This window comes from Silene latifolia, chromosome 10, assembly GCF_048544455.1.
Source record: "Silene latifolia isolate original U9 population chromosome 10, ASM4854445v1, whole genome shotgun sequence".
NCBI lineage: Eukaryota > Viridiplantae > Streptophyta > Magnoliopsida > Caryophyllales > Caryophyllaceae > Silene > Silene latifolia.
Genome location: NC_133535.1, coordinates 85773526 through 85845614, shown reverse-complemented (window position 1 = coordinate 85845614; position 72089 = coordinate 85773526). Strand labels below are relative to the sequence as shown.

At 40.9% G+C, this 72089-nt stretch overlaps 2 protein-coding genes across 2 annotated transcripts; both read right to left on the bottom strand.

Annotated features, from left to right (window-relative positions):
- Positions 1–38854: 38854 nt before the first annotated feature.
- LOC141607849 (uncharacterized) lies at positions 38855–39774 on the bottom strand. Its single transcript, XM_074427197.1, has 2 exons — positions 39667–39774; positions 38855–39466 (listed from the first exon to the last, which is right to left on the bottom strand). Exons 1-2 carry the CDS (start codon positions 39772–39774, stop codon positions 38855–38857), a joined length of 720 nt encoding a protein of 239 aa, XP_074283298.1.
- A 29158-nt stretch (positions 39775–68932) lies between these two features.
- On the bottom strand, positions 68933–69856 carry LOC141607848 (uncharacterized). The gene is made up of 2 exons (XM_074427196.1): positions 69599–69856; positions 68933–69451 (listed from the first exon to the last, which is right to left on the bottom strand). Exons 1-2 carry the CDS (start codon positions 69854–69856, stop codon positions 68933–68935), a joined length of 777 nt encoding a protein of 258 aa, XP_074283297.1.
- Between the last annotated feature and the right edge of the window lie 2233 nt (positions 69857–72089).

The window sequence follows — 72089 nt, the reverse complement described above, 5'->3', positions numbered from 1 at the left end:
TCCGAGCGAAAACCCAAGTTCCTTAATATGCAAATCCCCTTCTGTGGCGGGTTACACAGAGGGCGAATCAAGGGCGTGAAGCCACTCTCGCAAGTGACTCCACTCAGCCGAGGACACACCTCGCGAACTATAGAAAAACACAACATAACCAATTATACAACAACAACGCCAATACAATCCAATATGTTAAAGATCAACAATAAACACAACCATCACGAAGAACTATGTAATCAATAACCGAGTAGGGAAACCCTACCTGGAAAAGCAATCACCAATACCGTCGAAATAGCGAATCATCAAAGTTCCTCTACGAAATCACCTCCTATCAAATATACAATCATACAAACACTATCTAGTATCAAAATACGCCCAAAACCCCCAAATTACCCAATTAGGGTTTCAACTAATATCAATGAAATGACATAAAAACTGTACAAGAATCTTACCACCAATACGACGGTCTCAACGATATAAAGAACTCTGAATTCCAACGACTCTAGGCCCTTGGATTTGATAGCAATGCGAAAAGAGAATGCAACGATGTTTGTTTTCTTGTAAAAATGTTTAAAACTTGGTAAAAAGTAAAAAGTAAAAAGAAACTGACGGAGAAGCTTATATAACCTTTTCACGCGTTGCTATCAAACCCGACAAATAACCCGTAAAACTGACTTACTCGATCGAGTGCCGCCTACTCGATCGAGTAACCCACCTACTCGATCGAGTACCCATCAGCAGTACACTGTTTCGCATGCAACACTTACTTACTCGACAGAGTAAGCCCTAATCGATAGAGTACTCAACAGCACATAAAACCGTAGTATTACAGTCTTCCCTCCTTAAAACGAACTTCATCCCCGAAGTTCAAACCCCAACCTATAAAACATGAACTCTTAACGCCAAATCCACCAACTATGCCTACCCCCAAAACATGGCTCACGATATCGTGTCCACCACATTATAGCCTCTCGACATTAACTCCATACACTACCAAATACCATCCACAAACGCCGCTAACTCCGTCTCACTAACATATTATCCACTAGAAAATCTAATATCAAGACAATCCACCAAGCAAGATCAACCACCGAACGGAATGTTACCGCAGGACTTGTTACTGGGATGATGAGACTACCTCAACTTTGGTTGGGATGATGAGACTACCCCGGCCATGGATTTGCAGGATGAACAAGTGCGTCAGAGGATTGATCATGAGCATGCATTGCATTTGCATTTAATATCGTTCTTGTATCCAATTATTGTTGTTGTTTGGCTATTCCACTCAACCTCGTGGTTGCCAGTGTATTCGTGAACACATGTGATGAACCATAATTGGGAGCAGATTTGACAGGTACTAAAGATTAGCTGTGTTGGGAGCTATTGGGAATGTGTGAGGACTTGGCCAGTCTACCTAGAAGTCTAGACCACATAGATTATTCAATCAATTTATTTACTTCCGCTGTGAGTTGCACTTTAATTTATATTAAGTTTTAGTTGGTTAATTTGTAATAAACATGTAATCGCTAAAGTATTATTTAAATTACTTTGGTGAGTTGGACTTTGTTATTCACTACCTCAAAAAACCGAGATGGTAGCACACCTATTTAATTGGGAATGTCTAGTAAAGACTCCTAGTTAAATGGGGGTGTTACAAGCTGGGTCATGGGGTAATCGTGGAGGACATAACAACAACAATGAAGGCTACAACCACAATAATGGAGGATCATATCAGCGTTCGAATAACAGTGTGACGCAGAAATCGGTAGCCAAGCCGATTACTTCGACTACCACGGTTCAAGGTGGAGGCCATAAGAGTAGTGGTCAACTTTTTATGATTGGCAAGCAGGAAGCGGAGGATGATGCTCACGTTGTTACCGGTACTTTTCTTGTTCATAACACACCATATTTTTTTCTGCTTGATTCGGGGGCAACCCACTCTTTTGTGTCTAAGAATCATGCCTTAGCTATGGGTTTGGGAGAATATGAATTGGTAAAAGATCATGTGTTTATACCTTCGGGAGAGTCAGTGTCATGTTATAAGTTTTATAAAGGGGTGTCCATGATGATGGGGGAAGTAGACTTACCTGTCAACCTGTTAGAGTTTCCTATGTATGGATTTGAGGTTATCGTCGGGATGGACTGGTTGGACAAGTATGAGGCTAAGATAGATTGTCGGCAAAAGAGGGTGTCCTTAAAGAGGCCTAAGGGAGTCAATGTATCATATAGGGGGTTCATAGTAAAACCTAAGATGAAGTTGATCACGGTATTAACTTTAAAGTCATGTTTGAGGAAGAAGTGCCCTTTAATCCTTTGTCATGTGAGGGATATGCGTGTGGAGGGGTCGTCGGCATTCTGACATACTAGTAGTTGGGGAGTTTGGTGACGTTTTTCCAGATGAGATACTGGGGTTACCTCCTAAGAGGGACATCGAATTCAGTGTTGAATTCAAACTGGGGATGTGACCTATATCTAAAGAACCGTACCGAATAGGGCCTAAAGAGTTAGAAGAGCTGAAGAAGCAGCTGGATGAGTTGCAAGACAAGGGATACATTCGACCTATGGTATCGCCTTGGGGTGCACCAATTTTGTTTGTGAAAAAGAAAGACGAGAGTATGAGGCTATGCATCGACTATAGAGAGTTGAACCATGTCACCGTGAAGAACATGTATCCTTTACAAAGGATTGATGATCTTTTTGATCAGCTGAGTGGTGCAGGAGTGTTTTCTAAGATCAATTTGAGGTCGGGTTATCACCAGCTTAGGATATTAGATGAGGATATTCCAAAGACAACTTTTCGGTCACGGTATGGTCACTATAAGTATTTGGTGATGCCTTTTGGGTTGACTAATGCACCGACAGTTTTCATGGATCTTATGAACCATATTTTCAGCCTGTTCTTGGATAGGTTTGTGGTCGTCTTTATTGATGACATATTGGTCTACTATAAGACTAAGGAGGAGCATGAGGAACACTTGAGGTAGGTACTACAGACCTTGCGAGATAATCAGTTGTATGCTAAGTTATCTAAGTGCGAGTTTTGGCAAGAGAAAATGGCTTTTCTAGGCCACGTGATATCAAAAGAGGGTGTGTCGGTGGATCCTAGCAAGATTGAGGTAGTGACAAACTAGGAAACACCAAAGAATGTAGATGAGATTCAGAGTTTTTTGGGTTTAGCTGGCTACTATAGGAGGTTCGCGAAAGACTTTTCTAAGATCGCCAGACCTATGACAGCTTTGATGAGAAAAAAAGGCCAAGTTTCGTTGGGATGAGAGTTGTGAAACGACGTTCCAGACATTAAAGGAGCGTTTGACCACAACACCCATTCTAGCTCTACCTGAGGGAAGTGAAAACTTCAAGGTTTATACTGATGGTTTAAAGAACTGTTTGGGTTGTGTGTTGATGTAGAATGGGAAGGTTATCGCTAATGCATCGAGGCAGCTGAAATCGTATGAAGAGAACTATCCTACTCACGATTTAGAACTGGGCGCCGTAGTTTTTGCTCTAAAGATTTGGAGGCACTATCTTTATGGGGCGACCTCTAAGGTGTTTTCGATCATAAGAGCTTGAAGTACATCTACACACAGAAAGAGCTGAACATGCGACCGAGGAGATGGATGAAGTTGATTGGGGACTATGACATGGAAATCATCTATCATGAGGGTAAAGCTAATGTGGTGGCAGATGCCTTGAGTAGGAATAGTGTACATTCGTTGTACATGGCTATGTCTTTGATGAACCTGAGGGATGAGATGTCTAAGATGGGGATCCATATGATTCGAAAGGGCGATGCCATCGGTGACTTGACTATCGAACGGGATTTATATGATGACATAAAGAAGAAACATGAACTTTATCCCAAGATTCAAGAGTGGAATTTAAGGGTAGAGAGTGGCATAGTTTCGAGGTTTTCTATCCATAAAGATGGGAGTGTTCGTTTTGATGGGAGATGGTGTGTACCTAGTGACGTCGACTTGTAGAGGTTGATCATGACGGAGGCTCATTGCACTCCTTTTTCAGTACATCCGGGTGGTGACAAGCTCTACACGGACTTAAAGAAGACGTTTTGGTGGCCTTATATGAAGAAAGATGCGGCGGAGTTTGTGGCTAAGTGTTTAACCTGTCAGAGAGTAAAGGGTGAATAATGGAGACCACAAGGTAAGATTCAGTCACTTGAGGTACCGGATTGAAAATGGGAGTCGATCTCTATGGACGTCATCGTGGGGTTACCAAGGACTTAGCATGGTAACAATATGATTTGGACTAAGATGTAGCTAGCTTTGGGATACAGGAAGTATGTGGTTCGGTTACATGGGGTACCAAAGGATATAGTGTCGGATCGAGATGCGAGGTTCATATCACGGTTTTGGAAAGAGTTGCAAGACTTGATGGGAACTACCTTAAAGATGAGTACAGCATTTTGATCCTACGATAGGTGGTCAAACCGAAAGGATTATCAAGACTTTAGAGGACATGTTGTGAGCTTGTGCCATGGAGTTTAGTGGAAGTTGGATAGATAGAATAGATTTGATCAAGTTTTCATACAACAACAGCTATCACACTAATATTGGGATGACACCTTTTGAGGCTTTGTATAGCAGGAAGTGCAGGAGTTCAGTATGTTGGGATGATAGTGCCGAGGCTGTGGTTTTGGGACCACAGATGGTGCAATATATGAATGAGCAAGTTCACTTGATTCGCCAAAAGATGAAAGCAGCTCAGGATCGACAAAAAAGTTACGCAGATTTGCAACGTAAGGACATCGAGTTCACGGTAGGTGATAAGGTCCTTTTGAAAGTGTCACCTATGCGAGGAGTGATGAGGTTTGGCAACAAAGAAAAGTTGATTCAGAATTTTATCGGTTCTTATGAGATTATAGACCGGGTAGGTGTAGTAGCTTATCGGCTAGCTTTACCACCATCGCTTAATTGGGTCCACAACGTGTTTCATGTATCACATCTCCCGAAGTATGTGAGTGATCCATCACATGTACTTGAGGTTGAGAACATAGAGTTGGACGAGTCTTTAACTTATGTAGAGTTTCCTAAGGAGATCTTGGATCAAAAGGTACGCAAGACAAGGAATGGTGAGACCGTCTTACTTAAGGTACTTTGGTTTAATCACAATGTGGAAGAGGCCACATGGGAACCGGAGGAGTCTATGTAACACCCCATCTACCAAGGAGCCTTAACAAGACCTTCCCTAGCAGATAAGGGCGTTACCATCTCGGTTGCCCGAGGACAGTAATAATAAAATGTCGATAAAAGAATAGTTATATTAAATTACAAGTGATTTAAACAAAACAAAAGTACAACTCGTGACTACTATCAACTATGTAAAACTATCTCTGCCATAACTCGTGGTAGACTCGTCCCTCCAAGCACCTAACTACGATCCAAACATCAATCTGCTAAGACTGACTGATCACCATAGTGGATCACGACAGACACAACACAAGAAGACAACACAACAACACCACACAAGGTCTGTAACTGAAGGATTAAATATAAAAGCAGACACGACAAATACAGTAACACACATACACCACCTCCTCCACTAAACCTCACAACTCTGACTGCCCGAAGGTCCAGTTCTGCAAGATTACCAGCCGCCACCAGTAATCCACATCGCCAGTGGGGGACCACAGCCGTTCCCACCTAAGCCTCACTCATATAATCCGAGCGATAACCTGACACGGCTGTCGCGTACCTGTCAAAAATAACCAACTGGCCAACTAACTAATATAGCTAGGGAAGTCGGGTCGAATCCACAGAGAGGTAGGAAATTGACTGCTAAAACTAGGCTCGTCTAAGTAACCAATTTGGGGGTTATAAAATTGTGATTTCTAAACTAACAGAGTAAGGAAAAGAGAAATAAAAGGAGGAGTTAACAGATAAAAGAGGATAGCTAAGACAGGCGGTTCACCATAATTATCTGGTCGAGTAATCTAGGTCCCAGGTCAATACAACACGGTCCAAGGGGTAGCGAACGTCACCTTTCGGTCCTTAATTCACCCTAAAACGTAAACAGCTTAACTCTCGCCCTCGCTGCAATATTCTATTGTTCGCTACTAGTCTCCCTCTTCCAACCTTTCGGTCCAGGTCAAGGTCCACCAAGGATAAAGGTCTAATTGCGTCGACTCAATTAGGCAATTACAGTTATTTGTAGCATTTAAACAACAAAGACGATGCCGGTATCAACCTAGTGGATCGTTTACTCTCCCTTCAAATCATGGGTCCCCTATAGTCTTAGCATAGGAAATTAGCTACTCATAATTGTCAGATTAACAATAACAATAACCAAGCAATTAAAACTAAACATGATGAATAATCTAATTGATTGAGCGATTATAAGGTAGAGAGAAAAGGAATTAGAAACAATAAATGCGATAAAGAAATAATTAAATTGATAATACCGATTCCGAGTAGCAAGGTAGAGAGTAGAATTCCAAAAGAACAGTGACCAAAGTGACAGATGAAAAATGTACGTAGTAAAGGAGATGGGAGTCACGTAGTGTACTCCTCAATCTTATACTGTAAAAACATCTTAAACCTAATCTATGGACTGATTACAAAAGCCCATAGAAGATTAGGCGGAAATAAACCAAAAACACACGAAATCCCCTCGATCGAGTAAGATGATTACTCGATCGACGTCCAAGTCACTCGATCGAGCTAGGACATCCTCTCGATCGAGCTCTGCCTGCTGAACCTCCTCGATCGACTCCATGAACTGGTCGATCGACCAGTAGTGAGTGTAATAAGCATTCGATCGAGCACTAAAGGACTCAATCGAGCTACATAAGCGCGTCAGGACTTGAGCTTCTCCCTTTGCTCAGCTCATGCGTACTCCAGGTGTGAAATTCCTAAGCTCCGGCTCCATATTTCCCATGAATGCATACAATTGGGACAATTAAGGCTCGATTTAGCTCCTCCTTGGTCAATTCCTGCAAATTACAATAAACGGGCCAAAGTAGAATATTCGGGGGTATTTGTAGCCAGATGCTACATAAAAAGCACAGAAATGCGTGTAAAAATGAGGTGAAAACCTTATATAAAAGACACGCATCAAATCTCCCCAAACCGAACCTTTGCTTGTCCCCAAGCAAATATGAATGCAACTAAGGGTGAACAATAGAACGGGACCAACGCATCAGCTACAATAATCCACCAGAACCAATTTAATGCAACAAAATGACAAAGCGGCAACTGAAAAGTGCAAACGAGTTAAATTAATGTTTCAAGTTTACTGGACCGTCGACCTTGCGAGATTCAAAGATGTCGGACTCTCACGGGTCGCTCGTCACTCAAAACCAGGTACAAGGCGAGGATGTATGTGAAAGATAGGAAAAAGCAAGACACTCACCTAACTCGACCTATAAGAACATGCATGCAGTTAACATGAATAAAGTCTCTACAACCGTACATACGCATTCCAACCATACTAGTGACCAAGACACGTGCCGAGGACTTACATTTGGGTTAGTGAGGTAATGGGTAAGAAGGGGCTAAAATGAATTTGGATATGTGGGGTTAAAAGCTAGGCTAGTAACAACGGATCCAAATATAGACTGCATCCCAACTTCGTACTCATAACAGCTAGATGAAACGGTGCAAAATTATGCACTGAACTCACAAGACCAAAAGTCGTCAACTCCCCATAGGATATAAATAAGGCATGGGAGTGTGAAACAATGTGTAATTCTCATTTTTTTCTTCTTTCATTCTCTTTTTCATTTGAATTTTTTCTGTCTCTTTTTTTTTCGCTTTCTTTCTTTTTTTTTTGTTTGTTTTTTTTTCTTTTTTTTTTTTTCAATTCAACACATTTTCTTTTCTTTCCCTTCAATTCTTCCACCATCTTCTGAAATCAGATGAAATAACCATATTGCAATAACACATTCCAAAAACTACTCGTTACTAGCTCAGCTAGGGTAGGAAATATTATAGAAAGTAGTTGTTAGGACAAAAAGGCAATTTGGCTATGTGAGGTTCATGGGTAGAATGAAACAAGGGGAACTGCCTCTCCTAACACGTGTCACCATCCACAGACCGAATGCATACAGGTATTAAGAAGACTAGACTCATGCTTATGCAAATTGATGTTACATGTCTTAAAGAGAGTACTACTCACATCCTAAATGAAACCGGTCATGAATGTCACCAGTTTAATAAGCTCTAACCTCAGAATGTAATGTAGCTTGCCGACATAAAGAATCAAGTCTATTTGTTCAGGTAAGAGAGAAACAAAAACTCGTAGATTATGCACATAAACATGCCAGCTAAATGTCAAGAAAATGCCAGGCTCAAGTAAGGATTTAAAGTAGCGTCAATGTTCAAACGTTCCGACTCAATTTAAACATGAAAAATTGTCAAAATTTTTGAATTTTATGATTTTTTTATGATTTTTATATGAAGTAATTAAAACGACAATGCATGCGGAATTAAATAAACGTGCAAGCGAAAATGCAAGAAACATGCAGACACAGATATGGATGCATACCTCCCCAAACCAAACCGTACAATGCCCTCATTGTACCAAAAATAGGGAAAGAAATGCAAACTGAAAGGAACAGGAGAAGTGGAGTCGGGAACTTACAAAACGTCATATAGCGGGACCTCCCCAAACCGACCATGAACATGGGAGGTCAAAGAAAGTCAACAGTGGCCTTGTAGACGTAACAACAGCGGCTGGAAGTCATAGCTACTCGATCGAGTACATAATCACTCGATCGAGTGTTTTGCAGCAGAAATGGACTCGATCGAGTAAGCACGGACAGGGATATGGTCGATCGAGGACATCACCCTCGATCGAGTAGCAGCCTCATCAGAAAATGCTCGATCGAACACAAAAACCCTTCGATCGAGCACTTTAACCTGCAAAGGACGCAAAAACGCAAGGAAGGCACAAAAATTGTTCATAAAGCAGCGTCTAACGTTTAACGTAAAGCTAAAGAAAAAAAAACAAATAGTTCAACAAAAAGTACAAAAAGACTGTCCGGGCTGCCTCCCGGAGAGCGCTGGTTTAAGAGGTCCCGCACGACCTTTCTGGTATCAAGTAACTGGCGCGTCGAGCTCGTCGAAGCGCAAGACTTCAACACGGTTGTCTGCTTCACTTGCCTCATAGTAATGCTTCACATATTGGCCATTCACCTTGAATCTATGACCCTCGGAATCTTCAAGCTCCACGGATCCAAATTTGGTAACACCCGTCACCGTGTATGGACCAGTCCACTGGACTTGACTTGCCAGAAAGCTTGATCTCAATCGGGCATTAAAAAAGCAACACCTTCCGCCCCACATGAAACTCCCGAGGTAGGATTCTCTTGTCATGCCATCTCTTCGTCTTTTCCTTGTAAATGCGCGAGCTGTCATAGGCATTTAGCCTAAACTCCTCTAATTCATCTAGCTGCAAAAGACGATTCGACCACACGGCTTAGGATCATAATTAAGCTCACGAATTGCCCACCAGGCCTTACATTCCACTTCAACAGGTAAGTGACACGATTTCCCATAAACTAACCTATAAGGTGATGCACCAATTGGTGTCTTAAAGGCGGTTCTATAAGCCCATAATGTGTCATCTAGCTTAAGACTCCGGTCCTTCCGTGATTTAGAAACTACTTTAGACAAGATCTCCTTCAGCTCGCGATTAGAGACCTCTACTCGACCATTAGTTTGGGGATGATACCCCAAACCACGCCGGTGTTGGACACCAACTCTAGACAGTATGGAAGTGAGTTTCTTTTCCTTAAAATGCATCCCCCATCACTAATGACGACCCTAGGGACACCAAAGCGGGGGAATATGATCTTTTTGAACATTTTTATCACGGTCTTACCATCACAATGAGGTGAAGCAATTGCCTCAACCCATTTTGACACATAGTCTCTGACTACTAAAATGTACTGTTACCTTTATCGGACGGAACGGTCCTTGGAAATCAATGCCCCGGACATCGAAAACCTCAACCTCTAGGATGCCGTTTTGTGGCATCTCATGTCTCTTCGAAATATTCCCGGATCGTTGGCATGCATCACAGTGAAACAAAAGACTTAGCGTCAAAGAAACAAAGAAGGCCAAGTAAAAACCAGATCTGAAGTACCTTAGCCACGGTGCGCGATGGACCGTGGTGACCACCATATGAAGAGGAGTGGCAGCCTTCCAGGACTATTTTGGTCTCCCACTGCGGAATACACCGTCTGTAGAGACCGTCTCCACATTCCTTAAACAAGTAAGGGTCATCCTGGAAATCGCTTAGCGTTATACGTAAAACGCTTCTTCGCCGAGAAGAAAGGTCGGGCGGCAGCTTGCCACCGACAACGAAGTTAGCTATATCTGCATACCAGGGTTCCTGGTCAACAATAGACGATATAACAAAGAATTAATGAATCGTCAGGGAAAGAATCATCAATGGGTAGAGAATCTTCCCCTTCTTGTCGCATCAACCGCGACAAGTGATCGCCTACAACGTTCTCGGCTCCTTTCTTATCCTTGATCTCGCAAATCAAACTCCTGAAGGAGGAGTATCCACCTCGAGCGTGGTTTTGCCTCTTTCTTAGCAAGGAGATGCCTCAAAGCTGCATGGTCAGTAAAAACAGTAACTTCTGACCCAACTAAATAAGTACGGAACTTTTCTAAGGCATAAACTACAGCTAAAAGCTCCTTCTCAGTGGTAGTGTACTTCACTTGAGCCTCATCCAGAGTTCGGCTCGCATAGTAAATAGCATTCAAGGCTTTGTCTTTCCTCTGGCCTAGCACCGCTCCTAGTGTATAGTCACTCGCGTCGCACATGATCTCGAACGGCAAGTCCGGTTGGGAGGTCAGATGATCGGCGCGGAGACCAAAGCCCGCTTTAACCTCGTTAAAAGCAGAAAGACAAGCATCAGTAAACACAAAAGGGGCATCCTTAAGCAACAATTGTGTAAGTGGTTTAGCAATTTTGGAGAAATCCTTGATAAACCGGCGATAAAAACCGGCGTGACCAAGGAAGCTCCTCACCCCCTTAACATTAACAGGAGGTGGTAATTCTTTGAATCACTTCCACCTTTGCTTTGTCAACTTCTATTCCCCTATCAGAAACTAAGTGCCCTAAGACAACTCCCTCGTTGACCATAAAGTGGCACTTTTCCCGATTCAAAGACAAGGTTAACCTCAATACAATACTGCAACACTTTCTCAAGGTTAGACAGACGAGTTAGAAAAATCACTTCCATATACACTAAAGTCATCCATAAAAACTTCCATGATAGACTCAATATACTCTGAAAATATCCCCATCATACACCTTTGGAAGGTGGCGGGGGCATTGCACAAACCAAAAGGCATTCTGCGATACGCAAAAACGCCCTTAGGACAGGTAAATGTAGTCTTGCCTCGATCGTCGGGTGGATAGGGATCTGAAAGAACCCCGAATACCCATCTAAATAGCAGAAAAATTTATGGGAAGCTAACCTTTCTACCATTTGATCAATAAAAGGAAGGGGAAAGTGATCTTTCTTGGTGGCGGCATTCACTTGTCTGTAATCTATGCACATCCGCCAACCAGTCACTACTCGAGTAGGTATTAACTCATTCTTCTCATTCTTAACTACGATTGTCCCTCCTTTCTTCGGGACTACCATGCACCGGGCTTACCCATCTAGAATTACCTACCGAATAGATAATACCGCATCCAGCAGACTTCATTACCTCAGCCATCACAACATCCTCGCATCTTCTCGGTTCACCGACGCCGACCCCGCCCGCAAGGTTTATGATCCTCCTCCAGCTCTATCCCGTGCATACAAATATGGGGACTAATCCCGTGATATCATCCAGTGAATAGCCCATTGCTTTCCTGTTTTTCTTAACACTGACTAACAAAGAAGTCGGTGATCATCACTAAGCTTAGCACTAACAATGACTGGATACCGCTCGTATCGTCTAGAAAAGCATATTTAAGATGAGAAGGAGAGGCTTACGTTCCGGTACCTTTACCTCAATGGAGCAAAGAGTGCTGATCATTTGTTCCACCCGCTCTCCCTCATGCTCATCTAAATCATCAACAAGCAAATCCAATGCAACGTCATCGTCCTCTCCGGGCTATCTCGCACACTCATCAAAAAGCATGAGAGCTTCTAGTGGGTCCTTCATAAAAGAACCCGACCAGAAGTCATAAATAGACTCATCAATGATATCGACCGAATAGCAAGTGTCCTCTATCATTGGGTGGGCTAAAGTAGTGGGCAAACTGAATGTGATAGCGTCATCTCCTATCGCAAGAGTCGACGCCCTGTCGACATCAATCACGGCCCCCACTGTACAAAGGAACGGTCTTCCTAAAATAACTGGGTCGGGTGTCCTCGGCTATATCCAAAACAATGAAATCTCTTGGGATGTAAAGCTTGCCTATTTTCACGGGCACATCCTCCAAGACACCTAAAGGTCTCCTAACAGATCTATCACCATCTCGTAGGGTAATGTTGGTCACTTTGAAGTGACTCGTTTCAATTTCTTGCGAGACGGGGAAGGGGCATGACACTAACACGGCACCTAAATCGCAAAGTGCCTTATCAATAATCATATTGCCTATGACACAAGTAATAGAAAAGCTGCCCGGGTCTTTCATTTTTGGAGGGGCCTTATTTAACAGTAGGTTACTAGACTCTTCCATAAATGAAATCGTCTCAAATTCGCTCAAATTCCTCTTACGCGTCACAATATCCTTCATAAACTTAGCGTAAGTGGGAACTTGAGTAACAAGTTCAGAAAAAGGGACAGATTACGAAGGTTCTTCACGATGTCCACGAACTTACCATCTTTGTTGCTGTTTCGATCCTTGCGTCCTTCAGACGACTTGGGAAGGGTACCCTGGTAGCGATAAGTGGTCCCGCAACCTTGCCTTTACCCTTATCAACGCGTGACATCTCCACAGCAGGGGGAGATGACACGGTGGCGGTATTAGATACTGAATTAGGAATTCCGCCACTTAATGCACTGGATCGAGTGCCTTTACTGGTCGATCGACCAGTTTCTTCTTCAATATCACTCGATCGACCTATCTTGACACTCGATCGAGTGTCTTCTTCAGCATGGTCTCTCGATCGACAATCATTGTCACTCGATCGAGTGACTGGATGGCTAGAACCGCTCGATCGAGTGGTTGTGTTGCTCGATCGAGTGGTTACTGCACACGCAGCAAGCATCTCCTGTAGAAACTCGTCTAGATCGTCATCTGAGTCATCATCAACTGCCAAAACTTCATTCTCTCCATGAATAATGTCATTTTGAGATTTCATGGCACTGACGGAATCGCAAATTGGAGGAGTCTTGGTTTGGTCTGCCGCGAGTGTTAACTGCGCGACTTGTTCTCTCAATTCCGATATAACAGCATCAGATTGCTCTGACCTACTCAACATGATGGATTTCAATTCGGCAATTGCCTCTCTTGAAGAAGGAGAGACCGGTTGTGGGACGGGTTCAGAAGGGGCAGAAATGCTCTTTATCTCGTCGTATAGCTGGGAGAAAGGAACTCCCTGCTTGAACTTCTTATATGCAAGGGCACGCTCTACACCTGCCGTGCATTCGTAAAGGTCATGTCCTTCTTCACCGCATCTTCCACATGGCTCTGTATGCTCTGTAATCGTAGGCATCTTGACGAATAGACTATTAACCTGCAAAACTAATCAAAGCTTCGCGAAAATGAGATCAGCCTCAAGGAATGAATTCCTTGAGACGAGAGACAAACTTAATTAAAGCAACAAATATGCGCCACCTCCCCGGCAACGACGCCAAAATTTGACACGGCTGTCGCGTACCTGTCAAAAATAACCAACTGGCCAACTAACTAATATAGCTAGGGAAGTCGGGTCGAATCCACAGAGAGGTAGGAAATTGACTGCTAAAACTAGGCTCGTCTAAGTAACCAATTTGGGGGTTATAAAATTGTGATTTCTAAACTAACAGAGTAAGGAAAAGAGAAATAAAAGGAGGAGTTAACAGATAAAAGAGGATAGCTAAGACAGGCGGTTCACCATAATTATCTGGTCGAGTAATCTAGGTCCCAGGTCAATACAACACGGTCCAAGGGGTAGCGAACGTCACCTTTCGGTCCTTAATTCACCCTAAAACGTAAACAGCTTAACTCTCGCCCTCGCTGCAATATTCTATTGTTCGCTACTAGTCTCCCTCTTCCAACCTTTCGGTCCAGGTCAAGGTCCACCAAGGATAAAGGTCTAATTGCGTCGACTCAATTAGGCAATTACAGTTATTTGTAGCATTTAAACAACAAAGACGATGCCGGTATCAACCTAGTGGATCGTTTACTCTCCCTTCAAATCATGGGTCCCCTATAGTCTTAGCATAGGAAATTAGCTACTCATAATTGTCAGATTAACAATAACAATAACCAAGCAATTAAAACTAAACATGATGAATAATCTAATTGATTGAGCGATTATAAGGTAGAGAGAAAAGGAATTAGAAACAATAAATGCGATAAAGAAATAATTAAATTGATAATACCGATTCCGAGTAGCAAGGTAGAGAGTAGAATTCCAAAAGAACAGTGACCAAAGTGACAGATGAAAAATGTACGTAGTAAAGGAGATGGGAGTCACGTAGTGTACTCCTCAATCTTATACTGTAAAAACATCTTAAACCTAATCTATGGACTGATTACAAAAGCCCATAGAAGATTAGGCGGAAATAAACCAAAAACACACGAAATCCCCTCGATCGAGTAAGATGATTACTCGATCGACGTCCAAGTCACTCGATCGAGCTAGGACATCCTCTCGATCGAGCTCTGCCTGCTGAACCTCCTCGATCGACTCCATGAACTGGTCGATCGACCAGTAGTGAGTGTAATAAGCATTCGATCGAGCACTAAAGGACTCAATCGAGCTACATAAGCGCGTCAGGACTTGAGCTTCTCCCTTTGCTCAGCTCATGCGTACTCCAGGTGTGAAATTCCTAAGCTCCGGCTCCATATTTCCCATGAATGCATACAATTGGGACAATTAAGGCTCGATTTAGCTCCTCCTTGGTCAATTCCTGCAAATTACAATAAACGGGCCAAAGTAGAATATTCGGGGGTATTTGTAGCCAGATGCTACATAAAAAGCACAGAAATGCGTGTAAAAATGAGGTGAAAACCTTATATAAAAGACACGCATCATAACCCATGTTCCAAGATGTGCACATCCCCTTTTGTGGCGGGTTCCACAGAGGGCGACTCAAGGGCGTAAAGCCACTCGCGCAAGTGACTCCACTCAGCCGAGGACGCACCTCGAGTACCACAGACAAACAATCACAACCAACTACATTAAACAACAACAACGATCAGCAATAACCAATCTTTAGCATCAACAACGACAATAAACCAATTATACAATTACAATCGCCACTCTAGACAACCAACAGTACTGAGTAGAAAAACCTACCTTTAGCAAACCACAGCGATTCCACGCACGACCACAAGACAACAAGCAATCACCATAACCACCTATAACAACCAGCATAACCATCTATTACTACTACCATAAACACAACTGAATCCAAGGGAGACGATGATGATGATGACAACATAACTATACAAAGTAATCCGGCGTCACGACCGCTACCCGACTCAAGCATCCCACCCCTAAGGTGTAACTACTCTTAAAGGACTTAAGGAGATGAACCATGGTGAAGGAGACGTGGTATGACGACATCTAGGTTTAGGAGAGAAGGAGAAGAAATGATTTGGGTTTAACGATATCACGATTTATAAGTCCCCGCTGAACTCCTGTTACTCGATCGAGTTGCCTATACTCGATCGAGTGACTAAGCTACTCGATCGAGTAGCCTCCGCTAGATCGAGTAACCAACATATCAAAGGGTTATAATGTCACAAGGTTAGCTCATAAGGTTTCCGAAGGTCTAGATAGGTGTCTAAGGTCAGTCAATTGACGGTCAACGGTCTCTAAAAGGACGGGTATTACAGTCTTCCCCCCTTAAAAAGAACTTCATCCCCGAAGTTCAACTCATCCTCCCCCACGACACAAGGTAAAAGGAACTAAGGCAACCTACAACTATCCATCCCGACAAGGACAAACACAACCGTTCGTATCTACCACCCAGTTATGAACGCTCACCACCCATCATCATCATCATCTACCGCAACACACACAACATCCAACACGGCTTCCTAGCAAGTCACCAAACATACATTATACATGAGAACAAATCGACACAACCGTTACTTCCACTTATCTCATGTCATTACTCAAGCACAAACCAACACGACTATCTGTTTATTTCTCCATCAATTACTTGTCAACAGTAATTAATTATCAATCACCCAAAAATAGTAGATTATCGATCACTTACACAACAACCAAAATAGCATTCATTTTAAATTAATCCCTTTTAATCATTTCTATTACTCAAACATGAGTAATAACTCAATTACTTAACAACTTTGCGAACCATTACATGGAAACGAAATACAACCACATGATGAATTTAATCAACAATTGCCAACAATTATACAACAATCACTACCAATTACTCAAACAGCTACTCAAAATACTATGAGATTGTCATAATTTTGTCATTTTCCCATGCGACATTACCCTTCCCCTCTTAAAAGAAAATTCGTCCCCGAAGTTCACCTTCAAGACGACTATAACCATTACACACGACATTAACTTTTATCCCACATTGACATTATGAACAAATTATACTATACGTTGAGACTCACAACGAACATGGCACTTTCTTGCTATTACCAAAAATATGAACCTTGCATACTAATACCATATGAAAAGTGGACAATATAATTACGCATTCCGTCATCCCGTTATTATATACGACATCGATTAATCTCTTAAGCGACATTACAAAACATGCAACAAAATCAAAACCACCATTCAACATGTTACTTGAGGCAATTCAATTTAGCATGCAAAGTGTATAAAGCATACTTATATTGTGTAAACCACGTATATATAACCTTATGAACCATACTTGAGACACTATGATCCTATCACCAACCACGACAAAGGAACATACTATCAACAAGATCCATAAGCATGAAGACCTAAAACAATTTTGGACGAAATAACCAACATACAGGGGCACTCGATCGAGCTTAGAAGTCACTCGATCGAGTTGACGTTACTCGATCGAGTTCATCAGCTACTTGATCGAGTACGTCGAGTCCAGAGAGAATTTCTAAATCACTCCTGCAGTTACTCAATCGAGTGAGGGGCACTAGATCGAGTAGTCACAGGTCAAAATTCTCCAAATTGCTACATTGCAACACCAAGTAAACATATTTAAGTCGGAATTTCATTTTCGACACTAACCACCTGCATAACAAGTCCTAAAATCATCCAAAATACGGCCTTATGGCCAAATACAAACCAAAGAGTATCAAAACACCAACCAACCAAGTACTAGCTACGACAAATCCATGAGATAGTATATATATATATATATATATATATATATATATATATATATATATATATATATATATATATATATATATACATATATATATATATATATATATATATATATATATATATATATATATATATATATATATATATATATATATATATATATAAAAAACAAAGAAAGAACATCACTCCAAGGCCGGCTCCTCCATCACCTCATCTCTGCCTCCTCCTTCGGATGTGCCTGCTCCAACTGCACCCTCGCCCATGGTAGCACCTGTACCAGAATCTGCTCCCACTCGCCATGGTGCCAAGCAACCGTAAGAGTAACTCCTAGGGTCCCCCCATGCAGTCAGATCCATACCAAAGGAGTGAAAGACTCCACTATCATCTCCAACACCTCTCTACCACACCGGTTGGGCCGAGGCGGTCCCAATGCCTTGCACATATGCCATCTCGTGTAGGTTCCGGAGCGTCAAAGTGGCAGATACCTTCTCTGTGAGCTCACTCACCCGCATCTCAGGACTAAAGAACGACGGGAAGCTGGGAAACTGATGCTGTGGAGGCACGGGCTGCTGTGGCTGGGTCTCAACGACTCTCTCCCTCACCCGTCTCGGACCCCTCCCCACTCTAGGTTGCCGATCCTCAGGTCTAGCCTGATCCCCCTTAGTCGGCTCTTGCATCACCTCTAAAATATCTGCATCAATAAGGTAGTACTGCCGAGTAGGAGTCTCCTCATCATCATCGGAATCCGATGCCACTACCGCCGCCGTCAAGGGCTCAGTCAAAGGAAGGTGCTCGGGGTCAGGTATCCTCATCCAGCCCATACCCCATATTCTCCAAGCCAAACCACCACCCTCCAAAGTTCTCAACCATTTCTGGTCGAGGAAGTAGTCTCGGTCCAAGGTAGGCACAGATGGAGCCATAGGTGTAAGGGCCGAGGAGGCCTCAAAGGTGGTCAACCGCTCCGCTAACCGTGTGGGAATGGCACCACAACTCAAGTATCGGGTCCTAGAGGTGGCCATAAAAGCTAGGCTAGCACAGACTATGGCCGGGGCACTGTAAGAAACTCTCGGGGCTCGGGTGGGGTTGAGATAGGCAACTAGCAACATTACCTCATGTGAGTTCAACTTACTCACATCCTTCCGGTCATAAAGCAGACAAGTCAAGGGACGAAGAAAGATCTTCAAAGTGACATGTTGAAAGTCATTTATCAACATGTTACTTGAGGTGGGGGCGTTCTTATCGGTAAAACAAGACATGTAACTACTAGCCCCAAACTCAGTCGGGACATCCCTAAGGGCTCCCTTCTCCGGTCGGGCAAGGCCAAGATGGGTAGCAAACATGTCCATGGTCAAGAGGAAACAAGTGTTCATCAGACGAAATTGTACGGTCTTAGCTGCCGCATCTTAGTTGAAAGAGCTCATGAACTCCAAGGTCAAGAAGGAGTAGGAATGCTTCCTAAGGCGGTACAAACCAGTCAAACCCAAGGTCTCAAAGATATGCCTCACATCCGTCTCTACCCCAAGGTCCTCTAAGATGGTGGTGTCTGTAATACCCCGTAACTTAATGGAATCCATATAACTAATTTACGTGAATCAAATAATTAATTAAAGGCGTTATAATTAATAATTGTATACAAGAACGGTAATTAAATAATAAAATAATAAAGCAAGACGGGAATTGGATTGGGTTACAACTTGGGCCGTGTGTACTCGTGATTTTAATAGTAGTAATAATAAAATCGTATTTGTATAATAATAATAATAATAACATGTGTAATTGTATAATAATAATAATAGAATTAATTGTATAATATTAATAATATGGCAAATTACATAATTTCCTAATTTCTCTCTTATAGATCTAAACCTACCCTATAAATAGATAAAATTAGAGCTGTTCAAATGCGGGTTTGGCCGGATATGGGCCGGGCCGTGAGAAAAAGTTGCCCTTTAAGACTTAGTGGGCGGGTCGGACCTTAATTATGGGCCAATTATCTTTTCCCTTGCCCGCCCTTTAGTCAAAAGTCGGGCGGCCCATGGGCTAATGGGCCGTAACATGAACCTTCAATTTAGATGTTTTATTAATTAAAATATGAAAGGGTATCCAATATATAAATATTTTTGTTTTATTTAACCTTTATAGTTTACGTATTATTTTAGTATTCCACATTGTTATAAAATTGATACAATTTTCTTTGAAAATGTCTTTTTTTAGGAGTAAATGTAACAGATTTAAATAGTAAACGGGCCTAATGGGCCGGCCCATGGAATTTTCTTATTTTCCATACCCGCCCATTTAACTTGGTGGGCTGGGCTTGGCCGCCCTTTTAATTTTCTGGGTAAAAAGTACTTGTCCAAGCCCACGTAATAAGCGGGCTGGACGGGACAGGCTAATGGGCGGGATGACCCATGAACAACTATAAGATAAATACCTTGCCCTAGTTTATGATATGAAAACTGAAAATTTGAGAGAAGAGGAGGAGACGTAGAAGGAATAAAGACGGAATTTACATCGCTAATTAATTCGAGGTAAGACCGTCTCATGTATACTCTTCTCTATGCCATAACTTGTAAACTAAACCACCGTAGGACAAGCCGTGACCATTGTTGGGACCGTGGACCACCAGGGACCACTGTTGACCTCATTGACCACCATTGATCGATGGGAGAAGGGTGTTTCAGACGGATTTTCGTGGGTGGTTATATGGTTGCTTAATTCGGATAAAACACGGGTTAACCTCTATTGTGACTTGACTTAGACTTGAATCTGGTATGGTTGGACTCGTGGTGGTAGGGCGAGTCTAGTGGTGGCAATAAGGTGGTCGGGGGTGGTGGTTTGCATAGGTAGTGGCCGGAATTGCGATTAAACAGGGGGAAAACAGGGGAAATCGTACTATTGCGCTTGACCGTCTTAAGACGGTTACCGTGGCCGTCTTTGTTGACTAACCAGGGAAAGGGGACCAGCCCTGGAGTCACCGTGTGTCAGTGGTGACATCGGTGGTCGTCAGAGGTGGTTTTGGTGGCTGAGGTGGTGCCGGCGAGGAGCTTTATACGCGGTGGTTGACGATGTCGGGTTTTCGGTATTTGTGGTATTCGTGTTTGTTGTTGTGGGCGTCGTGTATGGTTGCTAGGACGTGGTTGAGAGGCCGTGTCTTGATGGTTTTTCTGGTGTTTGTCGTGAGGCTGGGTTGTTGGATGTGGTGCCTCACGGTGGAGCTTGTTGCATAGGTTACTGTCAGTTGATATTGTTGTTGGTGTGCTAATGTACGTGGGTATGGGTGGGTTACATGGGTATTCTCGGGGTTAGTTTAGTTGAGTCGGGTTTTATTTGGGAGTTGGGTGACCCGATTTTGTAATATTTGAAGCGAGTCTTTGAATATCGTAATGCAATTAAACTTGTAATAATAATGAATAATTAATATAATTTATAATTATTAAATAAAAGTATAAATGAATTAATATTGGAGTAATGATATCTTATTATGTGGTGGAATTGTTGAGACGGTTTTGAAGTGGAATATTTCTAAGTATATTATTGGATTGCTATTTGGGAGTAATTGCTGAAAAGGTAGGATAACGATTCTACTGGACCTATTAATTGTATATCTTCTTATTTAATTGGATGTTGTGTTAATTGAATTGAACTGTTTTGATAATTGGATTATACATATCTTGTATATTGTGATTGGAAGGGGTTGTATTGGATATTCTTGAGACGGTGTGGTAGGTAGCCATTGTTGTTCCTACAATTGGTTTGATAATGAGTTGGATATCAGGTTTAGCCTGGCTGAGGTAGGCATCATGGTAAGAGCCTTTGGATGATATTATATAAACTTAGTGGCTGAGGTAGACATCATGGTAAGAGAATTCGGGTGATGTATTATAAACTTACTGGCAGACACCGTTTAATACCTTCGTGGTGGTGTATTGGGAGAGTAGTTGATTGGGCATTTGTGTTTGAATATTTGTATTATTTATATTATCTGTCTTGAGATTGTTGTCCTACTCAACCTCATGGTTGACAGTGTATTCGTGAACACCTGTGATGAACCATAAATGGGGAGCAGACTTGCAGGTGCTTAAGATTAGCTGACTTGGGAGCATTGGGACGTGAGCTCGACTTGGACCATAGTTGCTGTCTAGATCACTTAGTTGACTTATACAACTTTATTTATGTAATTTCCGCTGCGTAGTAAATTATAAAGTTAAGGTTTAAATTTAATCGGTTGGCAATGTAATTAAACCGTTATTTCAGTTAAAGTTATTAAAGTACTTTTGCTTCTTTTAATTTGTATCATTTACCTCAGGCAACCGAGATGGTAACAATCCTAATTATTGGGAATGTCTTGCTAAAGACTCCTAAATAAATGGGTGGTGTTACAGTGTCGATACAGCGAGCTGGTTTCATACGGCGTTTTTGTAACTCAACAAAAGCATCTCTTTGCTTGAAATCAGCAAAGACAATGGTAGGATACTCAGGTACTGGTGGGACAGTGGGTCCCTGACTCCCCTCACCAACCTCGGGCTCGGAAGCCCTCCCCCTCTTACTCTGACGGGTGCCAGCTGCAGGTCTCGGCATCTGTTTCAACATACATTTAGGCACACAAACGGACACTTACTTGAAGAAAATAAACTTTTTATGCATACTTATGGAGAAAGAAATAACCATGTAAACACTTCCACCGAAACCACCAAAAGTTTGAAACATGCTACTTCCACAATTCATAACAGACGGTCTTTATAACTTTCAAAAATACGAAAATTGTAACATCAATTAACAAATTAAAGTATTAATCTTTCCAAAATAGTTTCACAAAAAGGGTAAACATCATAAAGAATTGGGGCGAATTTCAGTTTGGGGCACTTTTAAGACGGAGTTTTAAGACAAAATTTTGGGCAAAACTAATCAAAATCAACACTAAACATGATACCCACAACATACATTACTCAATTTCCCCCCTTCCATACTCAAAAGACAAATCAAAATTCAATTTGCAACCCAAACCCTAGAAATTTTGGTCCACATATACCCCCATATTGATTCGATTTTTCTACTTTTAGAATCAATAATCAATAAACTAGAGCAAATATACCATATTACAACAATTATAAACAAAAATACATGAGTATAAATCGAATTTTCAGAAAATCTAACACTTTTATATAGTTTTAATTGATTAAAAACAAAGAAAAAGATGAGCATTCTTACCTTGAATGATTAGCAAGTGAATAGAACAAATTAATCAAGGAGAAAACAAGCAAGTCAAGCACAAATCCACGAAGATTTTGAGAGAAAAGGAGTGATTAAAGAGAATTAGGGTTTAGATTATGAAGAATAAGGGAAGAAAGAAGATGGGAAAGGTATAATAATCCCGTGTTATTACGGGTACTGTAGCACTTACTCGATCGAGTGAGTTGGGTACTCGATCGAGTGGCCTCTACTCGATCGAGTTGGAGCTACTCGATCGAGTTTTCGCTGGCAGTTCCAACTTCTTCGATCTAATAACTTAACTAGATCGAGTAAGGTCTACTCGGTCGTATAGGCACTCGTACTCGTCGAGTAAGGTTAGGAACGAGATCAAAAGTTACGAGTTTGGTTAACGATTCCTGCAAAACAACAACTCGTGTCGATTCCAAAGTATATTTGGAGCTCGTCACCGGTTATTTCATCTAATTACGATACATTATTACTACTCAAACATAACAAAACTATTTCATCCAAACATTACACATATCCTTCCGTCCCATACCAATTATTAAGCAAAACAATTCAACTATATTATCGATTTATACATATGCACAATCAACACATTATTCCACGGTTACTTACGCACATGCAAATTCAGTCATTCAAAAGGTGATTACACTGCATTAAGCATCCATCTAGAAATAACTATCATATACTACTCAAGTTTGCAAAAATATCAAACATGTCACGATAATTCATCCATTGCAATTCCAATTATTATTCAACAACTTTTATTAACTAAAACGCATATAAAGACTCATAACTCATTATCATCACCACATTATCCAATACTCGTATGCAACTCCTAGCATATACACCATCTTTACCGCATCTACACACGCACTTCCAACAATACACCAACCTTCACAGTTCATCGTTACTATTTGCACGGAGTACACATTACCATAGACTCCATCACAACTATTTTTAACCTATTTATCGTACACATCTATGCACACAATTCCCGACTCGATATCCCCATACTCGGTGGCTGGCTTAAACATATTGTGTAGGGTAATATCCGTATAAAACCCCTTAAAATTAAGGACTATAACGCAAATTATGATGTGATTAATTGTCATAAACGAAAAACAAGAGAAACGATAAAGGAACAAGAATCAACCTTGGGTCCTGTGAATTTCGGCCTAAGAACAGAAATCAATATAGATTTCCTCCTAATTGTTGCACCCAAGATCGTCTGAGACTATGCCCCTTGTGCTAGAAATTGCTCTTTGATTGCCTTGCAATATTGAGAGAGCTTTTGTGAGGTTTTGATGTGAGATCTAGAATTTCAGAGGAAATTACTCCAAAACCCTAATTTTTGTGCAAATGACAATGATTAGGTCAAAAGGAGAGAGGGACTCTCCTTTTGTTCGGCCAAACCGTGAGCTCAAGGGCGGAGTGGGCTTTCTACTTTCTCCTTATTTAATTCGTGGTCCGACTCGTTTCGCTAAAATGTATATGACGGGTTTTAATTATAAATCATCATTCTATATCGGATATTAAAATATCGACTAGTAACATGAATTAGTCGACATATTAATACATGTCCGACAATGACAATATTGTATAATTAATTAATTCAATATACATTAATTAAATATAATCGTTTATATTCAATTTACGAATTAACCGCTTAATTCACCTTAGCCATTATTATTTAATCCGTATTAAATAAGTATCTCAACATCGCGTTTGACTAATTTTTAGTCAATAACTCCGACTAACTGCTTAGTCATATTAGGCATCAACATGACTGTATTTTCATACCGTCACATCTCTCAAACGTATCCTATAGGTGTGACTTTTAGGGACCAGTTGATCACCGCCATCTGTATGACAATAACGTCAAACTTATCTAGCAAGCCAACCGTTATTGATAAACGTGGACCAACTGATAATAATACAAAAGTATACCCTTTAATCCTTTTAGAGATTTATATGTCATTGCACTAACTGTGGAGGACACCAGCCCCAACAAGCTCCCACTTGTCCGTACAAGTGTACGTGCAATAACGTTATCCGCACTAACTGGAGGACACCGGCTCCAACAAACTCCCACTTGTCCGTACAAGTGTATGTGCGATAACCGATTCTCATATCCATTTAAAATTTCTCCCACTCAATGTAAAACAATTTGCAGATCCGTATCCGCAAAGGTCGTATTTTACAATCGACCGTATCATGAGTGGTTTCCCGACTAGAGAGTAACTTAACCGATAAAACGAATCCGTATCCGAGCATGGCCATGCATTTCGATTCTGACTCCTCGAGTGGCCCCGAGAAGTATCGAGTACACGATAAAGGTGAATATTTCCTTCAACTTGACTCCTGCCGATCTAAGCTGACATGAAATGACCCGAAACAATCTACTTGGCCCCCTGTTACGGATGACCGTGAGAAAGAAACAAAAGTCACCCAAAATCTGCCTTAATCTCAAGAGACAGTCGATAGTCAAAAGAATCGACTCTTAGGATCACCATGGAGGTCCTATCCACGACCTGGCACCGAATGTTATAAAACATTTAGGACTCCACGTCGTTGTCACAATTGTGTCCTACGAGATATCCGTATAACTCGCTTCTGTGATTGGTCAGTCAACCGTTTGACTTATGGCTCGTTGAACCCACCATCAACCAACGTCACAAAATAATTGCCAGAGTTATCAGATCACGTGGGCAATTAAGGACCATAATATAATGTTTGTTCAGTTCACTTTGTGGTGTTCAAAAATTGTCGTACAACTCCACATGAAAAACAAAATATATAAATATCAAAACGATGATGACGTATAGAGTACACGAGAAAAAGAATCTAATCCATAAAAGAGTACTACAACTCAGGAACACGTTTAATTCCCATGGAAATAACATGCCCTTCATACTTATCTTGTCGTAATGGTTTAGTGAGAGGATCTGCTATATTATCATCTGTAGCAATCTTTTCTATCACTACCTCCTTTTGCTCCACGTAATCTCGGATTAGATGAGCTTTCCGTTGTACATGTCTAGACTTGTTGCTAGACTTAGGCTCCTTAGCTTGGAAGATGGCACCTCTATTGTCGCAATAGATGGTGATCGGGTCATTCGAACTAGGCACTACGAATAGTCCTTGTAAGAATTGACGCATCCATATCGCTTCCTTTGCGCTTCGACGCGGCATAGTACTCGGACTCGGTCGTAGAATCTGCTGTAACACTTTGTTTGGAACTCTTCCAGTTGACTGCAGCGCCATTAAGAGTAAAAACGAACCCTGCATCGAGATTTCGAGTCATCTCGATCCGTTTGGAAGCTAGCATCTGCGAATCGGTTGCGCATAGCTTTTGTTCGCCTCCATAAGTCAATGCCCAATCTTTAGTCCTCCGTAGGTACTTAAGAATGTTCTTGACAGCCATCCAATGTGATTCACCTGGATCTTTGTTGGAATCGACTTGTCATACTCAATGCATATGCCACGTCCGGACGTGTGCATATCATGGCATACATGATTGATCCTATAGCCGAAGCATAAGGAATCCGGGTCATGCGCTCTTTCTCTTCTGTGTCTGGTGCCCGAGACTTGCTCAAATGCACCCTTGGAGCCATAGGAAGAAACCCCTTTTTGGAGTTAGTCATGCTGAATCTCTCTAGAATCTTGTCTATATAAGACTCTGATCGAGAGATAACATCCGACGTGATCTATTTCGATAGATACGGATGCCCAAAATTCTTTGTGCCTCACCCAGATCTTTCATCTGGAAATGGTTCTTCAACCATACTTTTACCGAAGTTAAGAGAGGTATGTCATTCCCAATCAGGAGTATGTCATCGACATACAATATTAGGAAGACAATCTTGCTCCCACTCGACTTGATATATAGACATGGTTCCTCGACCGATCGAGTAAATCCATTTTCTTTTATCACTTGGTCGAAACGATGATTCCAACTCCGAGAAGCTTGCTTAAGTCCATAAATGGAACGCTTAAGCTTGCACAGTTTCTTAGGATGTTCAGGATCGATGAAACCTTCGAGTTGTACCATGTACAACTCTTCCTCCAAATAACCGTTTAAGAAGGCGGTTTTCACATCCATCTGCCAAATTTCATAGTCATGAAAAGCGGCAATCGCTAAGATAATCCGAATGGAACGCAGCATGACTACGGGTGCAAAAATTTCATCGTAGTGCAAACCTGGCACTTGGGTGAAACCTTTAGCAACTAATTGTGCTTTATAGATATCTTGTTGACCTTCCACAGAATGCTTTATCTTGTAAAGCCATTTGCATTGAAGGGGACGAACCTTAGCTGGCAAGTTAACAAGATCCCATACGTTGTTCTCATACATGGAGTCCATCTCGGATTGCATGGCCTCAAGCCATAGCTTTGAGTCGGAACTGGTCATGGCACCTTTATAGGTTGCGGGTTCACTACTCGTTAAGAGCAGAATGTCATCTATGTCATGTTCCTCGACCATACCTATGTATCTATCCGGAGGAATGGAGACTCTTCCCGACCTCCTAGGTTCCTCAGGAATACTAACCGCAGCCGGGATTGAAGGAACTGGTTCCTCCAATGGTTGCTCGGTATTTGGTTCTGGAATCTCCGACAGCTCGAAGGTTCTATTACTCTTCGCATTCTTGAGAAACTCCTTCTCTAAGAATGTCGCACTAGCCGCAACAAATACACGTTGTTCGGTTGGTGAATAGAAGTAATGACCAAATGTTCCTTTAGGATAACTTATAAAGTATGTCTTGACCGATCGCGGGCCGAGCTTATCCTCGTGTCTCCACTTGACATAAGCCTCGCAGCCCCAAACCCGTATAAAGGACAAGTTAGGGACCGTTCCCTTCCATAGTTCATATGGAGTCTTGTCAATGACTTTAGACGGACTTGGTTAAGTATTAGAAGCGGTGACGATTTAAGAGCATAACCCCACAATGAATCAGGAAATACGGTGTGACTCATCATGGATCGAACCATATCAAGTAGTGTTCAATTTCTCCGTTCGGACACACCATTCAACTGAGGTGTTCCAGGTGGAGTTAACTGTAAGACAATCCCACAGTCCTTCAGGTGTTGATCAAACTCGTGTGAAAGATATTCGCCACCACGGTCTGATCGTAGTGTTTTAATCTTTCTACCCAGTTGGTTCTGTACCCGATTCTGGTATTCTTTGAATTTCTCAAAGGACTCACTTTTATGCTTCATTAAGTAGACATAGCCATATCTACTTAAATCGTCCGTGAAAGTGATGAAATACCTATAGCCTTCTCGTGCGGTGATTGACATAGGTCCACACACATCCGTATGTATGAGTCCTAATAGGTCAGCATCGCGCATTCCAACCCCTTTGAAGGAAATTCGAGTCATCTTACCAATGAGACATGATTCACACGTGCCAAATGATTCAAAATCAAAGGCCGAGATAGCTCCATTCTTTATGAGCTGTTTAACGCGTTTCTCATTAATGTGTCCCATACGGCAGTGTCATAGATAAGTTTGATCTTTGTCACCAACCTTTAACTTTTTATTCATTACGTGCAATATTTCAGTGGTCTGATCTAAAACATAAATTCCATTCATGGAGACTGCCTTGCCATAAATCATATCGTGTAACGAGAAAATGCAGCTATTATTCTCTATTACAAATGAAAAACCAAGTTTGTCAAGTGCGTAAACCGAAATAATGTTTTTAGATAGACTTGGTACATAATAGCGATTATATAAAAATAACTCAAATCATTTGGGAAGTGGATCACATATGTTCCCCTCGAGACGGCAGCCACTCGTGCTCCATTCCCGACACGCAGGTCCACCTCACCCTTTACGAGGGGTTCGATGTTTCGGAGCCCCTGCACATGATTGCACAGATGAGAACCACAACCAGTATCTAGTACCCAAGTTTCGTAACTTGCATGGTTAATCTCAATCATATGAACAAAAGTAGAAGAAGAAGAAGACATACCAACAGGAGTAACGCGACCTGCTTTTATGTCCTCATGGTATACAGGACATGTACGCCTCCAATGCCCAGTCTTGTGGCAATGATGGCATTCCATGTTACCGGTCTTGCTCTTTGTCGCGCCTGGTGAGGTGCTCGACTCACCAGGCCCACTCTTACCCGATCCCGACTTCTTAAACTTCGGCTTGCCTACTGTTAGGTCTGCCTGAGCTTTGCCCTTACCCTTGCCCTTGTTTGACACAACGAGAACATCCTTTTTCAGGCTCCCACTAAACTTCATGTCCTTCTCGGTCTGTACGAGAAGGGAGTGTAGTGCATGAGGACTTTTCTTGAAATCATTCATATAGTAATTGGCTCTAAAGAGCGCAAAACCATCGTGGAGTGAATGAAGCATGCGGTCAATCACGATGTTCTCACTGATCTTACAATCAAGTGCCTCCAGTTTCTCGACATTCTCAATCATGCTGAGAATGTGTGGGCTAACCGGTTGGCCCTTCTGGAGTTTCGCTTCAAAGAAGCGACAGGTATGCTCATAGGTCACGATTCTCGGTGCTTTCGAGAATTCCTTAGTGAGCGTGGTGAAAATCTTGTTTGCACCTTGGGCTATGAAGCGTTTCTGCAAATTGGATTTCATTGCAAAAATGAGTACGTTCTTTATCGCACCCGCTTCCATGACGAAATCGCTATACGTGGCGATCTCGTTAGCTCCAGCCGTGGGGCCTGGGTTTGGCGTGATGGGCTCTATCAGATATTTGAGCTTCCCGTCAGCAATGGCGGCATTCCGTAATGCCGCCTCCCGTCCGCGAAGTTTGATCCATCATTCTTGATCGAGTAGCGATTCATCCGATTCATGAAGATCCGAAGCCAGGACTCACGGTCCAATGTGGCACTTGGCATTGGGTCGTTCATACGGCCAGCCATTTTGTTATTAGCAGTTTAAATGATCGTGTTCTACACTGAAAAAGAAAGAAAAACAAAACGAAATAAGCAACTCATCGAGGTGATTTAAGTCTAATTAAAATTCATTTTAACGTGTAGACTCATTGCATTTGTATAATCGATCTACCTCAAGAATAATACAAATGATCCCAAGACTCAATTTCCGTAAATTGATAAGCCAACTGTTTGGCTAGTTCTACCGTTAGAACTCTCGGTCGATAGATTTCCGTAAATCCTATCTGTAGTTCACCATAATCACAGGATCGTACGAGTGACCATAGTGTTGAGATAAAATAGGTCAATCAGTTCCAACTTACCCGACGTAGAAGGGGTCATATTATGCCTACCGACGAAGAAGGGATTCATTGGAGTTTGACCTATGAAGACTATTCTCAATTTTTGGTTATACGAGGAAGATCCCATCAACTTAGTTTTAATTCATTTAAAGTGAACGAAAGTCTAGCATTACGTGAATGAATTAACTTAGGTGATGACTTATTAATTCCGTGTGACATCTGTATGTCATAGAAAACTAACGCGTAACCTCTATATGAGTCAGTTTTCATGCAAATATTAGGTGGTTTGGTTTTAGGCGGAATATGATGCAAACTATCGTTACGATGAAAAACATAAAAAAAATGCAAAACGTAAATAAAAGTCCTAGTGTGGCCTATCCTAGCAAAATAAACATAATACAACTTTGGAATCCACCGTTGGACCCGAGAAGCTTGTCTTGATGTTCCATCTTGATCCATGCAGCGGGAGTGAGCATCCGATCTCCATCTTTGGTCTTCTCAAAATTACAATTTAAAATTTACAAAATATAAACCTATTTACATTCTAAATTAAAACTGTAATTACAAGGAAAAAACCAAAACGGAGATGCGAGATCTCAAAATACAACCAAGACCGTGTTCCATCATTACGGTAACACGTTCTACTAAGGCCACACTAAGTTACAACCGATTGAAAAATTAAATACGTAATAAAAAAAATATTCATGGCATTCAAAAGTAACGATAAATAAAAATGCATCAACTAAAACAAAATTTATTCGTGACATAATTCCGTAACTATGTTAAATTTATCCAAACCACCTTTTAACGATTAAAATTATGTGACAGAACCGCTTCTATCAACTTAATTTTAATTCATTACAATCCGTTACTTTAAATTGCTTTAAAATAACTAAATGGTACGTGAGTGAACCGTTTCACAATCAAGCGAGTGTACAACATCCGTATAATGTACATTATATGGCCGGGAAAAATAAAACAGTAAATTTTTTTTTTTTCTTTCACGGCTGGACCGAGAGCAGCAAAAAAATAAAACTCAAAAAAAAAAAAATTCAGCGGCTCAAAATTTCAGCGCGGCCAAAACCTTCGTGAAATCGATTTGACAAAATAAAACCAATTGCAATTTAGACTTAATTCGTATAAAATTAAATCTACAGTTGATAAAGCTTTAACATATTGCTATAAAGACCGATTATAATAACAATATGCAAAAAATCGCAAACAAAACCAATCGATCGAGGCACTAACAGTCCTCGATCGACTGATCAGACATGAACCGTATGACACGGTTTTCAAGGCACGAAAAAAAACAAACGTGAACAGTAAAAAAACAGTTCGGCCGTGCGGTTTTTAAAGGCAAAAATTATCGATTCAAATCGTTTTATGAAAATCACAATGAAAAATTTACGTGGCCTCGCTCTGATACCACTTGTAGGGTAATATCCGTATAAAACCCCTTAAAATTAAGGACTATAACGCAAATTATCATGTGATTAATTGTCATAAACGAAAAACAAGAGAAACGATAAAGGAACAAGAATCAACCTCGGGTCCTGTGAATTTCGGCCTAAGAACAGAAATCAATATAGATTTCCTCCTAATTGTTGCACCCAAGATCGTCTGAGACTATGCCCCTTGTGCTAGAAATTGCTCTCTGATTGCCTTGCAATATTGAGAGAGCTTTTGTGAGGTTTTGATGTGAGATCTAGAATTTCAGAGGAAATTACTCCAAAACCCTAATTTTTGTGCAAATGACAATGATTAGGTCAAAAGGAGAGAGGGACTCTCCTTTTGTTCGGCCAAACCGTGAGCTCAAAGGGGGAGTGGGCTTTCCACTTTCTCCTTATTTAATTCGTGGTCCGACTCGTTTCGCTAAAATGTATATGACGGGTTTTAATTATAAATCATCATTCTATATCGGATATTAAAATATCGACTAGTAACATGAATTAGTCGACATATTAATACATGTCCGACAATGACAATATTGTATAATTAATTAATTCAATATACATTAATTAAATATAATCGTTTATATTCAATTTACGAATTAACCGCTTAATTCACCTTAGCCATTATTATTTAATCCGTATTAAATAAGTATCTCAACATCGCGTTTGACTAATTTTTAGTCAATAACTCCGACTAACTGCTTAGTCATATTAGGCATCAACATGACTGTATTTTCATACCGTCACATCTCTCAAACGTATCTTATAGGTGTGACTTTTAGGGACCAGTTGATCACCGCCATCTGTATGACAATAACGTCAAACTTATCTAGCAAGCCAACCGTTATTGATAAACGTGGACCAACTGATAATAATACAAAAGTATACCCTTTAATCCTTTTAGAGATTTATATGTCATTGCACTAACTGTGGAGGACACCAGCCCCAACATATTAGGGCCATGATTTTGAAATGAGGGCGTCTTCTCACCCAAAATTAAGCATCAGCCGGGGCTCCCAACATACATACACTAGGTTCATTTTATTAGACTCACTACGTTCATTGGGCTCATTAGTTACAGGTTCCAAAATCGTCGCTCTAATACCACTTTGTAACACCCCCATCTACCAAGAAGCCTTAACAAGACCTTCCCCAACAGAAAAGGGCGTTACCATCTCGGTTGCCCGAGGACAGTAATAATCAAATGTCGATAAAATAACAGTTATATTAAATTACAAGTGATTTAAACAAAACAAAAGTACAAGTCGTGACTACTATCAACTATGTAAAACTATCTCTGCCATGACTCGTGGTAGACTCGTCCCTCCAAGCACTCAGCTACGATCCAAACATCAACCTGCTAAGAATGACTGCTCACTATAGTGGATCACGGCAGACACAACACAAGAAGACAACACAACAACACCACACAAGGTCAGCAACTGAAGGAATAAATATAAAAGCAGACACAACAAATACAATAACACACATACACCACCTCTTCCAATGAACCTCACAACTCTGACTGCCGGAAGGTCCAGTCCTGCCAGATTACCAGCTGCCACCAGTAATCCACACCGCCAGTGAGGGACCGCAGCCGTTCCCACCTAAGCCCCGCTCATCTAATTTGAGCGATAACCCATGTTTCTTAATGTGCACATCCCTTTCTCTGGCGGGTTCCACAGAGGGCGAATCAAGGGCGTGAAGCCACTCCCGCAAGTGACTCCACTCAGCCGAGGATGCACCTCGAGTACCACAGACAAACAATCACAACCAACTACATTAAACAATAACAATGATCAGCAATAACCAATCTTTACCATCAACAACGACAATAAACCAATTATACAACAACAATAGACACTCTAGACAACCAACAGTACTGAGTAGGAAAACCTACCTTTAGCAAACCGCAGCGATTCCACGCACGACCACAAGACAGCTAGCAATCACCATAACCACCTATAACAACCAGCATAACCATCTATTACTACTACCATAAACACAACTAAATCCAAGGAAGACGATGATGATGATGACAACATACCTATACAAAGCAATCTAGCGTCAAGACCGCTATCCGACTCAAGCATCCCACCCCTAAAGTGTAACCACTCTCAAAGGCCTCAAGGAGATAAACCATGTTGAAGGAGAAGTGGTATGACGGCATCTAGGTTTAGGAGAGAAGGAGAAGAAATGATTTGGGTTTCACGATATCACGATTTATAATTCCCCGCTGAACTCCCGTTACTCGATCGAGTAAACAACTTACTCGATCGAGTGGCCTCTACTCGATCGAGTGACTAAGCTACTCGATCGACTAACCTCCACTAGATCGAGTAACCAATTCATCAAAGGGTTATAATGTCACAAGGTTAGCTCGTAAGGTTTCCGAAGGTCTAGATAAGTGTCTAAGGTAAGTCAATCGATGGTCAACGGTCTCTAAAAGAAAGGGTATTACAATCTATAAGAGAGCGCTTTCCTCATCTTTTTGATCAGGTATGTTTGGTTACGGGGACGTAACCGTTGTCTTTTAAGGGGGGTAGGAGATGGTCGCATGCATGTTTTGAGTTAGTGGGAGGTCCACATGGTCGTGTTGTTGGTATCCTTGAGCTTTGGATATGTTGTTTTGTTGTTCATAGTCGGTTTGAGTGGTTCTTCTGAGTAGTTATGGGTGTTGTCTTTGAGTAGATAGTGTTGCTTTGTATCGTTTTGTTTTGGGTATGGTATAAATTCGGGGATGAAGTTCGTTTAAAGGAGGGAAGACTTTAATACCACGGTTTTCTAAGTCTAGCTTACTCGGCCGAATAGGGCTAACTCGGCCGAGTAAGGTGTCGTGTGTTTTCTGGTCAGGCTACTGCCCAGGAACACTCGGCCGAGTAGTGTAATACTCGGCCGAGTAAGGGGTACTCGGTCGAGTACTCCAGGTAATTGACCGAGTAACCGGTCTGACGGGATTAATTTCCGCGATTTGATTAAGGGTGATTAAAGATTATATAAATCGTATTTAACAGTTTCTATTCATTTTACCAAAACATAAACTATGTTCTTCACTCCTATAATCATACTTAATCACTCTCAAGGCAATTGATCATTCGTGAGTCTTTTGTTCATCCCTTTCGCATCAGTTTCGTCGGTAAGTTGCTAGTTTGGTGTCTTTTGATTAGAATAGTCTCTTAGGGTTATGCCCTAATGATTAGATTTAGGGAAATTGTTGATTGGCATGTTTGTGATTAGTATTGTTGTGACTGTTATTAGGTGAAGGATTCGTAGAGGAACAATTCTAGCTTCCGCTGTGTACTTGTGATTCAGATCAGTGATAAGGTAGGTGAGCGGATTGTGACAGGTGATGATTTCATATTAGTTGCGAGCACGAGGATGGGATGTCATCACTTAGAGTCTTAGCTTCCGCTGTCACGAGTTTTAGATACTTGGTTGTGTTGTATTTGGATTTATGTTCTACTACTTTGGTTTTCAGTTTTGAGTCGATGTATTTAGTTAACACTATACTTTAATAAATGTTCTTTGATGGTCACTTTTGATATACTTACCTCAGGCAACCGAGATGGTAGCATCGTTATATGCTAGGGTGGTCCTTGGTAAGGCACCTTGGTATATGGGGGTGTTACATCTACTCCACTCGCTTCCTCTAATGTTTATGTGTTTTTAGGCGATTTTGTAGGAAAATTGAGCGAATAATGTGAAATTCAATACAATGCCGACCCAAGGAGCATTTAGAAAAAGGTCATCTAAAATAAGATGTTGACCTCGGAATTTCTTACTCGGTCAAATTTACAATTACCCGGGTCGCATCGTCACCTTAACCGAATAATTAACTAAACCATTGAAATATTAATTCTAGTCTCTAAAATGGTTAAGATAGAAACATAAATGTCCAATGATGGAACTAACTCAAGAACTCTAATATTTTTTCCCCTAACCAAAGCAAAGACTACTCAATAATCATTATAGAAACTACACTAAATAAATTACCCACTAATAATACTGCAATACTAAACATGATTAACATAATAAAGATGAGAATTTGCACTAATTAGACATAAAACTAATAAAGATGAGAACTTGAAAGTAATTAACATAAATAAAGATTTTTTTTTTTGGTAGCTGAAAAGAAAGGTTCCTAATGCATTCTCATGGCTTTCTTTGCAAAGCCATGAGCCCTACTGTTCTGATTCCTGCATACATAGCTAAAACATAGACAATGAAAAGAGGAAGAGATAAAAGTAATGTCGTCCATGGTTCCTTTGACTTGATGGTGAGTGCTTTCCTTCCCCATCCATTGTGACAAAAGTTGAAGGCAGTCGGTGGAAATCTCCAGATGAAGGATGCCCGCACGATGAGCCCAAGAAACAGCATGCTTGATCCCCAGGGCTTCCGCTTGGAGAGGCAATTCAGCCCTGCCGCGCACACAACCCTAAAAACGATCTCCCCTCCGGACTCAAAAATAACCCACCCAAAGCCGGCAAGTCCAGAGACTTTCCAGCTTGCATCCACATAGATTCGCACAAGTGAACAGGAGGAAAAGCTTCCAATAGCATAAAAAGGTTGCCCGCTTGAAGCGCGTGAAGATCGACATCCACATTTAAAAAGTGACCCGGATCACAAACCTCAAAACCAGGTGGCTCCAAATCCCCTCTTTTATTCTTAACCCTTGATTGAAGGACACCCCGAGCCAAAAGGCGAGCTTTCAGGAAGAAAATATTAGGATTAAATCTTTCCCCCTTAAAATAACATTGTTTCTTAGGTTCCATATGCCAACCAAGATCACAAGAAAGTGAAGAACCTGAACAAAGCCATCATCAAGCTTTAATAAGTAGAGGATCCAATTTACAATCCAGTCTCTGACATCAACACTAGTAGCTTATCCCGTATTAATGCCCATCACTGATCCTGCCCAGATCCTAGAACTTATAATGCAATCCCTAAAAAGATGGTCAAGAGATTCCAAAGAAGAATCCCCCTCATTATCACAGAGGACACAAGAAGAAACCCAAGACATGTTCCTTTTCACAAATTCATTGCCAACGGGAAGCGAACATGTGATGATCTTCCAAATAAGAATTTTCCAAGTTTGAGGGCCTGGAAGACGCCATAACCTTTGTTTACAAAAAGACTTCCAATTAGAGTTCACCCGACAGTTGTCCTTTCGAGACCCATTTTCCTCGAAGAAATTGCTGAAGATGATACCCTAACCACTTTTAACGGTGTAGGAGCCACTCCTTGTGTAAGGCCATAAAACCTCATTATGAGTTTGTGTTTGATTGAGAGGGATAGCCAGAATCTGATTCACACATTCCTCCTCAAAAAGAAGGTTTATGAGTCCTTCATTCCACCCTCCATTATTAAGACAGATGTCTTTGACACGAAGATCTTTCAAGAAAATAAAACTTGTGTCAAGAAGATAATCCTTTGGTTCCGGAACCTGTCCATTAACCCACTTTTTGTCCCACACATTCAAGTTAGACTCAATACCTGGCTTCCAGCCAATATGCTCCCTAACGAATTTTAAGCCATGAATAATGCTTCGGGCCCCCCAGGAAAAGGCGCCTTTACGACAAAGCCACCTACTATTTTTAATTCCCAACTTGCCCATAATCTTCTCCCGAAAAATTGAACAGAACAAAGACTCTTCGTTTGACATGAGCCTCCACGCATGCTTTGCAAGGAGAGCTTGATTAAGGCAATCCACATTGCGAAAACCAAGCCCCCCTTCCCGTTTCGGAAGACTTGTAAAAGTTCTGCTACACCAGTGAAGACTCCTACCTGATTTGCATCCCGCCCACCAAAAATGTGACAAAAGAGAACCAATCTTCTTAGTCACACTTACCAGCATTTTGAACGCCGATAGAAAGTAAATGGAGAGATTTGATAAGATAGAGGAAATCAAGGTAAGTCTCCCAGCCGACGATAGAAAAACCCCATTCCAAGAAGAGATCCTTTTGGAGACAGATTCCACAAGGCCTTTAAAGACATCTTTTTTAGTCAATTGGAATTCAGTTGGGAGACCAAGGTATTTCCCAAAACCCTTATTATTCCTAATTTTAAGAGTCCGCAAGCAAGTCCTGACTTTCCGAAGGGTGGTGTTAGGACTGAAGATCACTCCCGATTTATCCTCGTTAATAACCTGGCCTGAGGCAGTGCAGTAATCAGCGAGAAGACGTTTAAGATGATTGATAGTCATACCTTTGTTTTGGGGGAAGAAAACCGAGTCATCAATGAAGAATAAATGTGTTAGGGGTGTCACGCCCCGACAAAGCCGTACACCATGAATCAAACCCGCTCTTCGAGCGTACTCCACATTGCAAGATAAGGCCTCCATACACAGAATGAAAAGGTATGGCGATAAGGGATCCCCTTGACGAAGACCACGTTGCGGCCTAAAAGGAGAAAGGGGGGATCCATTATATAAAATTTCATAACTCACCGTGGAAACACAGCTCATAATCAGATTAACCAACTTCTCCGGGAAACCAAATTTAAGAAGCACCGCCCGGAGGAAATCCCATTTCACCCGATCAAAAGCTTTGCTCATATCTGCCTTGAAAGCAAACAGACCATATTTTCCCCGCTTATGCGTGCTAACCATATGAATCGCTTCGTGAGCTAGAAGAATATTATCACAAATACTCCTTCCCTCAAGGAAAGCATTTTGATAATCTCCAACAAGGTAACCCATAACTCTCTGTAACCGATTAGTGATGCATTTGGTCACAATTCTCATAAAAACATTGCAGAGACTAATAGGTCGGTAGTCCTTCACCTCTTCAGGACTATCATATTTAGGAACTAGTGCAATGAAAGTTTTATTCATTTCTCGCAAGATAATCCCAGAATTTAGGGTGGAAAGGATAGCTTTCGTGCAATCTTTCTTCACGAGGTGCCAACATCTTTGGTAAAAGATAGCCGGAATACCATCCGGTCCTGGTGATTTTGTTGGCCCCATCTGAAACACGGCTCGTCGGACTTCCTTAGCAGTGAAGGGCTTACCCAAAGAGTCCATATCATCATTCGAAACCCGCAGGTGAAGGTTCTTTAGAACATGTGAAAAGGAGGTAGGATTGATTTCTTGATCAAGTTGGGTATGTTGAGTTTGCTGAGGTAGGGCAAAATTTTTTACAGAATTTCTTGAAAGCAGTCGCTAACCTCTTCGGGGTTGTAGGTCCAAGAGCCATCGCTCCTTTTGATTCCCAGGATATAGTTTCGTCCCGCGCGTCCTTTGACCCAGTTGAAGAAATACTTTGTACAAGTATCACCATCAACCATCCATTTCAACTTAGCCCGTTGTTTCCAATAGATGGCAACCGCTTTTGCAAACTCACGCACTTCCGCATTAATTAGCTCATATGCCGACTCGCCCTCCCCCGAAGAAGCTAATTCAATACCATGTTCCAGTTTCTTACCAAAATCGTCCCACTTTCCGGACCAGCTATTACGCTTATCAAGAGCCCACATTTTTACATGTTGACGTACCCTCGCAAGTTTCCTAGCCACCCGGAAAGCAGGAGAGCCAACATCATTAAAATTCCAGACCCTCCTAATAACCTGTATACACTCCCGAGTAATCCAAAACCCAAGCATATAACTTATAAGGTTTCTTTCCCTTGATAGTGGTAAGGTTTAAATCAATTTCAATAGGTGCATGATCAGAAATCTGAATCGGATAATGTTTAATACCCATGTCATGAAAAATAGTAAACCATTCCTTAGATCCTAGAGCCTTATCAAGGCGCTCATAAACCCTATGTTCACCTTTCCTATTGTTACACCAAGTAAACCTAGGCCTCTTAAAGGGTATATCTAAAAGCTCACTCCGCAATTTCCAATTATTAAAGGAACAAGCACCGCGTATGTAGTCATTCCGAGTACTTAACTTATCGCTCCCATACTCCACTTGGTTGAAATCCCCCACAATAAGGTATGGATGATTTAGTTGTTGCAAGTAATCCTCTAATTCCTCGAAAACCTTTTCCCTTAACTCAAATTTAGAAGCACCATAAAACAAAATAAGATACCATAAACGCCCATTTAATTTCTCGACGGATAAAACCATAAAATTATTACACGCCTCTATAAGGCTCATCCTAGCCTCTTTCTTCCAACCAACCCAAAGACCACCCGCAACTCCATTAGCATCAACACCGGCGGCCTTAACAAAACTAAAAGGGCGAAATAAAGGGCTAACACTATTTACATTACACTTAGTTTCGATTAGAAATAGGAAATCATAATAAGTACTACTAATTAGCGCTCGTAGTTTAGGAATCGTAGGGGCGAGCGCGTTATTAAGTCCCCTACAATTCCAGATGAGGCCGTTCATGGCGATAGAGGAGGTTATGAAGGCCCAACCTCCGCAAAGCCACCATCAAAGTTCACAGAGGAGTCAGACTCCATCATATCTTCATCTTCATCAGCAATCTTGATACAAAAACTAGCCGTCTTTACCTGCACAGCCATAGTCTGCTTTTACTTCCCAGTAATTCCTTCATTCCAGCATCCTTTCTTCGCCAAATTTCCCAGGTAGTCTTTAGCACGACATAAGGAACAGACATAATCAGAGCTGACCAAGCCCTTAGTAACCTCAGTGCAGCATTTTCGTTTTTTGGCCATCCTAATCACTTCCTTCAAACTGGAATCCAGGTCAGAGTGACAATAAACATCTGCCAGTCCCATACACCCATCAGAAGAACCTTGAATTTCAATGTTATCAAATAAGTTTGCTGTATTCCCAATAGCTGGAATAGGGAAGAACCTGTCACCAACAACTCCAGTAGCAGCAGCAATATGACCAGCATCAGAAGCATGCCCAGCATCAGATTTGAAGCCAGCATTAACCTCAACGCCCTTTAAGAAATCCGCTAGAGGAAGAAGAGATGAGGAACCCAGGTCCAAATCTTTACCTTTTCTGGTTATAGCAGTAGAAGAGAGATCATAATTTGCAGTATTCATTTTCAGAATGTCAACATTACCCTCTGCCTTCACAGCCCCGCTATAGCCCACTGTGAGAACCAGGTCAGGGTTGATTGCATTTGCGCAAACTTTCGCAGGAGTTTGGTGAACCACAGCAGCAACAGGTTCAGAGTGAATATCATCAGCAGAAATCAAGTTAATAGCTTGACTAAAATCAGAAGGGTCTTGGGAAGGGGTATCCCAATGAATCAAGCTCTGATATGGGGTGCCTTCAGGAAGAGGAGTAGCAGTCCCTGAATCAGAGTCACTGATATAAATAACCTCATTGAGAAATTGATTAACCTGATTGACAGCATCAGAGGTCACTTGCAAAGCCAGGTCCCCATGAAATGCCCCTTCACCATTTTCAGCTTGAGCTCCAACTTCAATATGCACCACAGTACCATCAGGCTGATGATATCTAATAGGCAACCCCCCAGGAGGAGGGTCAAAAGTCTGGTTATAGCCCCTGTGGTCATCATCCATGCGAGCCCAGTCAACATCTCCCTCAACTCTGTTAAGGATTTCCTCCTGAATTCTTAGGTCTCTATCAAGAACGCCACTCAAGTTACCTTGCCCAGTATAAATGAGATATGGGTCATTTTGTTGCATTTGATGAAGTTGATCCAATTGAGCCATAGTCACATCTCCTTGTTAGTCAAAGTCCTCACTAACACTATGAAAGTCCTCATTGGGAGGAGTCAGAATGTGCTCATCTCCCAACCACCCCCCAGCACCAGAAACTCCCCCACCATCATTTGAGATTTCAGTCCCCTTGATGCCTTCCTCAGATCCAACACCCTCAGCCTGCTGCTCAGTACCCATTTCCAGATCCTGATTGTCGGTTTAAACGTCATTTGGATCAGGTGCATTGCCCTCATTGGTTAGGACGCTATCCTGAGCATCAATCATAATGGCATCACCCAGATGAGGCAGTGCCTGCTCCTGACTCTGACCATAGCCACCATTTACTCCCATCCCCTCATCTCCTACCTGGAAAACAACATGACCAGCAAAAGGCTGGGCTGTTACAGCAAAAAGCATCCCAGGCAAGACCCTACCACCTGGAGTAATACCCAGGTCAAAATCAATCACCCGTTCAGATGACTCCCTCCCCTGCCTAGACCCCCTATCAACGTCATTTCTTAGACGAACTTTTGAACTAATGAACCTAGTAGTGGGTGGAGTAGCCCTTAAATCCAAATTGAACATAGTGTGATTACTGTTAGATTGAAAAACTACAAAACCCTTTTCCTCCGTCCTATCCAACATACCATTTATACTAGACACAATAGTTGTGATACTCTCTCTGCATTGAACTCCCTTGTGACCCACTTTCCCACATTTGATGCAGTATTTAAAAATCTCCTCGTAGCGGAACTGAACCCATAACAAATAGCCTGCCTCCATGGCTAGGAAAAAGCCAGGTACAAGAGGCTCATTTAACTTAATACCCACCCTCAGCCTAAGATAGTCATGATCAGGTACTACTTCAAAAGGTTCGACAAAAAAGCGTTGACTAAGCAACTTACCCGCCACATTAGCTACATCCATGGTTAAGTATTCAAATGGAAGTCCACAGACACGGACCCAGATATCCGCATAGGGAAACCAAACAGTCCTTGGAACCGTGTCAGGATACCAATGAACAAAAACCATGATAGCACCGTCAATTGTAGCAGTGCTCCTTTCCAGGAGCCCCTCTTTGTCCTCAGCATCCTCACAAAAGAGTACATATATTTCTCCCATTTTATAAGCTTTAACCCTTGCCTTTTTTTTCCATTTCTTTCGAATAATGTCGTTGACCATTTCAGCTTCAAAAAGGCGATAGTCAACCAGGAAGCCCAAAATGCACTTCCCCCAGAATTCCCTGGATTTCCCAAGAGGAGTAGGATCCACATTCATCACCCCCCCCCCCCCCCGACCTAGGGAAGCGCCAGAGATTGATGTGCAGCGGGTTCATTGGTTGGAAATCAGCATTTTGATGGGTTTGATGATAGTTCTGGTGGTTGTAGAAATTCTGATGAGCGTCATTCCTCTGATGATCACCGTTTATACCCTCATCAGCGTTTCCAAAATGCCCAAATTGATTTTCGAAATCCATTGAGCTTGATTGAAGCTCTTGCAAGTAGTGTTAGAGAAGAGATTGAATATGTGTTTTATGAAAGGATGACTGAGGAGGTGATGAAGGGATTGATTGAGAAAGTAGTCCCATTTTCCCAATTTATAGAAGAACCCTAGAAACCCAGGAAACCCAAGCGTTCCTTGGCAAACCCAATTGATTTACTGATTGGGTGAAGGATAACTCGAGCCACCCAAAATTAAACCCCAATTAAAATTCCAGCAGTGCAATGATGAAGGAATAGCAAACGATTTGAAGAATAATAACCCAGAAAAAGCAGAAGCTAGGCATGATTCCCCAAAACCCCGAATTAAATGCACTGCCAAACAATCATTGAAAATAAACCCTAAATAAGAAGCATAGAATGAAAGATTAGGTAGGATAAGGCTTTTCAGAAAAGGAAGATTGAATCACCCCCAATAGGCAATAAGAATTAATCGATAAATGTGAAAGAGGCTCCCCTTTTTCTTGGGAGAAAAGCTCTCGTTTTTTAGAGAGAGGTTTTTAATAATAGTTTTTTAGTTATTAAGTAGAGGAAGTCATTCCACCACAACATAAATAAAGATGTAGAGATAAATTCATATCAAACTTGTAAGATAAATGAATAAAGGAAGTAGATCTAAAAGTTGATTCCATAAAGACCAAATCTTGAACCCAAATTAATTGGCTAAATCGGTTTCTAATCTAGACTAAAAAGGAGGAAAATAAGAGAGGAACCCTAGAAAATAAGTCTGAAATTATTCTAGTCTAAACTAAAGTGAGAGTCCCATTAAGATCCCTTCTAATTTGAGGTCTACATATTTATATAGATGGAGTCATTAAGGGTGGAATTGTCATCTTCAAATATTAGGAAACTAAGTAATAAAAAGGCAATAACAAAAATGAATAAGGTAGAAAAATTTGCTTTGTCTTCTACCCCAATGCCACGACACACACATGACAACACAATTCCCCACAACTTGCGATGTTCCATTCTTCATTTGCGAATCCGATTCCTACAAAAACAAAATAACAAAACGCAGTACCAATTATCGATATATAACGATTACTAACAATTGTTCTAATAAAATTAATTATTTCTAATTAAATAGTAAAATGAGCTAAGACACGACGAAGAAATATAGCCTAACTCACCATTCATGTGGATTCGACACCGTATCACCTAACTACATAGTTTGGTTGTTCTTATTTGTTTGATTTTGGGGGAAGCGTGACAAACCCCTCGTTACGTACTCGTAAAAGTGAATCAAACAAGATCCCGCATGACTATATTTTTGTTCTTACATATTGCAAGGAATTCTGATGTGCTTGGATATGAATAGGGAAGTATCATATATTTTTTATATTAAAACAAAAATTGGTAGGCCATTAAAATAGAAGCCGATAGGCCATGTGTTATTAGGTCGTTAAATTACCACGTGTTAGCTCCATAAATATAAACTCAAATTGTACCTATTGCATACTTGCTGCTATACGACTCTATATGAATGGGTGTTCATAAAACCAATAACCATGGTAGATGCAAAATTCAACAATCAATGTGATATATGTGAGATATTAAGTTAGTTTGATTTTTTTTTTTTACTATTAATAACAAATTGTTTGTAACACCCTATGAGGTTATAAGAATAAGTTCTCCTACATCAGGAAGATAAGGGGATTGTGATATGTTTAAAAGAATTTTCACCTACTACTTAGTAACAAGTCTTTGTGCTTTTGGGATTAAGTAAGGATAAATGGGCCAAAAGGGGCACGTCGCATCTTATTGGGGTTATGTTACGACGGTGGTGAGTCGGCTGTTATATTGTTTGTTTTATTTTGGGTGGAAAGTATTAGGTGATTAGGCTTGATGAGGCACCAACAATGAACACACAGAGCCTAAAATGGTCGGAGGTCATAGGGATGCCACTCTATTGCTAATCGAGATTACATCAAGCTACGAGCACAACTCATAAGCCCAAATTATGATTAGAAGAACAACCATAAGTAGTCTGCATCATACACGGATCCCCAAGAGACGTCGACTAAGCCCGTTGAGGCTTCGGTGACGTTATATGGCAATCTTGTCACGGGTATGAAAGTATAGTACAATTTCTGGCATATAAATATCCAACTAATATCGAGTAAGCACTATTCACAATATCCTCTCTCTCTACAATATAGAAAAAAAACCCTGTCTTAGTTACCTCACAGTGTGGATGTGGAAAAATGGAGGTTATTATCCACGGGGTTGAAAATCGTCTTGGAGTCGCCACCAAATTTAAGGAAATTTGGAAACCATTTTGAAAATAAGATTTGAGTTCGTTGTTGAAAGTACGTGATGGGAAGTTCGTTAATAAAATACCCACCCTTCCCCATTGCAATAACGGCCTCTACTTGGGACTATGATGGCTAATTGGATAAGAGTACGATCGTTATATGAGAGTGCAAAACACCATTTTGATTCTAACATGTGAGCTTGGCTTCTAATCGTTTAATGCATTTAATCTACTTTGTCCAAGTGATTTAGCATGTGAGGTTGATTTGAACTATACTAACAAGCATTCATGACATGGCTTAGATGGGAGTTGGGGAACCGTTGGGGAGCTAAGTTATTACAACCCACACGATTCTCGTCGACTCGATTTGCAAACAATTGAATTAAAGATACAACTCAATCTGAATAAAATTGCTAAACATGACACTTGACACACGACACAAACTAGCCTACTTAGGCCTCAAAATTCATGCCATATGGTAAGGCCACAACTCACATAGGACTTCGTCCTTAGCCTCATCATCATTTTGCGCACTCACTTCGATTTAATTTATTAAATACTTCAATTTAACCAACTAAAACAAAGGTTTTATAAGATCATTTTGACTCAAAATAAAGGACTAACTTGACCCATGATACGTGCATTTTATATAGTTTTTTTTGGCCTTTTTATGCACGTATTTCTATGCTATTATCGTAGTTTTATGCTACGAAATGCCCCGAATATGCTACTTTGGTTTGTTTTGTTCTATTTGCAGGAATGGACCAGAAAGTAGTGAAATCAAGCCTTTTACCGTCCGTTTAGCATGCATTTGGAGGAAGAGTGAATTTGGAGCGGGAATGTAGCTATTTTGAGATGCGCAAAGAATAAACATAGCTAGGCGAGCAAGGGAAGAACTTCAAATTGCTAGTGCCTAATTTGAAGAACCATATCTCGAGTTATACAACGGATATTCAGGTGATTCCAATTGTAGATGAAATCTTGTCCTCTTAGCTTTGCAACTCCACCGGAATCGCCCTGTTTGCCCAAGTAACGAAGAAATGGCAGCCGTTTGAAGTTCAGTGCGCAAAGCAGGAAATTGTGTGTTGGAAAGTACTCGATCGAGTAGATTTATGTTCGATCGAGTCCTTTTTCTACTCGATCGAGTAGATTCAATTTAAGGTTTACTCGATTGAGTAGATTTTTTACTCGATCGAGTGGTTTAAGCTTAATTTTACTCGATCGAGTGATTTAAAGTTACTCGATCGAGTGGTTTCGATGTTACGCGGGATTAATTAACCCGTGTTGGGCTTAATTTCGGGATAGACTTTTGTTTTCTTATTTAAGCTTTCATAATTAGGTTAAGGGGGCTCTCTTATCATACTTCACACTATCACACGTTACTTTTCCTCTGGTTACTGTTTAATACTGCTTTCTCTCCATTTTCCGGATCCTTTCCACTGTAACTTTCTCTTTTCCCTTTTCTCTCATTTTATTTAATGTTTATTTCTCTCCCCTTTATTTTTATTATTTCTTTTATTATGTTTAGCTAATTATCTCTGCTAGGATTAGGTGATTCAATGAATGAATGTTAATTGCTAATTAGGTTCATAGATTGTCGTTGTTGTTTTAGTCTACGTTGTTAATCACCGCTTTAATTGTATCCTGCTAGTTGAATCGATGCGATTAGCCTTTTAATTTTGGTAAACCTTGACCTGGACCAAAAGGTTGGAATGGGTGAGACTCGCAGTGAAGAATAGGATGCTTTAGTGAGGGCGAAAGTTAAGCTAATAGCATTTTAGGGCGAATTGAGACCGAAAGGAGATATTCATTGCCCCTTAGACCGACACATCGACTAATCTGTGACCTTGACTGCAATTGACTGGCATTTATTGATGAGCCGATATCCTAGTTCCCTCTTTCTTCTCTTAAATTCTCTTATTAATTTTTCTCTTTTCTTAATCTTATTAGTTTAGTTCAAATATTTAAAACCCCCCATCTTGTGACCGTAGACAGACCGAATAGACAAGTAGATAGTGACCGCCTCCCTGTGGAGATCGACCTACTTACCGCTGACTTCTGTTAGTTGTACTTAGGTATTTATTTTTGGTACAGAAACGACCGTATCAAATTTTGGCGCCGTTGTCGGGGAGGCAACTATTTATTTACTTGTTTTATTTTGTCTGTTTTTAGCCTCAAGGGATTTTTTTCCCTTGAGGCCTTTCTCATCTTTTTCTCTAGTGCTGTTTTGATAGGTCCTACAGGTCCTACCTAGACAATTCTAGGTCAAAGATCGTCAAAGGGAAGGCTTGAGTACCTTTGACCTTCCACCTATGTCCCATTCTATGGCGCGCGGTGGTTTTGTGTGAGAGATGTGGTGTCTTTTTGGGCATGATACAGCCTGTTTGCTTAGCGGGAAACGACCGTGTCAAAATTTGGCGCGACGAGGTCTATGCGTTCAAGCAGCGTGGACAAGCTAGCCACTCTACTGTAGTTGTGCCGCCACATCTACCCTATCAACGAGGCTATCAACAGTCTCCGTTTGTCTGGCCACCGCAGCAACAAGCTCCTCCTCCTGATAAACAGAAAGAAGAGATTGCGGAGCTGAAATCTTTGATGAAGGCGTTTGCACTCCAAGTGCAAGAAGGTGATAGACACACTTGTGCGCGATTTGATAAGCTCGAGTCTCAAATAGCTCAGTTAGCTATTTCTGATGACTGGGATGACTCGGATTACGAAGTTCTATCGATAATGATGCCTTACACGAGGATTTCAAAGATCAGACAAAGAAGAATTACTCGATCGAGTGACATATATTAGTCGATCGAGTGAAATACCTGAAGAATCGTTCGATCGAGCACTTTATTCCACTCGATCGAACAGCTGCTTAGAGGAAGTACTCGATCGAGCTATTTCATATGCTCGATCGAGTGATTATCAAGAGGAAAGTTCTCGATCGAGTAACAATTCTACTCGATCGACTGATTTGGCCAGTGAGAGCATTGATTCGTCATGTGGGTTTGTTCTAGATGACGATTTTGATGATGATAATGGATACGGTGAACCCCCCCCTTTTCAAGGCCGAGCTAGATGCACTTGAAGGCTATGATTTACGGGACGATATCCAGAGGAGGGTGACGAGAAGACAGCTGAGTCGGTAATTGCTCCTAGCACGGATATGGTACTATATTCTTTTGTCAATGATTCCGACATTGAGAGCAACCCACCTGAGGTAGTTAGCGATAATTTTATTGTTGTTAATATTAATAGTACGCTACCTCGTATGACTCGTGTTTTTTCTTTTAGTGCTATACCCCCTCCCAGTTGGTCAGTTAATTTAACAGTTTTTCACCGTTCTTGTCATCTCAATTTTGTTAATCTGAAACGCTTCCCTAGATTAATATTAATTGCTCCCGAGCTCCTTTATTTTGTGGATAAATTTAGGAGCTGTCATAGGAAATTTGTCAGGCTTAAACGGTCGCATATTTCAATTTCCTATTTTATTTTTATATCATGGTGCTACTTACGCTCTTGTGTAGCACATGCGCAGATATATGATCTCATGCTAAGAGCTTTGAGCTGCTTTGATTGTAACTGACTGGAGCAGCTGGATGAAGAATGAAGGTCGAGCTGGGACCTGTCTGAAACTAGCGCTACCCGGGAGGCAACCCGGAGATTTTTTGTTTTTTTTCAAACATTTCAGTTTTTATTTTGTTTAATAATCGGTTCTCTCGATCGAGTTTTCTTGCTTTGATTCGCTTCCTATGACGCCACTATGAAGCAGTTTGCGACCTCCCATGTTGCTGGCTGGTTTGGAGAGGTCCCTTCTTCGCGTTATCTTGTAAGTTTTCCGCATCTTCACTCTCCTTTTTTTAGTTTGCATTTCCTTTCCCTATTTTTGGGTACAATGAGGGCATTGTACGGTTTGGTTTGGGGAGGTTATGCATCCATATATGTGTCTGTATCTTGTTTTTATTGCATTTCTGTTGTCACGCTTAATTTTCGTATGCATTGTTCTTTATTTTTCCAAAAATTAAAAAAAAAAAAAAAACGAAAAAAAAAATCACGTTTATTTTTGCATATAGGTTGAGTCGGAACGGTAGATTTCTGTGACGAAATTGCACTTTAACTTGTCATTTTTACTTGAGCCTTGCATCTAATTGACAGTTATTAGTTTAGTCCTGCGCATATCTACGAGTTAATGTCAAAAATTTAGCTAACTGTTTAGACTTGACCTGATAAATTGGCAACCTACTCTATAAATTTTGAGTTTTAGAGCCTTATAACTGGTGTCATTCATGACCGGTTTACATAGGAATTGAGAGTAGTACTCCTTGCATAACATGTCTATTACTTTTGCACATTTATGAAATTCGATTTCTTGTCAATTGCATACATTCGGGTTTGTGGTCGGTGTCACATGCAGGGAGGTGCTTGCAAATTTCCTTTTTCTTATATTTTTCACCCATTTAGCACCACTTAAGCCAAAACTTGCCTTTTTGACCCACTAGCTACATCCCAAACTGAGCCTGCCTAGTCAAGCTAGTTTAGCATGTCTTTTTTTGGTATATTTTTCCGTCTGCAGTTTGGCCCGTGTGTATATGATTGGAGTTGGTGGAAATTGAAGAAAGGAAGAAAAAAATAAGAAATTGAAAAAGAAAAAAATATGAGAAAAACGTGAATGAAAAAAAAAAGAAAAAAAAATTGAAAAAAGTTGAAGTTCACGTGAAACAGAAAGAAGAAAATAAAGAAAAAAGAAAAAAATTGAATTGAGTTGTATGAATAAAAGAGACCGACTGTGTTTATCTCTATCTTGTGACGGTCTTACTCCTCTGTTTTATCTACATCATTTTGAGGAGATTGTGTATTGGGTAGTGAGTTTTGTGCCAAAGAAGGGCACTTGTGTTTATTTCTTAGTCAGTTGAGATTCGGACGGTCTTATATGGCCCTGTTTAAGAACTAGGTTGACGCTTTTACCTCCACATTTCCATAACTTGTTTTGCCTTATTCCACCTGAACCTCACTTTCCCATATCATTTGTAAGCCCTCAGCTGTGACGGACATTGTTGGTTGGAATGTATGTGTAGTACTTGAATCGTCTATCGTTTTTGTTGCATACATGTTATGTAGGTCGCAGTCTAGGTGAGTAACTGTTTTCTCTTTCTCTCTTATACATATAATTTCACCCTTTGCTTCATGAGAGAAGAGCGACCACGTGAGAGTCCGATTTTGTTGGTCTTGCAGGTTGATAGGTCAGCTTTATTTATGGACATCTTATAATTCGTTTGCATAATGACCATTGTAGCTGTAACTGTTGATTTTAGTTTGCATTAAACTGGTTTAAGTAGACAAGTTATAGCTAGCTCTGAGTTATCTTTTCCGTTCCATTAGTTTGCATTTAGTTTACTCGAGGACGAGTAAAGGTTTGGTTTGGGGAGAATTGATACGTGCATTTTATATAGTCTTTTTGGCCTTTTTATGCACGTATTTCTATGCTATTATCGTAGTTTTATGCTACGAAATGCCCCGAATATGCTACTTTGGTTTGTTTTGTTCTATTTGCAGGAATGGACCAGAAAGTGGTGAAATCAAGCCTTTTACCGTCCGTTTAGCATGCATTTGGAGGAAGAGTGAATTTGGAGCGGGAATGTAGCTATTTTGAGATGCGCAAAGAAGAAAGATAGCTAGGCGAGCAAGGGAAGAACTTCAAATTGCTAGTGCCTACTTTGAAGAGCCATATCTCGATTTCTACAACTGATATTCAGGCGATTCCAATTGGAGATGAAATCTTGTCCTCTTAGGTTTCCAACACCACCGGAATCGCCCTGTTTGCCCAAGTAACGAAGAAATGGCAGCCGTTTGAAGTTCAGTGCGCAAAGCAGGAAATTGTGTGTTGGAAAGTACTCGATCGAGTAAATTTATGTGCGATCGAGTCCTTTTTTCTACTCGATCGAGTAGATTCAATTTAAGGTTTACTCGATAGAGTAGATTTTTTACTCGATCGAGTGGTTTAAGCTTAATTTTACTCGATCGAGTGATTTAAAGTTACTCGATCGAGTGGTTTTGATGTTACGCGGGATTAATTAACCCATGTTGGGCTTAATTTCGGGATAGACTTTTGTTTTCCTATTTAAGCTTTCATAATTAGGTTAAGGGGGCTCTCTTATCATACTTCACACTATCACACGTTACTTTTCCTCTGGTTACTGTTTAATACTACTTTCTCTCCATTTTCCGGATCCTTTCCACTGTAACTTTCTCTTTTCCCTTTTCTCTCATATTATTTAATGTTTATTTCTCTCCCCTTTATTTCTGTTCTTTCTTTTATTATGTTTAGCTAATTATCTCTTCTAGGATTAGGTGTTTCAATGAATGAATGTTAATTGCTAATTAGGTTCATAGATTGTCGTTGTTGTTTTAGTCTACGTTGTTAATCACCGCTTTAATTGTATCCTGCTAGTTGAATCGATGCGATTAGCCTTTTAATTTTGGTAAACCTTGACCTGGACCGAAAGGTTGGAATGGGTGAGACTCACAGTGAACAATAGGATGCTTTAATGAGGGAAAAAGTTAAGCTAATAGCATTTTAGGGCGAATTGAGACCGAAAGGAGATATTCATTGCCCCTTAGACCGACACATCAACTAATCTGTGACCTTGACTGCAATTGACTGACATTCATTGATGAGCTGATATCCTAGTTCCCTCTTTCTTCTCTTAAATTCTCTTATTAATTTTTCTCTTTCCTTAATCTTATTAGTTTAGTTCAAATATTTAAAACCCCCCATCTTGTGACCGTAGACAGACCGAATAGACAAGTAGATAGTGACCGCCTCCCTGTGGAGATCGACCCTACTTACCGTTGACTTCAGTTAGTTGTACTTAGGTATTTATTTTTTGTACAGAAACGACCTTATCAACCCATATTTAAAGTACAAATTACATTGCTTGAGTGATAATGAAATAATTACAATGATTAAATAACAATAACAATTGAAATAAACCGTAATAATTAAACAAAACAAACAAAACCGATCCAAAAAATGGCACGAAGGTCGAGGCATCACACGGCCAAACACACGGCCAAGGAGAGGTCAAAATTGAGTATTCTAGTCATTGAGCGTCAAGAATCGGATGCTAAGCATGCACAATTCAACCAGCGAGAAATCGTCATAAGATAAGATGAGATGAATTCATTTAAACTTTTAAAGAAATTCATTTAAAATCCTATGTCGGGTTTTGTATGACCTATTGAATGTCTAATTCAATTAATATGCTTTCTACATATTAATTCGGCCAAGTTACGATTTAACAACGATAACGATACAAATAAACATATATACATCATAAATCGACTAAAGCAAATGAACATGTGATTTAATCTTAACTATTTCATAATTAAAACTAAAACAAGTCATTAAGCATGTGAATTAATGTAATTACTTCGTAATTAAAATTAAACAAGGTGTAAAACATGTGGAAATGAATTAAACTAACTAAAATTTCATTTTAATCAATTTAAAACATGTTATCGTCATGCGATTGCAAATTATTTCATATTATGATATTAAACATGATAATTATTCTAACTAAACATGTTATCGTTATGAATTGAAAAACGAACATATGATTAACATACTATTTATTCTAAATAGCAATTAAACATCATTAGCATCATAATTATGAAACATATTAACAAACATGAGACGATAATTATATGGCGAAATAAAAGCAATGATAAGCTCGTGTACCACACGAGCAAAAGAAAGGAATTGAGATGGGATTTTGTGCACCCTCAACTTACATGTAGACATGGACACCACTCGGGATCCTGTATGCAAGTGTTGCTTAGAAAGCGCGTCTTCGACGATGTAAAAAAAATATCGAAACAATTTAACAAAATCAATTTCAAAAACAAAAACAATTTCTCGCGTAAAAGGGCACTTCGTGCAGCGATTTTCAAATGAAGATTGTGACTTCGTTTCTTACTCAAATTTAAATCCGAAAGATGTTCTTCAATACTTAGACTCCAAAGATTTGATTTTTAACAAAACACCAGACCAAAAACGATTGTAAAATGACTCAAAATGGACGAGAACAGGAGCCGTCTAGAACGCGAGAGAACACGAAAAAGAGAGCAAATGGATGCTCTAATGTTCGTCTAATCTCTTGTGTGAACTTTGTGCTTTATTTCTGGGTATGAGAGGAGTTAAGGGTTGTTTTGTTACGTGAGAAAGGAGGGAAATTGCTAGGGTTTTGAGTGCTCTCAAAATCGTGTTCTTTCGTCCCCTTTTTCGGTGTGTATGTGTTTGTTTATATAGAAATGGGGAATGGGGGTGCTCTTAGGGTTAGGTTTTCTTATAATATAGCTTGCTTGAGGGAGGGGAAAGTGAATTTGGTTAGAATATGGAGTGTAGAGGAGATATGAGTTAGTTTTGGAAAGGATATGGAGAGGATAATGGAGGGGATTGTTTCGGTTATTAGAGAGATCTTGTGAGCTGGTTGGGATATGGCTTACTTGGGGAATAAGCAAGAGAAAATAGGGGAAGGGGATTTTTTGGATGAGGGCTCGAAAAAGGGACTGAGAGCTCCCTGTTTTGTCTCGCAAAAACAGGGGCTCGGGTTGGGCTTTTGGGTGTGGGTTTGATGCCGTTTTGGACGTGGGTTTGGGCTAGGATAGGTGTGGGGTTGTGGGCTAGGTGATGGTGGGTGGTTAAGCTAGGTGTTGGGTTGGGAATGGTGGTATTTTGGGTTGCGGGTTGTGCTCGAAAAACAGGGGAGGGTTGGACCGCGAGTTTGGGGAAGAAAAGGAAGGGGATGGGTGGTGTCTATGTGGGTTCGAACCTGGAACGAAAGGGGTATGGGACACGCCAAAGCTATACCTCGAAACTCATGCTCAAAACCGTTCAAAAAATGAGCTTAAAACCGTCTCAAAAACCTCATTTAAAACCGCTTAAAAAATCAATTCTTCGAATTAAAATAAAGCGATCAAATACGAAATCGTCACACATTTTATTTCAAATAAATTTAAAATAAAAACTTTGAAGAATAATTTATTTTTCAAATAAATTATAAAAGCTTTAAATTTTTAAATAAACTCGAAAATATGAAAACCGATGAAATAAATTTCATTTATTTCGAAATTATTAAAACTGTCAAATAACGCTTGTCCCGCATCACAAAACGGAATCCGCTAACGAGCGATGTAAGTAAACATGTGTCCTATCATCATCGGGTGTTTTGTCGGGATTTCAGTGAATTCCAATATCGACGGATACGGGTATCTACAGAGCCCCCACTTTGACTGAGGCTTGGACAAGGCGAAAGTCAAAGTATACCCCAGGTCCCTCTCGACCTGAGGATTCCGTGCGTCGTTTATAATCCGATACACTTGCGTATATAAGCTCGCCAGCCATAAGAAGAGATCATACCTGAAACTTCGCCGTGGATTGACTCTTGCTTTTGTTGTGTCAAATCATCATCATTGGTCATCGACTCATAAACTTGCATATATGGTGGGTTGAGCCATATCCTTAGGCGCCTACGTATCTGTTGTGACGGAATCAAACCCGCATCGTAGTTCGGCATTCCTTGGCCTTGGCATTCTGCAGTCTCAGCCGGAAACGGAGCTTTCCGAAAGGAGGTTGCCATCATACTTTCGAGATACCTCTCCCATGATGTCTATAATCTTCGAGTTGCATGTGAATTAGCTCACTTGAGCTGCAATTCTTCATCATTAGTGCCCAACATCTGAGCAACGTTGTTGTAATATCATTGGTTGCATTCCGTTGGGGAATATTTTCATCTTAGCAACCCGACGTGGATTACTTTTCTTGGTGGAGACATCTCCGTTCATCATTATAGCGGCCTCTGGAGCTGAAAGCGACAGAGCCCCCAGTTGCATTGGGTCTAAATTTTTCGACTTTAGGGTGCCTAGCTGATGCGTACCTGCTTAAACTTGGACATATATCATAACAGAAATCTCATAATGCTATCCCGAACTTTCGGAAATCATAGCAAAACATGGATGAGCTCGAGGCCCGAACTAAAACACTGAATTGGGTTTATGACCCGATTTGACATATGAAGATGGGCTTCGCCCGGGATTGACATGTCATTTTGAAAATGGGCTTCAGCCGGAATTATTATTTGAAAATGGGCTTCGCCCAGAACTTGACATTTGAAAATTGGCTTCGCCCGGACTATCATTTGAAAATAGAAATGGGCTTCGCCCGGACATAACGTTTTCGAAAAAAGCTATGGATTTTGAAATTTGGACAAGCTTTGCAGGTAGGCTTGTTTCGAATTTCCGACTCGGGTGATCGACCCATAAATAAACATAGCCCGCAACACATAAAAAAAATCCGTAAGTGTGTACGGGTTTTTAATTCTAATATTGACTTCCTGGGGATAAAAATATAGATTGGCCATTCTGGCCCGCGAAACACAAATAAAGCCCGCGACAACGAACTTTGGTGTAACAAGCGATAAAGGGTGATGATGAAGCCTGGAGGCCCACGCCCCAAGGCCCTTGGCCGTGTTACTTGGGCGGCAAGCAAGGGTTTCCTAAAACCCTTGTTAAAACCCTCTACTTATTTTCCTATATTAGGAGATAATAATAAGAGGCAAACCATAACTTCTTATTCTTTCCTTCACACAAAACTTCCTGTTAAACATGAATTCTCTTCGAAAAGCTATGACATCTCGGGCTTCTGATTTCATAGGATTGGAATCTCAAATACTTGTTGATACGGGATTGAAACAACTAGTCCCGCTTAGGCAGGTCCTGCCTGAAATTGTTTTTCTTGATGAGTGCTTAAAATTCCGGGATCCTATCCACCATGTTTTTGCCTTTCCTGAAGGAGAGATTTGTCCCTTTCCGGAAGAAATTGTCGTTCTAAGAGGTTGGAAGATTGGGTTAACTCCTGTTGTTCCCGACTTTCAGAAGGGATGGGCTAACAAGTATCGTGACTTCCTTGGTTTGTCACGTGATGAGGCGCGTGCCTTTTGATCGAGTCCATTTCGTGTTCACAATTAAGCATATGTGGTCGTTGGTCAATGGTCGATACAAAACACAATTTATACTTCACAAACAACTCTACAATTAGTAAAGAGGCAAGTAAAGGTCGGATCCCAAGGGACGGGTATTGAAATGAAGATTCTATTGTAACTAGTGGTGTCTAGGGGTGTCACAAATTGGGTTGATGTAGAAGGTTACTAAACTAAGATAGCAATGAAAATAAACTAACAAGGTAAATAAAATAAGGGGTGTAAACAATTGATTAAAAGCACTAGGGTGTCATGGGGTCATAGGGGAATCATGGGATATGATCATACAAACATGTTCTCAAATTATAAGCAAGCAATTATTGTTGTGATGGATTGAGTTGGGTTATATCTTACAATCCTAGGAAAGTTTGGGTCCCGGAGCCGAATCTCTTGGATTGTACAACACCTACAAGTCGACTTAATCTTCCCTACTTAACACATGCATGGTCTAACAAGACTCGAGTTGGGTTATGTCTTACAAGTCAAGTTGAAAGGATAGAAGATGATAGTAAATGCAAGGATTCATAGGCTTAGCATTTCATCAAATATAACATGTGCATGTATTAAGATCAAAACAAGCAAGCAAATAAGATATGAAAGCATATTAATTTAAGCATGAATCATTCCCCATGTTGGTTTCCCCTAATCACCCATTAAACCCTAGCTAAGAGACTACTCACTCATTATCATATTGATCATGCTAGAAAGGTTGTCAATCATACTAACATAATGAAACATGATGAATAAATGAAAGTAATTAGCAATAATTAAAAAGGGATTAAGAGATTATACCTACTAATGATTCCAATAATAAAGCAAGAATAATAGAAGTACTTGAATCCTAGATTGAGAGGTTGTCAATCTCCCAATAATAACCCAAATAATCTTCAATTACCCAAAATAAAGTAAGAACAAGAGAGAGATTAAAGAACTAAAACTTGGATTAAAACTTGATTAATATTTGATTACAATATTGAAGAAAGATTTGATTGATATTAACTACACTAATTATTGATAAGAAGAACATGCTCCTCTAATTAGACTAATGGGGTATTTATAGTGAAAATTAGGGAGGATGCATTAGGGTTAACTAAGGGCTAAACTAGTAATTACACTTTTTAAGTTGAGCAAGGAGACTCGGGATTCTCCGAGAGAAGGGCTTCTCTTATCGTTGCTAGAAGAGTGAAAACGTCTTCGTGCCGCAATCCGTGCGGATGGGAGTCGGGACGGCCGGATCTGGGCTGAGGAATCCGAGCGGATTCTTGGGCAAGACGCTCGGATTGGCGAGGGGGAATCCGAGCGGATTCCTTTGTGGGACGCTCGGATTGGGCTTGGACGGACGGACGGATTGTGTACAATCCGTTCGGATTGTTTGTCAAAGACATCCTTTCTTCTTCTTTTCTTCCCTTTTCTTCATGAATTCCTTGGGGATTTCCTTGGGGACTCAAGGATCCTTTTCTCAACATTGCTCTTCTACTATGCTATGTACAAAGGCCTTCTAGTCTTGTCTCTCCTTGATGCTTGGTCATTGAATATGATCAATTTAGCCTTGTTTTGCCATGAAAATGCAAGATTCTTACTCCTTTCCTACCAAGGGATCAAAATCTCAAAGAATATGCAAAACAAAGAACTAAAGATAAGAAATGACCCAAATAGGCACTAAAAAGCATGAAAACAATGGTAATTCGGGGGCTAAATATGCGCCAATTATGGTCACATCAAATATCCCCAAACCGAACCTTTGCTCGTCCCGAGTAAAGAGGTGACAAAGACTAGGACCAATACTAACCTAACCTAATAATAATAGCCGATATGAGGCAATTAGCGGGTCTCACTCCGCCCCTTCAACTCACAACAAGACAACCATGAGGTAGGATGCCTTCTTGCAAGGCAAGGTGGGTCTTGCCAAAATGGCGACACATCCAAACATTAAGCACACAAAAACACATAATGGATGCATCTACAAAAAGAATAGCCACTTTCCTCATCTAAGTGGCGGAAATTATCTATAGGGGAAGCAATTCAAGGGTACACAATCCTTCATAGATGCAATTTGTTCAAACTACTAAGCCTAGAAGGATACCAATAAATCACCTCCAAGTTGTGTCAAGCTAGGGTACCTTTGTCCTCAATCGTTAAATGCTTTTGTCAAGAGTAGACTCCCTATGGTGTTAGAAACACTGGAGGATCGCGGAATTCCCCCTCTTGCCTAGACAAGAAGAAGGGTCGTCCCCTCTCTACCATGCACAAAAATGGATATGATGGATAAAGGGATCGATAGTATTTGAGTTTCACTTTGGGAGTTTGCTTTTGTTTTTGTTTTCCCCCCAATTTCATTGGCATTTGACATTTGAGAACACTTTCTTTGCCATTTCTTTTGATTTTTGGCATTTCAATACTTGACAACTTTTTTTTTTGCATTTCTTTTTGAACATTTTCAAAGTCACCCCAATTAGTAACGAGGGTGCCTTGTATTTGAAGCTTAGGAGTTCTATTTTTGCTCCTCTTTTCTTTTGATGCATTTTCGCAAACTTTCTTTCACTTTTCATTTCTTTGAACTCAAATTGATTTCTTTTTGTGCCCATTCCCTTTGATGACAAAAAATGTGGTAGAATATGGATGAATGATGGAAGTATGCATGGTTTCAAGGGTCACCTTGGAATAAACGGTAGCCAAGGAGTTATCACACCACAAGGTACTCTTGACTCGGCTTCATGGGTCAAAGGATACTAGCATGACACATCCTAGGGTGTTTTACAAGTATTCTAACAAGCAAAGTCTTAAGAATAAAAAGCATCTACTAGGGCCTATATACACTTGTCAAGCTTCCCAAATAGACGGTTTCGCAAAATTTTCTAACATGCAACTACATGCCATGATGCAACTAGCATATAAACATCCTAATGCAAATGATTCTACCAACTAATATGACATATAAACTAAATGCAATCCTAAGTTCACATTGTTTTACCGCATTAATCAAAATAAAGCCACATAGTCATTAACATAAAGAGGAAAAAGGAGATTGGAAAGATCATACCATGCGGTCTTCAATATCCTCATGTCTCGGATGTGGCGTAGTCAATCAAAGTGAACAAGGATAAACAAACACAATATATACAAGACAATATATACAAAGGAAATGAACTTGTTTTTGGTTTTTCAATTTTTCAATTTTTATGATTTTTTTGAAATTTTTCAATTTTTATGGTTTTTGAATAAAAGTTAAGTGTTAGAATTCCCATCCCCACACTAATATGGGCATTGTCCTCAATGGCCAAAATGATGGAAATTATGCAAAGATGATGCATGATTTCTATACTAAATGCAATTCTACACTAAGCTTATACTACATGATGCATGGTTTTTGTTATGACGGAGAGGATAATTTAGATTACCTCTCGTTGTGTATGCATTAACTTCCCCAAACCAACTAAGACACTATTGCTAATGTCAAAGCATGGGGGAGTTCATGCACACACTATGCTATGCATGAAACTAGATTGTCATTTTGGATTTTCCAAATGGGAACAATAAAAGATCACCTCAATTGAACCGAGGTGTGAGTCCTTTGATGTTGCTAGGACTAAACCAACAATTAGTCAAAGTTAAATAAAATACAAACAAACAAGATGCAAAGTTCTTTTCATGAAAAATAAAGATAAAGAGGAGAGTTGAGAAAACTTCACTTGAACTAAGGTGGGTGCCTCTTGCCCGCTCCACCTAGTGATGAAGTAATCTCCTAGATATCGGCATCATCTCCTTCAATATCGGTATCCCAAATATCCCTAGAAGCATCACTTAAACTTGGATCCATGAATTCATCTTCTTCTTCACTCTCAAGCTTCACCGTATCACCTCCACAAGAGTCGCCACTTTCTTCCCCTTTGCGACCGTTTGCCCCTTCATTGGCCTTCTCCGAATTGGGAAAGAGCAACTCCATTTGAGCCCATGAAGGAAAAGCTCCTTCTTCACTTATCCGTCCCTTTTGAACCATGTCGTGGTATTGGGGGTAAAGAGCATAATAGTTGTCCACCTTGGTTTCATATTGACGGTAGTGCAAGTCTTGCAAGATTCCCGTGACAAAGTCGTCACGGGGGAGGATGAAGGGATTCGGATGGTTGTAAGCTTGGTAGGGAAAGGGGTAGGGAGGCACCTTTATCTTTTCACCTTGGGTTTGTTGTTCTTGTTGTTGCGGTGGGGGAGCTTGTGGGGGTGGAGCTTGCCTTTCTTGACTTTGAATGAGGTAGGAGGGTATTGGGGACAAGCGTCCTCTCCTTGGGGAAATTCGAGGTAGGTCGGCTATCGGAAGGTAGATAGGATCACTTCCTTTCGTCAACCATTTGATCCTTTTATCAACCCCCTCAAGGGTTACCCAATGGTGTTGGACAACAAGGAGGTCTTCATTAATTCTCATTCCTCCCGAGAGTGGAGTGTACTCATTGTTCTCATTGAACCTAGGATTAAAGTGCTTTGCAAGTCTTGTTATGAGTCCACCATTCACTATATGCTTCTTCCCATCATCATCTCCATTTCGAAATTTTGCCCACTTTTCTAGCAAAACTAGAGGTGCATTGAGATGATACCCGTCTCTTCCTTGAATGTTTAGATAAGATTCCATGAACATGAGGTCCAATTGATTCACAATAGCCGGATCTCGGCGGGCGAAGAGGGTACCCGAAAGAAATCGGTATGTGAGCCTCAAGATCGGGTTTTGGATGTGAAAAGCAAGACACTCCTTGGTAAGAATGAAGTCCCGGCCCGTCATGGCCCTCCACAAAGGTGCGACACTATACTTTTTGGGTCTTGATGTTCGGGTAGGCGAAACATCAAGCCCGAACACATTCGCAAATTCCACAAGGGTCATTGTTCTAGAGACATTTTCCAACCTAAACTCTATGCAAACCACTTTGTTTGAAGTTGTAATCTTTAAGCAACTCAAGAATTCGAGCACAAGAGACCGATAGGTGGGTTCATACATGCGAAAGAGAGTCGAAAGACCAAAAACCTCAAAGAGTGCCTCTACTTGGTGAAAGATTCCAAGTTTTCTCAAAGTATCATGACAAAGGAATTTAGTGGGAAGAATATTCTTACTTAAGAGTCGATGGAAGACCAATCGTTGCACATCATCAAGGAATTCCACATTCGAGAAATCATCGAGCCTTGTGAGGTCTACAATCTCCACATGCTCTCTTCTAATGGTGTTGAGATGTGAGGTAGAGGAACTTCCCACCATCCTTGGTCTTCTTTCGCTTCGAAAGGAGGATCTTCTAGGTGCCATTCTTGAGTTCTTTTGATTTGGGTTATTTTGTTTGAAGATTTGCTAAGGTTGTTCTTTGTTGATTGAGAATTGGAAACCCTAGAAAATTGGGGACTTTTAATTTTGTGGGTGAAGGGAGTGAATTGGATATGTATGGGAGTCATAAGGAGGTGGTTTTTATAGGGTAAGTGGAAGGAGTAGTGATGTGTCATTATATGGGTGGTGGGGTGTAATTTAATCGAGAAAAGTCGGGTCGAAAATCGGGCAGGGAGACGAGCGGATTCGAAGCTAAGACGCTCGGATTCTCCCCTCACGGGACGGGCGGATTCTTGGCAATACGCCCGGATTCTGCCACAGAGTAAAATCCCAGAATTTTTCTCGCCTCAAGACGAGCGTCCCGAGCATAAGACGCTCGGATTCTTCAGGGTCAGGACGGGCGTCTTCTTGAGAAGACGGACGGATTCTCTGACAGAGAATTTTCTTAAATGTTCAGGGGAAAAGACGAGCGTCTTTCCACTAATCCGGCCGGATTCTCTCAGACGGGCGTCTTCTTCCATGGGACGCTCGGATTCTTCATCAGTCCAGAAACCTTCAATTTCTCAACACAGCTGGACGTGCGGTTTCCCCCGGACGTCCGTATTCTTTCGGGACGCCCGGATTTCCGGAGAGACGCTCGGATTCTAGCTGCGAGCCTTGACTTTTTCTCCTTTCTTTCAATGCATCCCCACACTTAGGAATTTGCTCCTTTCTTCATTCAAAAACTTGTTAGTAACCCTCCCTCACTTACACTCATGAAAAGAATTTATGCTATTAAACAAATGCAATTAAATAATAAATACAAGTTAGAGGGTTAGTATATTTACAATTGGTGGTTTAGGGAGGACTCCACCAAACTCTCCCTTAGATGGTTCTTTCAAGGGGAAGGAGGTCCGAGGTAGGTAGCCTCGACCTCTCCAACAAATGCTCCTTCATAGTATGGCTTCAACCTTTGACCATTTACCTTGAACTTGCTTCCATCTTCGGCCTTGAGTTCGAAATCTCCATATTTCCCAACTTCGGTTATCACATAGGGACCCATCCATCTAGAGTTCAACTTTCCCGGAAAGAGTCGGTAGCGGGAATTGAATAGAAGGACTTTGTCTCCCTTGTGCAAGGCCTTTTGTCGAATTCTCTTATCATGAAGCAATTTTGTTCTTTCTTTGTAAATCTTTGCATTCTCATAGGATTGTAGTCGGAATTCCTCCAACTCTTGGATTTGGATCATCCTCTTTTGACCGCTCAATTTGAGATCAAGATTGAGTGCTCGGATTGCCCAATAAGCTTTGTACTCCAATTCGATTGGCAAATGACATGCTTTTCCATAGACAAGCTTGTAGGGGGAGGCACCAATAGGAGTCTTATAGGCCGTCCTATAAGCCCAAAGAGCATCGTCAAGCTTTGTGCTCCAATCTTTCCGAGTCTTGTTCACAACTTTTTCAAGAATTTGTTTGATCTCTCTATTTGAAATTTCCACTTGACCGCTTGTTTGAGGATGATATCCGAAGCCCGTTCGATGTTGAACACCGTACTTGGTCAAAAGGGATGCAAGCTTCTTCTCATGGAAATGTGTTCCTCCATCACTAATGATAGCTCTAGGAACTCCAAATCGTGGAAAAATTATCTTCTTGAAAAGCTTGGTGACCGTTTTCGCATCATCAATTGGGGTGGCAATTGCCTCCACCCACTTTGAAACATAATCTACGGCCACAAGGATGTACTTGTTCCCGTTAGATGTCACAAAGGGTCCTTGGTAGTCAATTCCCCAAACATCGAAAATCTCCACCTCTAGAATGCCCCTTTGCGGCATTTCGTTTCTCCAAGATATATTTCCCGTTCTTTGACAAGCATCACAATGAATGATGAATTCTCTTGTATCTTGAAACATTGTGGGCCAATAGAAACCCGATTGGAGGATTTTTGCAACGGTTCTTCTTGCTCCATGGTGGCCACCGTAGGGTGATGAATGACATCCTTCCAAGATTCCTTGGATTTCCCATTGAGGGATGCATCTCCGGTAGAGCCCATCACTACACTCCTTGTAGAGGTTTGGATCATCCCAAAAGTACCTCTTCACTTCGAATAGGAATCTCTTCCTTTGGTTGTGGTTCAAGTTTGGAGGGAGCACTTTTCCAACAATATAGTTAGCATAATCGGCAAACCATGGGGTGATGTGCCTTTCAAGTTGAGTTTGAATAGCCATCAAAATATCGTCGGGGAATGAGTCATTGATCGGGGTTTCTCCATTCTCATCGTGAAACCGGATCCTTGACAAGTGATCCGCCACTACGTTCTCGGCTCCTTTCTTGTCTCTTATTTCCAAGTCAAATTCTTGAAGAAGCAAAATCCATCTCAACAACCTTGTTTTTGCCTCCTTTTTTATCAAGAGATGCCGAAGAGCACGGTGATCCGAAAATACAATCACCTTGGATCCGAGTAAGTAGGATCGGAATTTATCCAAAGCATATACAATGGCAAGGAGCTCCTTTTCGGTTGTGTCATAATTCACTTGAGAAGGGTCGAGGGTTTTGCTTATGTAATAGATGGCATGAAGAGCTCTCCCTACCCGTTGGCCAAGTACCGCTCCAACGGCGTAGTTGCTAGCGTCACACATAATCTCAAAAGGTAACTCCCAATTTGGGGGTTGGATGATTGGTGCCGAGATCAATGCTTCTTTGATTCTATTAAAAGCTTCAACACACTCGTCGAGATTAATTGGAATTGGGCATCCTTAAGCAAAAGTTGAGTGAGGGGTTTTGCTATTTTAGAAAAATCTTTTATGAAACGACGGTAAAAACCTGCGTGACCGAGAAAACTTCTCACCCTCTAACATTCACGGGAGGTGGGAGTTTCTCTATCACCTCAACTTTAGCTTTATCGACCTCGATGCCTTTTTCCGAAATCAAGTGGCCCAAAACAATTCCTTCATTGACCATGAAATGACACTTTTCCCAATTTAAAACAAGACTAACATCTTCACATTTTTGCAATACAAGAGAAAGATTATGCAAGCATGAGTCAAAGTCCTTTCCATAAACACTAAAATCATCCATAAAAACTTCCATTATGGTCTCTAGATAATCGGAGAAGACGCTCATCATGCATCTTTGGAAAGTAGCGGGGGCATTACATAATCCAAAAGGCATCCTTCTATATGCAAAAGTGCCATAGGGGCATGTGAAGGTGGTCTTATGTTGGTCATCCGGGTGTATAGGGATTTGGAAGAATCCGGAATACCCGTCAAGGTAACAAAAGAATTTGTTAGAGGCTAACCTTTCAAGCATTTGGTCAATGAATGGTAAGGGGAAGTGATCTTTCCTTGTTGCGGAGTTTAATTTACGGTAGTCAATGCACATACGCCAACCGGTGATCATTATTGTGGGTATTAATTCATTCTTTTCATTTGTCACTACCGTAGTACCTCCTTTCTTAGGTACCACTTGGACGGGGCTAACCCACAAAGAATCCGATATGGGATATATGATTCTCGCATCAAGTAATTTCATGACTTCTCCTTTGACAACTTCTTGCATGTGGGGGTTCAATCTTCTTTGGGGTTGAATGGTAGGTCTATGGTCGTCTTCTAGATGAATCCTATGCATGCAAAAGTTGGGACTTATCCCCTTAAGGTCATCTAGACTATAACCTATAGCCTTCTCATGTTGTTTCAACACATCAAGTAATTTTCCCAATTGGTCATCATCAAGTCTATCATTAACAATCACGGGTTTGGTCTTTGATTCATCAAGGTAAGCATATTTCAAATTTGGGGAAGGGGTTTTAAAGTAGGAGTTTGTACCTCACTTTCCTCCTTTGGAGTTTCATTGAGAATTTGCTCCATCTCCATTAAACATTCCATTCTCATGACATATTCTTCTTCACTTTCATGAACCTCATCATATTCGAATTCCATGATGGGTTCCTCTTGCTCTTGAGTTTGTAGAATATCCTCTAGGATGGATTGCTCATCCTCTATGGGTTGACATGCTTCTACTAGAATATTATGCACCAACTCGGATTGTGCATGAGTGAGTTCTTTGTTAGCTAGAGCGGCCTCAAAGAGATCCACCTCCAATTCCCAATACATGCTCTTAGCCTTACTTGCTTCTAAGGCCTCTAATGCTTGCATGGGATCCTTGAAGTAAGGGATACTCAAGTGGTCCTCTACAAAACAATCTATGAAATCCATTCTCGCAAAATATCAAACAACTAGAAAACAATTAGAGCAAACCTTGAGGAGTTTTACTTCCCAAGGTGAAAAAGACACAACTAAAAACAATAAAAGAAATCTTAAATCAATTAAACACCGTCCCCTAAGAACGGCGCCATTTTTGATCGAGTCCATTTCGTGTTCACAATTAAGCATATGTGGTCGTTGGTCAATGGTCGATACAAAACACAATTTATACTTCACAAACAACTCTACAATTAGTAAAGAGGCAAGTAAAGGTCGGATCCCAAGGGACGGGTATTGAAATGAAGATTCTATTGTAACTAGTGGTGTCTAGGGGTGTCACAAATTGGGTTGATGTAGAAGGTTACTAAACTAAGATAGCAATGAAAATAAACTAACAAGGTAAATAAAATAAGGGGTGTAAACAATTGATTAAAAGCACTAGGGTGTCATGGGGTCATAGGGGAATCATGGGATATGATCATACAAACATGTTCTCAAATTATAAGCAAGCAATTATTGTTGTGATGGATTGAGTTGGGTTATATCTTACAATCCTAGGAAAGTTTGGGTCCCGAGCCGAATCGATTAGAATGTACAACACCTACAAGTCGACTTAATCTTCCCTACTTAACACATGCATGGTCTAACAAGACTCGAGTTGGGTTATGTCTTACAAGTCAAGTTGAAAGGATAGAAGATGATAGTAAATGCAAGGATTCATAGGCTTAGCATTTCATCAAATATAACATGTGCATGTATTAAGATCAAAACAAGCAAGCAAATAAGATATGAAAGCATATTAATTTAAGCATGAATCATTCCCCATGTTGGTTTCCCTAATCACCCATTAAACCCTAGCTAAGAGACTACTCACTCATTATCATATTGATCATGCTAGAAAGGTTGTCAATCATACTAACATAATGAAACATGATGAATAAATGAAAGTAATTAGCAATAATTAAAAAGGGATTAAGAGATTATACCTACTAATGATTCCAATAATAAAGCAAGAATAATAGAAGTACTTGAATCCTAGATTGAGAGGTTGTCAATCTCCCAATAATAACCCAAATAATCTTCAATTACCCAAAATAAAGTAAGAACAAGAGAGAGATTAAAGAACTAAAACTTGGATTAAAACTTGATTAATATTTGATTACAATATTGAAGAAAGATTTGATTGATATTAACTACACTAATTATTGATAAGAAGAACATGCTCCTCTAATTAGACTAATGGGGTATTTATAGTGAAAATTAGGGAGGATGCATTAGGGTTAACTAAGGGCTAAACTAGTAATTACACTTTTTAAGTTGAGCAAGGAGACTCGGGATTCTCCGAGAGAAGGGCTTCTCTTATCGTTGCTAGAAGAGTGAAAACGTCTTTGTCCGCAATCCGTGCGGATGGGAGTCGGGACGGCCGGATCTGGGCTGAGGAATCCGAGCGGATTCTTGGGCAAGACGCTCGGATTGGCGAGGGGGAATCCGAGCGGATTCCTTTGTGGGACGCTCGGATTGGGCTTGGACGGACGGACGGATTGTGTACAATCCGTTCGGATTGTTTGTCAGCATCCTTTCTTCTTCTTTTCTTCCCTTTTCTTCATGAATTCCTTGGGGATTTCCTTGGGGACTCAAGGATCCTTTTCTCAACATTGCTCTTCTACTATGCTATGTACAAAGGCCTTCTAGTCTTGTCTCTCCTTGATGCTTGGTCATTGAATATGATCAATTTAGCCTTGTTTTGCCATGAAAATGCAAGATTCTTACTCCTTTCCTACCAAGGGATCAAAATCTCAAAGAATATGCAAAACAAAGAACTAAAGATAAGAAATGACCCAAATAGGCACTAAAAAGCATGAAAACAATGGTAATTCGGGGGCTAAATATGCGCCAATTATGGTCACATCACCTTTGTTGAAGGGGAACGAGTAAACTTACTCGCCATTGCTAAGAAATTTGGTCATGCCGATGACCCATTGAATCCCACGGCATTCCGTCGCAGGGCTTTTGGATTGATTATGCTCCATCTTTATACTTTTGAAAGGGATATTGAGGTATCGACTTGTTATGGTAAAGCGAAGTTCATCTGAATTGTTGAACAGATGGCGCAACGCAGGAGCCTCGCTTGGCTCATTCTTGCTGAAATTATTGTTGGGTTAAATGCTCGGAAGACCAACCCAAACCTTGCTTACACTGGATCAACCCGTCTTCTACAGGTATGTCTTTTTCGCTGTTCTTCTTTTTTTTTTTGCAGCGTTTTTTTTGTTTTTTACTCTTTGCCCACCTCCTTTATTTTTAGTGGGTTTGACATCATTTCCTGTAGTTTAATTCATTTTCTCGGCCCTTTTTCATAGATCTGGCTATGTGAGATACTCGAGTTGGTTGATCCACCGAAGGCTCCGGATACATATGAGGTGAGAAGCTTGACTTCACGTCACCGTCAATTTTCTACTGGGAAGAAGGAGCCTTTCTGGCGACAGCGGCTTTCTGCGAATGCTGGGTTACATGTTAGATGAGCCTTACCTTGGCTCCGCCTTACTGCAGTTACTGGTTTGTCTGAAACTGATAGAACCAGACATATCACTCTTTTGGGCTTGGAGTGGTCCACCCATATCTACCCGGACCGTGTTCTTCTACAGGTTGGTCGTCAGCAACGGATTCCCGCCATTGAGCATGTTCGCGGCCAAGTCAAGGAAGTGACTCTTGTGAGGTGCAACGCATGGTTGGAGTCCTGGACTCGGAGGACTATTTGGCATATTAACCGTTTGCCTCTAGTTGGGTGTCACCTTCTTATTTGCAGTAGACTATTGAACCTTCTTTAAAGGCCCGAAGGGATCTTTACAAGAATGAAGCCATTGACTAAAAATACCACAAGGAAGGGGAGAAGAACCGAGAATTCTTTATTGGGACGACCCCGATTTCATCCAGGCCCGAAACAGAGACTAACTCGACTTCTAGGGCCGACTCTTTGGTTTCAGATGTGTGGAAGAGGTTAGGTCCGAGTAATGAAAGTGGGTTGATACTTCCAGAAAGACTTGGTCCTTGACCTAGTGTGAAAGACAGATTGGGCCCTCGTGAAGAATTGATGATTCCTCCGAAGAAAAGAGCCCGAGTGATGATGGGTGAGACTTCGTCTCGTCGTGAGGGGACGTGTGGCCCGGCTGAGGGTAGCAGAGAGTAGTCATCGACATTACTATTTACTATTACTGTTTGTATGCTTTCCTTTTAGTTATGTGTGATGGGTTTCGCTCGGAATAAAATATTGTAACGGGCTTCGCCCGGAATTTAGAATAAATAAAAACTTATTATTTATTAGAAATCCCCAATTTTCTGCATCAAAAATTTCATTTTTGTTTTACATGTTTCGGTTGTACTCTTAACTAAGAGTTGCCTACGTATCTGCTTTGCAACAGAATGAAACCGAGTCCGTAGTTCTCACATAAAATATTTCATGCAGTGTTGACAAACAACTCACAACTTATTCTAAAAACATTTGCAATTCAAAAATTATTTCATAACGTTTGAGAATGAGGCTATCAAGGATAATATTTCTTCAGCTGGTCCAAATTCGTAGGATTTGTGAAGTCATTCCCATCCAAATCTATTAACCGAACATCATCTCCTGACAAAATCTTCTTTACCAAATAAGGGCCTGCCCAGTTTGGTTTAAACTTAACCCTTGAGTCGATAGGTAACAAAGCTCTAACCGACTTGAGAACTAAGTCTCCTTCGTTAATCCCCCTTGGTTTCACCTTTTTTGTTAAAAGCTCTCTCTATCCTTTTCTAGTAGAGTTGGACGTGGTATAACGCGTTGAAACGCCACTCATGAAGCATAACGAGTGAGTCATATCTTGCTTGAAACCAATCTACTTCAGGAACCTGGCTTTCCAGTAGGATCCTTAAGGATGGTATTTCTAGCCCAACTGGTTGAACCGCTTCCATTCCGTATACCAAGTAATACGGGGTTTCACCGGTTGCTGTTGTAATTGAAGTTCTATACCCCCACAATGCGAAGGGTATCTTCTTTGGCCACTCCCTATAGTTGTCAGACATCTTCCTCAAAATGACTGTAACTGTTTTATTAGCAGCCTCTACCGCACCATTCGTCTGTGGTCGGTATGGTGATGACTTGTGATATTTGATTTTATACTTTTCAAGTATAACTGCGGTCTCTGCTTGGAAATAAGTTCCGTAATCGCTGATGAACTCATGTGGTACTCCGTACCGGCAAATAATGCGATTTTGAATGAACTGTGCTACTTGCTTCGCTTTTAGCACCTTGTAAGACTTAGCCTCTACCCACTTCGTGAAGTAGTCAATTGCAACAAGGATAAAACAGTGCCCTCCAGTTCCTGATGGGTTTACTTTTCCAATGATGTCGATTCCCCAAATTTAAAATGGTCAGGGTGATGTCCTAGTGTATAACATAGAAGGTGCCACATGCTATACATTCGCGAATATCTGACAATTGTAATAGTGCCTGACATATTTGCAACAATCTGTTTCCATCGTTGTCCAATAATAACCAAGCCTTATGATCTTACGGACTAACATATGAGCATTCATGTGTGGCCCACATTCACCGTCAAAGACTTCCTCCATAACCTTCTCAGCCGTTGGTTTATCGATGCATCGCAACAAAACACCTTGAGCCATCTTCTTGTACAATTGCCCATCATCGGTCTTAATAAATTGAGCGGATAACATTCCTGAGCGTGCTTCTCACGCGTGTCAAGGTCGGGAGGATACTCTCCTGTTTCCTTGAATTTCAAAATGGCTGTGTACCAGGGTTCGGTTTCACCTTTCATGGCATCATTGATTACATTCACATAGGTAGGTGATTGGCATACTGTCTATGTGGTCGGGAATGTTGATCAGGACTGCTAGCTTGGACAACGCATCTGCAAACTGATTTTCTTCTCTCGGGAGGTGAACATATCGAATATCCTTGAAGTACTTTTCCAATTCTTCGATCCTGGTTTGATATAGGGCCAAACTTTGACTCTTAATTTTCCATGACCCACCCACTTGATTGATCACAAGGGACGAGTCTCCATGTACTAAAAACTTCTTCACACCCAAGTAAAGAGCACTGCGTAAACCAAGCAAACTGCTTCATTTCAGCGGCGTTGTTTGTGACATTGAAATCCAGTTTGATGGATACGGGCACATGTTCACCTGTTGGCGAGATAAGGAGAATTCCCACTCCATATCCCATATAGTTCGATGCTCCATCGAAATACAAATCCCATACGTCATTCTCGACGTGACCCACATCTTCGTCGGGAAATGACCAAGTGTCGACGACTTCTATTTCTTCGACTGGATTGTCGGCGAGGAAATCGGCAACCGCCCTTCCCTTGATCACTTTCAAAGGTACATATTTGAGATCGAACTCTGATAACATGAGAGTCCATCTCGACATTATTCCATTTAGCACAGGTTTTTTAAACAAGTACTTTATTGGATCCATTTTGGAGTAGACACTCACACTGTTTCTAAGCATGTAATGTCTTAATTTCTTCGTTTCCCAGACTAGGGCCAAACACGTCTTTTCAAGAGTTGTATACTTTACTTCATAGTCTAAGAACTTTTTACTGATGTAGTAAATAACTCTTTCTTCTTTGTCAACTGTTTGGGCTAACATAGCCCCCGTTGATGTATCCGTAACAGTATGATATAGTGATAACGGCAGCCCGGCTACTGGTGGGTTTAAAACTGGTGAAGAAGATAACACTTCCTTTATTTTATCGAACGTGGCCTGACACTGGTCATCCCATATAACGTGTTCTCCAACCTTCAGTTTCTTAAAGATCAGCTCACAAATCATCGTCAACTTCGCGACGAAATGACTTATGTATTGAAATCTTCCCAGGAAACTTCGAATTTCTTTCTTGGTCTCGGAATGGGGCATTTCCATAATGGCTTTTATCTTTGCTGGTTCTACCTCGATGCTGCGGTGGCTAATGATATGACCCAACCGTTTGCCAGAGGTGGCCCCAAAAGTACACTTCCGCGGATTCAGTCTCATGTTGTATTTTCGCAATCTTCCAAAAAATTTTGGTAGTGCCCCAATATGGCCACCACGTTCCTTTGACTTGACTATCATGTCATCGACATAAACTTCAACTTCTCTGTGCATCATATCATGTAGAAACGTCGTTGCCGTTCTCTGGTACGTGGCCCCGTCATTTATCAAACCGAAAGGCATTACTGTGTAACAATAGGTTCCCCATTGTGACGTAAATGTTGTCTTATGCATATCTTCCTTGGCCATCTTAATCTGATTGTAACCGGCATATCCATCCATGAAAGATAGTAATGCATAATTTGTGGTATTGTCAACCAAAATACCGATGTGAGGTAATGGAAAGTCGTCCTTCGGACTAGCTCTGTTCAGATCCCGAAAGTCCACGCACACGCGAACCTTACCATCTTTTTTCGGTACTGACACTAAATTGGCGACCCAATCCGAATATTTTGACACCTTGATGAACCCGGCTTTGAGTTGTTTATTAATTTCTTCCTTAACTTTTAAAGACCACTCCGAACGCATTCTGCGTAGCTTCTACTTTACTGGTTCGAACCTTAGTTTGATTGGGATCCTGTGCTCTGCAGTTTCCTTATCGATTCCCGGCATGTCTTTTTAAGACTATGTGAAAACATCTTTGAACTCAATCAGCAGGTCAATGAACCTTTGTCTCTCTACGGGATCAAAGGTAGTTCCTATCTTAAGCTCCTGTGGTTCGAGGGTGGTTCCCACATTGATAGTTTTGATATCTTCGATCACCGATTTTCTTTGGTCATATTATTCTAACCCTCTAACCAATTGTGGAGGTGGTTCTACCTCCTCTTCCTCTTCTTCAATCTGCTCGCATTCGGCCTCATTCTCAATGTCACTACTAAAACACTTATTTTCAAAAAATGAATTTCAATGTAA

Coding starts and splice junctions, on each gene's coding strand:
- LOC141607849 (XM_074427197.1), bottom strand. CDS start 39,774: ATGGCTGTGCAGGTAAAGACGGCTAGTTTTTGTATCAAGATTGCTGAT. Junction 39,467..39,666: donor TTGATGGTGGCTTTGCGGAG/GTTGGGCCTTCA, acceptor AGTTTTGTTAAG/GCCGCCGGTGTTGATGCTAA.
- LOC141607848 (XM_074427196.1), bottom strand. CDS start 69,856: ATGTTATCCGCTCAATTTATTAAGACCGATGATGGGCAATTGTACAAG. Junction 69,452..69,598: donor ATTGTCAGATATTCGCGAAT/GTATAGCATGTG, acceptor TACTTCACGAAG/TGGGTAGAGGCTAAGTCTTA.